Raw genomic sequence first — 72,089 nt, 5'->3', positions numbered from 1 at the left:
CATCACCCAAGTTTGATTGCCATTGTAGCAACATGTGTCGAGTTACGTGTGATAAGAGAGTCTTGCAAGTAAACTTTAACGTATGACCTCAAATGACCTTTGACCTTATCCTGTGACGTCCAACGGCACCATAACATGAAGGTACCCCCAGTGCATCTATGACGCAAGTTAGATTGTAATCCAAGCAACTTATGTGAAGTTATTTGTCAAAAGAGAGTCTTGCAGGTAAACTTTAACACAGAAAAGAGAGTCTTGAACATACTCTTTAATATATGACCTCAAATGACCTTTGACATCATCACATGACCTCCGACAACACCATAACATGAAGATACCCTTAGTGCTTCTATCGCCCATGTTTGGCTGCCATTGCTGTAACAGTTGCCAAGTTATGCATCATAAGAGAGTCTTGCAGGTTAACTTTAACATTTGTGACGGACGACGGACGAACGACGAACGGACGACATTTGGATCCCTTAGTCTCGCCTTCACCTCCGGTGGGCGAGACAAAAATAAAAGGACACATTTTCAACCCCTTTTGGCGCGTGAATCATATAAGACAGCCGAAGTAATTCATGAAATCGCCACAATTCCGCTGATATTTGAGGTAGAAATAGGCGCAAAAAGTATCATGAATTCGGCGGTGTGGAACATCTTTAAAGAACGCACTTACGAAATTCGAAGAGTTTATCGGGAAAAAATAAAAGGACACATTTTCAACCCCTTTTGGCGCGTGAATCATATAAGATTACAGCCGAAGTATGAAATCGTCACAATCCCGCTGATATTTGAGGTAGAAATAGGCGCAAAAAGTATCATGAATTCGGCGGTGTGGAACATCGTTTAGGAACGCACTTAAGAAATTCGAAGAGTTTATATCGGGGAAAAAATAAAGGACACATTTTCAACCCCTTTTGGCGTGCGAATCATGAAAAATTACAGCCGAAGTAATTCATGAAATCGTCACAATCCCGCTCATATTTGGGGTAGAAATAGGCGCAAAAAGTATCATGAATTCGGCCTTGTGGTACATCTTTTAAGAACGCACTTACGAAATTCGAAGAGTTTATAGGGAAAAAATAAAGGACACATTATCAACCCCTTTTGGCGCGTGCATCATAAAATGTTACAGCCGGAGTAATTCATGAAATCGTCACAATCCCGCTGATATTTGAGGTAGAAATGGGCGCAAAAAGGATTGGGAATTCGGCCCTGCATGTCGTGTACCTTTCAGAACGCATGCAAAAAGGCGAAGAGAGTGTCGAGAGAAAAATAAAGAACCCCTTGTATCGCGTGCATCAGAAAATATCACAGCTAAAATAATTCATTAAATCATCGCAATCCAGCTGAGCACCAAGAGCAGGTTATGCAGCAAGTTCGTGCGCCGATGTTTAGAAAAAGTCACAAACGCATGATACAATCTGATTTTTGTTCATTATCACTTTACACTGTAATTCACGAACAAACATTCTATTTTTTCTCATTTTTAGTAATTTCTTGTGCAATGAATAATTCAAGTTTTTTAAAAAATATACATGGGGGGGGGTACGTCCATAAAAACAAGAAAATAAGTTTGCAAGTAATTTATTGGTGTTTTTTTTTTTAGGTTGCCGTTGTTGACCGGTATGTTTTCTGTTCGGACCGGTAAAAAATGGTAAAACGGGGCATCTACCGGTCCGACAGAGACATGTCGGACCGGCAGAAAAAATGGGTTAGTGTGCAGCCCTGATTATTTATTATATATATATTTTTTTCTTTGTTGATTATTCATCTTTGGGATCTCTACAATGATATTCAGGTGGGTGTGGAGCTCTCACCATTGGGCAATTTTAATTATTCAAAGTGGCGTCCAACATGGCCGCCATGAAGCCTATACAAGAGTCAGAAAAACACTTATCTAAACGGCCAGTAATATTAGTACAATGTCTTTAGTCGAACAGAATCTGGTTGCCATGGTAACCATCAAATACTTGGAACAAACCTCAAAAAAAGTTAGCTAAGTATGCAAAATACACAAAAATGCCTGATATTTGTGCGACGTCAACGAAATATCAATTACCTGCATACCTCTTACAAAGAAAGCCTTAATGAAGTTACCATTAATCTAGCCTTAATTTATATTTATAGTTGCCATAGCAACCTAAACTTGAATTTAATTGTGAATAAATGCCTAAGGATTGAATTGCAGTATAGCAATGATGTGAAAATGTGAAATACCATATTTCAGGTCTTTACTCCACATATGCCTATATTGGTTACACATACCAGTACCTCCCTCTGTTATAATTATGAAGTTGATATGTCCTGGTTGCCATGGTAACTGCTCAATGTCACTTTCAAGGACAGTCCTATAACATGCATATACACATTGCAACAAAATTGCTTGACACTATTAAAATTAGATGGCAAGAGACCAACATCTTTGTGTAATACTTATTGGATGGATAAACCGACTGTTAGCTGGGATGTGCATGTTTTCATTTGTTTCCAAGTTGTAATACAAAAATAAAATCATACAATGTGAAATATTTTCATGGTTTTGTCAAATTATTGGAACATACATTGCAATATTACAGCCTGCATAAATTTCCTTAAAAATCGTTCATTAAGTGTTATGTGAAAACAACATTTCGAAAATGAGACTTCCTATGTGGTACAAGGTGAAGGCTATAATGAAATAACTTTCACATTCATGACATTGACATAATACATACATTGTTCGTAATAAACTACAGTCCCTGAGAATGAAATAATCCAGTTTGTTTCATGATTTCCTGTTAATTATCTCACTATACTTACCTGTAGTTTTTATTCATGAGTCATGCATATTGATTTAACCGAAGTTGATATTATACAAGTGTATAAGGCAAAAACACTCTGAAAAAGAAAATATGTGTTTGTTATAATTTTCTGTAAAAAAAAAATAAAACAAAACAAAACAAAACAAAACATATTATGACTTACTTTTCTTGTTTCATTTCTGTAGTACATGTAGGTTTCTAAATTAGGTCATGTAAGTTTTTTAAGATTCAGGTTCCAGTTCTGATGAGTAGCTTATTTTTACTTTGCTTCATTATGCGAGGGACTATAGTATCGATGACAAAGGGAGGGGATGAGCAAACTTAAAGAATCTTAGATATCTTACTTGATTCTCACTCTGTTCTTCCTTACCACTCTCTCTGTTCCCTTTTCTACCGTCTCCACTAATAGTACGTCTCCACTTCAACTTCCGACCCATTATTATCTCCCGCTCTTCACTTTTGCCCTCCTTACTATCCCCATATGTCGCTTCTCTCTTCAATTCCCCTCTTTCTAGTCTCTTCTGCCAAGCAACGATGCAACTCCCTCAAAGAAGTTCCTTTGCAAAATATCATTACGCAAAACTTTACTTTTCACTGTAATACACAGAGCCGACGCAAACAAGGAGTGAGGACTCGCCTCAACTATTTTTTTTTTTTTTGGGGGGGGGGCATAATACATAGGAATATATAGCGTCTTACCACCAGGATCCCCACACTTTTTTATACTTAATAGGCACAAGAAAAGTGGGATAGGCCCCCTCACCTTTTTTTTTTCCTTGTCAGCTGATTCAGCCTATTACCCCGGGAAGTAATATCAGAAAATAATAGTTAAGCCCTCTCCCCCCCCCCCCCCATCTTTTTTTTTTTTTTGCTTGTCAGTAAAACCCAGAAGTGACACCAGAAATATAAACTGGGCCGCCTCACTTTTAAAAAACATAGCGCCAGCCCCGATATGAGTGGTTCTTATATTAAGGGATGTTTAAGAATAAAGTGCATTATGATTGTTTGAACTTCTTAAATTTTCATATCTTTCGATGCTTGAATTTAGGATAAAACCGATTTTGTTAAGCTAAGATTTATTTCTGGCTACTGGCTACTTGTAAGCCGATGTTGTAATCTAATCTTTATGGTTTGACATCGTGGTTTAACTCTCAAACAAGTAGCACATGTCTTCTAAAGGTGGCCCAACTCATGGCTTAACTCTCCTTGCTCTGCAGAGTGTTGACATTTATTTTTCTAAAGAAAGTTCTCTTTTTCTTATTAGGCAATTTCCTAGAAGAGTAGAAGAAATTTTCATAGCTACAAGACAGGTTTATAGTTGTTCTTCAATTTGGTAATATCATATATCATATAATTTCATGATGCTTCAAGACATCGGTAGGCAATTATCTCTTCAGATGATACTCTCATGGAAACATGTATAACACCAAGAAAAAGGGAAATTCAGAAGACAACGATGTAGTCAGTTTCTTTTACAGATTGATAAGCTTCATATATATATATATATATATATATATATATATATATATATATATATACAGGTTACTTATACATTTTGAAACATCCCAGGACTATACATTCGTATGTAAAATATCATGTCTGCAACCAGCCAAAGAGCAAGTATCCATGGCAACCATCTACTCAGGTCCTTTAGGTAAAATAGTTTCTACGAATTTCTGCCAAACATTCTGGTCAACATGTCCCTCACCACACACACAAACACGATTCCATATCATTTTGTATTTATATTGCTGTCCTGCAACAAACAAACAAAAAATGTCAAAAATATCTTGTTCAAGTTACTGGACCTTTGGACAAAATGCTCCAATCCAAACGTTGATATAGTAGCATTTAAAACACATGATTACATACATTTTCCTATATTGAGGGCTGTGTGGCGGCCATGTTGGACGCCATTTTGAATAATCAAAATTGCCCAAGGGTGAGAGCTCCACAACCACCTGAATATCTTTGAAAAGACACAAAAGATGATAATCATCAGAGAAAAAAAAACTGTATCAGAGAAAAAAGTACTTCGGCCAAAAAAAATGGCTTTTGGCTGCCGGACTACTAAATACGGTATAAACAGAAAATAGCATCGAAATTCTCCTAGACACATCTGGAGGCGGTGATAAGAATTTTCAAAATAGATGCAGTAATGTACTCATCAATTTATGAAATAAAGGTAAAATATGTGGGCCCATAAGTAGATATATTCATGGGGTACTCCATGACATTTCATCCCTGCCTGCCTCTGACTAGTTGTCGTGGGCCGTGGGTTCGGGGGATGCCCGATAGGGAATTGTTCTGGTGAATTGGCCTGGAGGGTAAGAAGTTTGATATCCAGAGGTAATAGTTGTAGGCTATCAGGATTGGTGGGAAAGCCCTAGAGGGAGTAATCAACCGGGTGATATTTATCTGGTGGGTTGTTGCCCTGCGAAAATTGTCCTGGTGGTATTCATCCGGGGACGGGGGACGTTTTAGGGGGAGAGGGTGAGTTGCAGGGGCGTCACCAGCTTTTTTTTTTTTTTTTCAAGGGGGGGGGGGTGCGTTTTAACAGTAAATGTAAACTGTGAGATTTTTTTTTTATTTGATTTATTGGATCCTGTGTCACCATGTACATTTACACATACTCTATATATGTTCATACATGTGATTGTATACATACACGAATCTTTCGCTATGAAGGACTAAGGGGGTACATAATGTGACGGTGTGAGATCCTCGACGATGATCAATTTCGCTCCTTCAGTGCGGAGGGTGTGGGAGGGGGATACCCCCTCCCACGGTGGGAACTTTTTGTAAAAACAAGAGTGTAAAAGTCGCGTTTATAGTCCAGTCAAAATACGACAAAAAGTGGGTTAACCCACAACTAATTGCAACAGAAACGATTCCACTTGCATTTGACCCGGAAGAGCTATTAAAATAACATATTAAAAGTTCCCTAAAATTCGAGTGGTGGATCAGTGTCTACTTTGCATAAATTCAAAATGGCCGCCATGCAACCTATTTATGCCTATATCTCGGGATATGTAACCCACAGAAAGTAAATTCCGGTGTCTAAACCTATGTATTTTAGGTCAAGGAATACAAATATGTTATCTTTAGCAAATTTCAAGCATCCCTTTATATAGTTTTTGCATATATTTGCATATAATACCATACAAAATGGCCGCCATATTGCCTGTGTAAGCCCGTATCTTCGTATATCAGTAACGTAGTACACTCAGGAATAAGTCGCTATATGTCTGGACATAAAACCCGCAGAAAATAGATTCTGGTGTCTAAACCTTTGTTTTTTTAGGTCAAGGAATACAATTATGATGTAAGCAGTTACTTTCAAGCTTCCCTTTATACATTTTCTGCATATATTTGCATTTAATTAAATGCAAAATGGCCGCCACAATGCCTCTACAGGCTTATATCTCTATCTGTAAAAGGTACCCAGTGATGGTGTCTGTGGTCTTGATTTTACTGCTGAGAATCACTGATGTAGAATACGTTCCACTCAGGAATAATTACCTATATTTCATTAAAAATTTGCATATATTTATACATAAATCTATTCAAAGTAAGAGTAGCTTACATCCATAAGCTACTCTACAAAAGTTTCATGAGTTTGGACATTATTGTAGATGACGATCTTGTCATATCAGGGTACCATGTCACTCACTCACTTTCTGAATAAAAGACCCAGGGGTCCAGCCCTCATCTGAGTATCTCAAGTTTCCCTTCCTTGCATGTTTACAGACTATTACTTGGGAGAAAGGAAATTGGAAGACTTTGGGAACATGTAGGGCCATATTTGGAAGCCTTTAGGGACCTCCAGGGTCCAGGGAGGCATGATGTCCATATATGCGTGACACTAGCGATAAATGCACCTACAGTACTAGGTTTGTTGTAAATTTGACCATGTGTTTTCAAAAGGAGGATCAAAAATCAAAAGTGGCCTCCAATAATTTGGTCCCAGCCCAAAGGCGGCCACACCTATATCAGATTTGAGGTGCCTTTGGGCATCCTGTGGCTGGGGGGGGGGGGGATGGTTCCCATTTTACCAATATTCTACCAGCTTTTTTTTTTTTGAAGATGAAAGAGTGAAAATTGGTCCCTATTTGGCACTAGCCCCAAGGAGGTCACCCCAGCATCTGCCACAATAATCTTGAAAGTATGCTAATACACTCACTGATGTATTTACTCAATGCTCTTCTGGTTTTATAAAAGCAGCAACTCTAGATAGAGAGGGGGACATTAGTGCCCACACATCTAAAAAAAAAAAAGAAATATGTACATGTATGTATACTGTTGGACTGAAATGCATTACCAGACCAGCCTACTTTGTCATTTTATATATATTCACACACATATATAGACGAAGTAGGCTGGTAATACATTTCAGTCCAACAGTGCTATTTATTCAAACCAAATTTTCGACGAATACATTTGTCTTCCTGAAGGTCGACAATGGCAATTCTGAAGAAAGACGAATGTATCCGTCGAAAATTTGGTCTGACTAAATAGCACTTTTGGACTGAAATGCATTACCACCCTACTTCGTCATCTTTTCTGTACTGGTACCAACACGCGGACTACAAGTATTATATATATATATATATATATATATATATATATATATATATATATATATATATATATATATATATGTATGTATATATATATATAGAGAGAGAGAGAGATTATAATGTGTACTAGTAATATTTCGAAAAGAAGATAAAACTACGAAACTTAAAACTATGCAGTCTCCAAGATATTCATCTTTGTACTTTTTACCTAGCTCTGTTATAACTGGTTCTACTTTGTGTGTGTGTGTGTGTGTGTGTGTGAGAGAGATTTTTTTTTATTGATAGATTCCTTAATTTGGGGGTTTTGGGACCTTTTGGACATGGTGTCTATTTAAACAACTTGATACGAGTAGTGTGTCATCCTTGGAATGCTACTTGCCTAGTTTGTTGAAAATCTGTCAATACATGGGGTCTTAAAAGAGAATCTGAAAATGGTTTTTAAAAATGCATGCATGACTGTCGGTGGACGCCAGAAGATAAATGATGGCTATTTGCAATATTAGCTTGAACCTTTGCTTTGCCTCTTTGCTGTCTTGAACCTATGGCTAAGATGAATTTAAAATCTAAAGAATCAAAGTCATTGGATTTCAAGAAAACTTTCTTCCGTTTCAAGTACGGATTCATTTTCATTTTCTGGCTTGCGATAATACAGATACTTACAAAGGTATGTAATAATATAATATATATACATATATATATATATATATATATATATATATATATATATATATATAGATCAATGATAAAAGTGTAAAACATGTAAACTCGCTTACACTCAAAGTGTTCTATGCGTTTACCATAAACTCTGGACTAGGATAGTGTGAAATTGCAGTTGATTAATTTAAAGCAAACAGGATACTGGTTTCATTTCATACTGACAAAAAGAAAAGTGGTAAGTCTCACATTTGTTGTAACTGTGTTGATGTCTTTCAAGAATGCTATTTATTCCTAGTCACCAATTAGAACAGCATCATCTGACTCCGCAAATATTTTAGAAATATAACATTACAATTTTGTGTCTGATCTATAATGGCCCGCATCTGCCACTGATATGGGTTGTGTGCAGTCAAATCTGTTTGCCCTGCAACTATACACTACCAGCAACTATACATTACCAGTTGCTAACAGCCTGTCTTACAGTTGCATCAGACTTCCTTCAGGAGTTCCTTAATAGCCGCAGCTTTGTCTGTAGTGATCAGAACATATTTTTGACTAAAAATCTTCCTCAAATCGTCCCAATTCCAATAAATGTATAATTTCCCTTCTACTGTTTAACTCGGAGAAAAGCTGCTGCTGAAGTGGAGGGAAGGGACCTTTTGGAAGTGTTAGAAACAGAAAATGATGTTATGTATTTTGTTTTTTATCTGACTTCTGACTGCTTTTTCGCCTGCAAAATTGAATTCAGCCTTCATGCTGCTCGCATTTCAAAAAAAAAAAAATAATTGTGTGTTGATGAAAATGTTATTAGTGCGAAGCCTCAATGCAATAGGAAACATTTAAATAAAGGTGCAGATACAGCACTAAAAATGGTAAAAGTAACACTTATCTGAATTTATAAGCATTTTATGAGCTTGAAGCCAATGGGAAGGATGCTGTTTGTATTGATCGACTGATGAATCCAGAGTACTAGGAATAGAAATGTTAAGGCATTTCCTTTTTCTTTTCTTTTTTTTTTTTGTTTTTGGCTGTTTTCTGTAAGTCATTGGGTAAAACCGCGCAAAAATATGACAAAATCCACTTCCATACAACTTATCACGGTCATATGTTGCTCATTGATAAACATGCCTTTGCCAAAAGTTTTGCAACAAAAGACACAAGTATCGACTAAACATGGATGCAAATCATCGCAGGTAAGGAAAAAGATGTTTGAAAAAATCTCCTGAATGATTTAAGACCAATTTTTGTGTGGTTACACCTTAAGCACACTTTGAAAGCTATATGAGATAATATGACAAGAACATCCTCTAAACTAATGTCCAAACTCATGAAACTTTTGTAGAGTAGCTTATGGATAATCATGATCTTGATGACTCCCCCCCCCCCCCCCCAAAAAAAAAAAAGAAAAGTATTGCAATGTAGACACAAATATAAGCAGTAAACATGAGGGCAAATTACACGATATAATACATTAAATATCGTGCAATCATAAAAATCTTTTTAACGATTCCTACTACATAATTTGAGACTTTGCTGTTGTGTACCTATTGAGCACACTTTGGAAGCTAAGTTGAGATTACAGTTTAATAAAGATATGTTCTATTCGATGCTCCTTACAGTTGTTTTCTGTTCTGAGGTTTTATCTAAACAAGTTTAGAGTGAGTTTAATGTAATACAATACTTTTAATCAATGCAAGAATATAAAACTGGATGTAAGGATAATCATTAAGGTTGTGAATGGAATTCTAACAATTTTGCCCTTAAAATTTTGGATGTAGAAATTACAGTAGAATTAACATTCTGTAGCTCGTATTCGTATATCTGAAATTATATTCACGATAAAAATTTAAATGGATTTATGCATAAATATAGCTATGCAAATTTTTAGTGAAATATAGGTAATTATTCCTGAGTGGAACGTATTCTACATCAGTGATTCTCAGCAGTAAAATTAAGACCACAGACACCATCACTGGGTACCTTTTATAGATAGAGATATAAGCCTGTAGAGGCATTATGGCGTCGAATTTGCATTTAATTAAATGCAAATATATGCAGAAAATGTATAAAGGGAAGCTTGAAAGTTACTGCTTATATCATAATTGTATTTCCTGACCTAAAAAACATAGGTTTAGACACCAGAATCTATTTTCTACGGGTTTTATGTCCAGATAACATATAGCGACTTATTCATGAGTGTGCTACATTAATGATATACAAAGATACGGGCTTGCACAGGCAATATGGCGGCCATTTTGTATGTAATTATATGCAAATATATGCAAAAACTATATAAAGGGATGCTTGAAAGTTGCTAAAGATAACATATTTGTATTCCTTGACCTAAAATACATAGGTTTAGACACCGGTATTTACTTTCTGTGGGTTATATATCCCGAGATATAGGCATAAATAGGTTGTATGGCGGCCATTTTGAATTTATGCAAATTAGACACTGATCCACCACTCGAATTTTAGGGAACTTTTAATATGTCATTTTAATAGCTCCTCCGGGTCAAATACAAGTGGAATCGTTTCTGTTGCAGTTAGTTGTGGGTCATTTCATATTTTGACTGGACTATTATAGAGCATAGTGAAAATGAAAATAATATGAAGGACTATTACGGGGATACATTATGTGACGATGTGAGATCCTCGGCGAGGGAGCGAAGCAACCAAGCGGGAGAGGGTGTAGGAGGGGGATACCCCTTCCACGGAGGGACTTTTTGTAAAAAGAAAAAAAAAAGGAGAATTGCATAACAATTAAATGCGAGCGAGCGGAGCGAGCGAGCTAGAAAATTTTGATATTTTACAATCCCAAACTGCGGTTTGTAGCTATATTTTCTCGCTTTGGAAATGAAGGGGGGCGCACCGGGCGCAACTGCTGGCAATTACTGGCATCAGCATGAGGATAATGGCATAACGATTAAATGCGAGCAAGCGGAGCGAGAGAGCTTGAAAATTTTGACAAATTTACAGTCCAAAAACTTCCGTTTGTACCTATATTTCTTCGCTTTGAAAATTAAGGGGGCGCACAGGGCGCAACTGCTGGCAATTACTGGCAGTAACATCAGGAGAATGGCATAACAATTAAATGCGAGCGAGCAGAACGAGTGAGCTTGAAAATTTTGACACAGTCAAAAAACTGCCGTTTGTATCTATATTTTTTCGTTTTCGAAATTAAGGGGGGGCGCACCGGGTGCAACTGCTGGCAATTACTGGCAGCAACGTCAGGAGAACGGCACAACGATTAAATGCAAGCGAGAGAAGCGAGCGAGCTCGAAAATGTTGGCATTTCACAGTTCAAAAAAAAAATGCCGTTTTTAGCTACGCATCTTTTCGCTTTGAAAATTAAGAGGGGGCACCGGGCGCAATTGCTGGCAATTACTGGCAGTAACATCAGGAGAATGGCGAGGCGATTAAATGCGAGCGAGCTTAAAAATGTTGACATTTTACAGTCAAAAAATTACCGTTTGTAGCTATATTTGTTCGCTTTGGAAATTAAGGGGGGCGCACAGGGCGCAACTGCTGGCAATTACTGGCAACAACATCAGGAGAATGGCATAACGATTATATCGTCTGTATCACTCCAGTCAATCAATGTTCCTTACAACGTTTCTGTTACCCCAAGGTTCCACAATTATGTTTTCTCAATTTACTTTGTTTTGATTATGCAACCTTATGGTTGCACAGGGATTCAATACATTGACATATCTATGCCAGAAAAATGCCCCCCCCCCCCCTTCACAAAATTTTTAGTACTGAACACTAGTCCTGCCTGGAACAATTATTGATCACCTAAATGAATTCTTACTCCTGGAATGCTAAATCTCCTACCAATGCACTTGACCCATGCACACTTACAACTTTGGAACCCTACCCCCTAAGAATGATCCTCACCAAGTTTGACTGTCTGAAATCCGCCCACTGGTTCTGAAGAAGATGAAAATGTGTTTTCCCCCTTGCCCCCCCCCCCCGGTCTGCAAGGGGGATACCATAGGCATTCCAAAAAACAAATTATCTTCTTCAGCTGTAAAGATATCCACGTACAACGTATCCTGCGTGTAATACTTTTGGCCTGGAGCACAAATTTCTACCTATTTCCCCTGGGGGGGGGGGGGGCCTCCACATGGGGACCATATGCCCAACAGGCCAACAGGAACAACCTTATTACCCAACCCCCTAAGGATGATCCCCACCAAGTTTGCTTGAAATTTGCCCACTGGTTCTGAAGAAGATGATGAAAATGTGGGAGGGGGGTCGTTCACACTGGCGTAGCTAGGATTTGATCTTGGGGCGGGCGTGTCCTCCCTCCGGCAGTGAGCGTTTGTGTGTGTGCATGTGTGTGTGTGTAAACGGTGCAATTTGATGCATGTTTTTGCGTGTTTTGTCTACTTGAAACAGTCCCACTGTTTTGCCTATAAAAAGGATATAATTTGAATAAATTTCATGTCTTTATTCTTGCAACGAATATCATGAACAATGTTTCTTAATTAAATAGAAAAAGTCCGGGCGAAAAAGTTTGAACATGAGGGTGTAGATGGAGATATACAAGTGGGACCGGGATTTCCATTTGTAGAATTCCAATAAAGTGGTGTGATGCACACTTTTTGTGGAAAATTCGGAAATTGTTGTCAGTGTACTAAGTCTATAGAGGGGACCGAGCAATGGGAGGGTGGGGCACGGGAAATCCCTCCCATATTCGACGGACGTTTTTCATTTCTTCAACTGAAATTCAATGATCAGGCACACACTTTTGTTGGAATATCTAGAAATTTGTCATTAATAGGTGTGTAGCAAGTCTCTGGAAAGAGACCAAGCAGAAGGACGTCGGAGGGGGTATATAAGCACTATATCCCCCTACTACATGAGGAAGATTTTTAGTTTTAATGATTATACAGTTAAACAATCTGATGCACATATTTTGTGGCATATTTGGAAAATTGCCAGTTTTCAAAGTGTAGCCATAGATCCCGTTTAGAGTGCGGGGCTGGGTCGAGCCGCCGCCGAGCCCGGTCTCAATTGCGTCCGTTTACAGTGCCGGGCTCGGCCCGGGCTTTTAATTCAAACCTTTCAATATTTTGTCGTAGTGGCGCTCTGCTTGTAAACAAACGCAATTTTGGCATAGTCTGGTTTTCTGACCCTTTGCCAACTGGATTCCGTGGCGACGAAGTCGCCGTTCGGCAAAGGCCTTTGCCGAAGGAAAAATCCTTTGCAGGACAAACCACCTTAAATTATACTGTACTAGTTTTCGACGTTGAGGGGATTAATATCCTGAATAGCGAAATAGTACGGGCAGAGGGTCTGGAAGCCAGACTAAATGTGTTACCGCATTTAACCCAGATTGCGTTTACAGCGAGAAAAGGCCGGGCTCGACCGCGGCTCATCCGTGGCCGAGACCACCTCCAGAGCGTGGCCAAATGCGCGGCCAATTTTTGCCCCGCATTTGGCCTTTTGCGCGTTTACACTGAAATTAAGGCCTTTACGCTCACTGTAAACGGGGTCATAGTCTATGCCTGCTGGGAGGGGGAGGCGTGGGAGAGGGCTATTCCCACACCCTTCATGTACAGGGGAGCTTTTGCATTTTTAAAATTGTAATTGAAATGTCTCGTATACGCATAGTATTTTGATGAAATATTCGAAAAAATGTCAAAAAAATTGTACTAAGGAAGAGGAAAGGTACGAGTCATAATCATAATGAGCGTAGTGCACGTGATGAACAGCACGTCATCGCTGCATGTTCCTCCCTTCATTGGCAACTTCCGTACACCATATTCAGAAATATTAAGCAAATAATCAACGTTGGTGAAGGTGATGGGACAAACTATCACTTCCGAGGTGATCTGGATGTAGCTATCTTTCCGAAGCGCAGCTGAGGAAAGATAGCGTACACATTCAGATCGCCGAGAAAGTGATAGTTTGTCTCATTGCCTGAAACTAAAAGTTGATTATTTGCTTAATATTCCACATCTAGGGTCCTAGAAATTCCCATTCTATTCCACATCTGAAACCGTTTATTTGTCTTTAGGTATCCTTAGGGCTTAGGCTACGTAGTTTACTTAAGACGTGTGCGCGTACTTATGACAAAACAATGAATTTGCTGCGCGCACCGCCCGGCACCGAAGTGAAAGTGCGTTGCACTGTGGACTATCAAGTGACCTAGTTAAATGATAGTCCACAGTGCAACCACAGACATAAATAGGTAGATTGATCAAGCCCATTCACAACCCATTCGTTGCTTTATAGCCAGTTGCGCGCACATTACATGCCGCCATTTTGTTAGAAAATCTGCCAGACCAGGCCCAAACTCAACAAGATTCGCCCAGCTCTCCAACTCTTCAAGAGGGTGCGACCGCCAGGCCTTCAAATAGCACCGACCATAACGTTCGTGCAATTTCATCGGAGTCTGACGTTCGTGCAATTTCATCGGAGTTTGACGTTCAAGGCGACTTTGCCGCAGTGCGAGACGCCTTCCAGTGTGTTAAGTTGCCGGCTGATTTACGGCTGCACGAGAGTCGTTCTGGAATTCGGCGACAAGACCAAGGAGAATTCAACCTCATCTTGAAATCAGCTCGATACGTTGAAACTGTCTTCAAAGTGCTGTCACAGGCAGACGGTTTTATTGATAAAGATTCTACTGTGCCGCGTTAGGAGAACATTTCTCATCTCCTGCAAGTTCTAGATAACATCTTCGCCATCAACTTGGGGCATATGTGCTATATCCAGGGACAATACTCTAATTTTGTCGTCCAGGGGACATTCGATCCTACAACGTCGCTGTTCTTTCGTCAACTGCAGAGCCACTCGTCTGGTTTGTTGGGCGAAGCAATCGACACCCTTCATAAGGCGGCAGGGCTGGCAGCCGCGGCCAACAGGGCTGCAGCCTCGCGTCCCCATATGCAGCAACCTCCGAGACCCCGCTGGAGCAGGGACCCCGGGGGAGGGGAGGCTATAGAGGATGGCCGGACTTCTTCAGTCGCTATTCCCAGCGTCTTCCTTTTCCGCAACAGCAGCGACGTGAGGAACGCGGAACCGGAGAAGATTAACGTTAGAACGAATTCTGTGAACAGTGTGATATGGTTTATCCACCCGCTGGTTCTCTGACGAATCGTGTGCTCGAGTGGGAACGGATTGGAACCCCGCCTGTAATTGCTGGTTGGATAAGGACTGGAGTACGTATTCCTTTTACGCGACAGCCTCCGCCTTTTCGGCTAGTTAATCGTTCCTTTTCAGAGGAGGAAGCGTCGTTTATTGACTCCGAACTTCGGCAACTACTAGCTTGTCGGGCTGTCGAGAAATGTGTCACGGTTCCAGAATACGTTTCCCCGCTACACTGTGTCGCTAAGAAAGGGGGAAAGCGTCGTCTGATTTTGAATTTACATCATCTGAACTCGTATATTCAAGCACCTCGTTTTCGCAATGATGATATCCGCGTAGTTGCCGATTTTCTACGAAACGATGATCTGCTGATCTCAGTGGATATCAAAAATGGTTTTTATCATGTTCTAGTTCATGTTGCAGACCGACAGTTCTTGTGCTTTCAATGGCAGGGGACCTATAACCGTTTTACGGTGACACCGTTTGGATTGAGCGTGTCGCCATATTATTTCAACAAGGTTCTTCGCCCAGTTATTGGATATTTACGTGACCTTGGATTGCGACTAAGCGTTTATGTGGACGATTTTTGCCTAGCCGCCCCCCGGGCATTGATCACAGATCATTCGGATCTTCTTGTCCATACTCTGTCGGACCTTGGATTTCACATCAACTATGAGAAATCGCTTCTCACACCATCCACTTGCGTCGATTACATAGGATATACCATCCGGCTCGACAACGCGGATGGTTTCCAGTTCATTTGTGCTCAAAAGCGACGCGTAGCGAAAATTCGTCACGATATTCGCAGGGCTTTGAATCGATCGACTATTTCGGCTCGAGCACTCGCACGGATAGTGGGTCAGTGCATCTCTGTGGCCTGGTGCGTCCAGCTGGTGAAATTGCTACTAAGGGGTGTCTACCGCTTACTCTCTTCGAGATCGTCCTGGACATCGCAATTATCGCTAGACGATCATGCCAGGGACGATTTACAGTGGTGGCTATCCGCGATTAGTCATTGGAATGGCAAGTCGATATGCAGGCGCCCCATTACCGTTCAAATAGAGACGGACGCATCGCACCTAGCCTGGGGAGCGGTTTTGGGGCATCTTCGAGCCGGAGGAGACTGGGATCTACACGTATCACGACGCTCCTCCAATTACAGGGAGCTTCTTGCAATTCTGTTAGCGTTGAAATCGTTCCTACAGTGTATACAAGGCAAGTCAATTCAGATTTTGTCGGACAACATTACTGCCCTAGCGTACGTGCAGCATACGGGAGGCCCCAGTGTCCCTCTTACCAACATCGCCCGCGCGATTTGGACCCTAGCAACGGAGAATGGACTCTATCTAAACTGCAAGCACGATGCCGGCAGAGACAGTCATCTCGCGATCGCCTATCACGCCAGCCGGACAAGTTCGACTGGAAGTTACACCCCAAGCTATTCTCGTATCTGCACCGTGTGTGGGGTCCTCATACTGTCGATCGATTCGCAAGTTATCTGAATCATCAGTTACCAGTGTACAACAGCGCAAAGCGACTGGGGCGATCAAAACAACTTCGTGAACGCGCCTTTTTGTCTTCTGCCCCAGTTGCTGGACACTATTTGTCAAGAAGGTGCTGTTGCTACAATCATCGCTCCACTTTGGCGGTCCCAGCCCTTCCTGGCGCATCTGAAGCGTCTGTCCATCTGCGCGCCCATTCCCCTTCCCTCGAGTCCACGCCTCTTCCGGCGGCAGGGGGTCCTGCCAGAACCACTTCGAAATCGTCATTGGCGCATATAGGCCTGGAGAGTTCGTGGGAGCGTCGATTAATCGCGGAGGGATGGTCTGCTCGAGCGTGCCGACAATTTCCTCTTGCGTGGGCTGAATCTACACTTCACACGTACAACAACGTGATAGCGAAGCTGCATAAATTTTGTGAGGAGCGCGCCTTTGTTTTCCCTTGATTCCCCGGCGTCCCTCGCGGATTTCCTTTGCATGGTCAGCGACTCATCGGGGAGACCCCGCTCTGTTTTACGGAATTCTCAATCTGCTATATCGCATTTGTATGTTAGCCTCAACCAACCAGACCTCACAAGTGTTCTTCTATCGTGTTGTTGGTAGTGGAGTCTGGGACGCGTGAATCCCTTGTGCATACGCCTGTCATGCCGTTACATGCATTTGTGACTTTGTTTTGTTCATGGCCAGAAAATGAAAGGTTATGTGTTAAACGTCTTCGCCTAAAAGCCATTGTGTTATTGTCCATCTCCTTGATGCTACGTCCATCTGATATTGCCCCCAAGGCGTTGCTATTCGACGCCGCTAGCGATTCATTGCCGTGTTCCAATGCTGTCTTTAGCACACGTCATGTTAAGTTTCTGGATGACGGTTCCGCCTCGCTCACCTTTTTTGGGACGAAGAACGATTCACATCGCACTGGCTTCGAATGCCACCTGCCCGGCCATGACGACTCGCGGTTGGATCCAGTGGCTGCCCTTCGGCATTACATCGAGCGCACGGGAAGCGTTCGGGCGAATCTGCCATCTCACCCGGTATTTCTTTCGCTTTGTTCGCCTTTCAAACCCCTTCAGGCAGCGGGCATCACGAAGGTGCTTGACGAGGGGATCCTCCTCGCGGGCCTTGCCGGAAGAGGGTACTCTGCACGGTCATTCCGCCCGACTGGGGCCACTGCTGCCGTTGACATGAACTTTGAGCCAGACAAAGTCCGGCGTCTTGGACGTTGGAAGACCCAAGAGGTCTTTTATTATCACTATGTTCAAAATAGGATGCCCTCTCATTAGGTAATCCGAGTATCCTTCGGATCACCTTCTGTATCTGTACGGATTCTTTATTTCTTTATTTCTGGACGAAAGTTGTGCAGAGGTTAGCTCAGAAAGTCCTCTGCCTATCAATTTCAAACTTATACAATATATGTATCGTGTCGCAAAGACAACAAATCTTGTAAAATTATTGTGATCAGTCAACCGTGACGTCACTATGACATCATTGTATGAAAACACATTTTTATTCATATCTCATTAATGGCATGGAATTTATCAATGAAATTTACGTCACATATAGTACAAAAAAGTTGATTCTACTCATGTTCTCAAAATTCATCTATACTCTTAAAACGAGCAAGTACGCGCGTGTTGAAATATTTGTATGCTTTAATCGAGCTCAAAATTTTTTTGCGCACGTTTCAGACCATTTGGAGCATTTTTTGAAAAATTGAAAAAATTGGACGGACGCGTACGCGCGCGCACATATACGCACGCACAGCTCATATGCAATCAAAATTTCCCGTTTTTTCACTTATATCTGATTTCTGAAATGTCAGGGAATATTTCTACCAAGTTTCAAGTCAATCCGACTCAATATGACGTCAAACGGGCCAGTCAAAGTTGAAATTCCGCGCGCGGGTCAATGGCGATATACAGTGCAACTATGCCAAAAAATCGCCATTTTAAATCCGATTTTACTCGTCAGGATGGACGGTGACCCCCCATTTTCTTTACATATTTTGAAAGCTGATGAGTTGTACATATCATTTCATGGGTTGGCGACACTGAAAAAATGATTAATTGATAAAATGATTAATAAAGTAAAAACAGTAAATTTTCAAAATGACGTCATCAAAATTCAAGTTCACTCAAGCGTATCTCACTTATCCTTTGCCGATTTTCACCTAAATTTCAGTATGTTGTAGCTTATTTAATGTTCTTTCATATTTATGTTACAAAATTTTGATTGGATGACGTCATCACCTCGTAAAAAGGAGAGCAGTTTTTCTGGAAGTGAAAATTGACATGACTATCTTTTTCGAGCACTAGCTCACTTATGCTTCGGTGAATTTTTCCCAGATTTTAATATGTTTTAGCTGAGACTTTGAATTATCGTAGTGTGCCCTTCGTTTTTTCATGCAATGTCGAGATCACGTCAAAAAACTTACTTGAAATTAAAGTTTATCTTCGATGTATTGAAATGTTTCTTTCTTTTTGCAACGTTATGTGCAATAACTCAAGAAAAACATACCCTATCACCACCATATTTTGCACATGTTTAGTTCATGTCACGAACATTATTTCATAAAATAACAAATACTTGACTGCAGACGCAATCTTGGGTATGTAAATTAGGGTCAAAGGTCATAGATGTTTCATCCTGTATCTTGGTGAATACATGTCCTATCTTTCCCATATTTTGCACACGTGAAGACCATGTTACAGGGATCATTTCATAAAATAACCAATTTTTGCTCAGATGCCATCTTGTCTGTGCAAAGTGGGGTCAAAGGTCATATGTACTTCTGTTTCTATCTTCGCTATGACATGTTATCTCTATGGGAGGGAATTTTTTAGATGTGAAAATTGACATGACTCTCTTTATCGAGCACTATCTTACTTATGCTTCGGTGAATTTCTCTCAGATTTTTTGTGTAACAATTTCTTTCGCCATCATGATCTGTCTTGCAGAGTAGTGCTTTAGAAATAAGCGAGCTATGTTTTTGTGTAACTATTTCTTTAACCATTTCTGTATGAACATGGTGCCTTCACATGATATGATATATGATATGTTTAGCGGGACCTTTGGAATGTTCGACCTCACTTTGTCTTTAGATCTAGTTGCTCTGACGTTAAACTTTCACGTTTCATTTATATTGATTTGATACCTTGACGTGATGGACGGCATTGGTATAATATGTACACGTCGTTTATCTGCATGATATACCGATGGTCATTGTCGATGTGTACAAGACTTATTGTCTGGTAGTTTTGCCTATTTTGCGTTGACATGTTAAAGCCTTGAATGAGTCTAATTTTTCACTAGTCTAGTACTTCACTTGACCGCTAGTTCGTAAGAGCTGTTGGGTGGTTTTACTTGTTTCTTAGTAGGGACCTGTATGTTGACTCACTTGTGACTTTTTTTTCTGCAGTGCGTCAATAATACAATTGAAATGGTTGTTTAATTGGTCTACCTGTTTGTGTACATGCACGCCGCGCCTTGATCTCTGAAAGCCCACTTTGTGAATCTGCGTTTTGCGAATTATTCTACGAGCATGTTTTCTTTTATGCTGTCAATATTGTCGCTCACCAATTTTGCAGAGCGTCTTACACTTGTGTGTTTTGGCAATCATAGTATGCGACTCCACGTACATGCGTTTCATGCGTCTTCCATGCTTTTCAAGTGTGTCGCCTTGCATGGCGAAATGTGTTTTAGCAGTACACAGACGGCGCGGCGTGCCTCATGACTTGGCTTACATTAAACCTATGATAGTAATGTATGAAGTTGTGTGTATGGGCGTGTCTCCTTTTGACGTAAGTTTCTCAAAACTGTAGTCTGGGAGACACGCCCACCCACACGGCGTGCATAAATTATGTGGCTTATCTGCATAATTTGTGCACGCTACGCGGAAGGTGCGTTTGCTGTGCAGACGCGCCTTCCTTCTCTTCACTCTTGTGCTGTGCAAAGTTTTACAATTGAATCGTTGTATACGCGTACATGTCTCGTCCGTGCCGTGCACATTGTATTGCTGACCTCTGAATTGTATCGGTGTTGCACTGATCCACGGGAGCTTTGGCTTACATTAAACTTATGATAGTAATGTATGAAGTTGTGTGTATGGGCGTGTCTCCTTTTGACGTAAGTTTCTCAAAACTATGCTTTCAGACCCCACTTGATCATTCTACCTATATAGTTCTGTGAGTGCAACGCACTTTTATTTCGCGCGTACTCATCTCGCGTTAGGACTGTATGGACTGAAGAGATCAGCGAAACAAAATGGACCATCAACATAGAGTGTAACGAACTTTTCTTCTCAGGTGATGTGATGGGCAAAACTACGCTTTATCACATGATCAGCTCTTGGCCAATCCTATAGCAAGATTCTTAGTATGTGGGATATAATGTCTTATATCCAACCAACTCAACCGGTGTACATCTTGCTGTATGGAACGCCATGTGTTGCAAACGTCAGAAAAACCGTGATCAGAGGTATTGACCAGAGGGTTTCGTTCTGTGTATTAACATTGACCTATTAAGGGTCGGTACTACGTTTTTAAAAGTGAGGGGACCCGGTTTATGGAAACAGGGATGTCGATTCATTTTGAGGATGGCGGGGGATATAAATGGTGGCACTTCCCTGTTTAAGTAGCTGACTAGCAAACAAACAAACAAACAAAAGGGGGAGTGGTAAGTTCCAATGTATACCTCTGTATCACGTAAAAATCAACCAAGGGCTGATATTCACATGACATTCCTCTTTTCGTTAAATGATGCATCTGTCAAGTCAAAGTGTCACAAAAACATTTCAACCAATGCTGTCTTTGATCTCATGATCTCCGCCGCCGGTAATAAAGCCGGAGCAAAACACAATTACGCAGCTTTGAAAAAAAAACTGTACACTTTTGATTCATTCATTCATTTATTTTTGCATTTCAAGCAGAAACATATACATATTTTACAGAAATTGAATACACAAATTTCATCATTCTACATAATAAAGGATAGGGGGAGAAAGATTTGCGGTGAAACCATGTGTATGTAGTCCTTAACCGGATCGTTGCTTGCTAGAAGAGCCTAGAAAGAGGAGAATTGAAGACGGAAGCAACATATGGGGGTTGTAAGGAGGGCAAAAAGTGAAGAGTGATACGGGGGACAGTAATGGGCTAGAAGTTGAAGTTGCACTGGTGTAGACGGTAGAGAAAGGAACAGAGAGAGTGGTAAGGAAGAAATGAGTGAGAATCAAGTAAGATGTTCGGAAATCGTTAGAAGAAAGATGAGATAGAAGGGAAGAGGAAGAGGGAGGAGTTGAATGTTGGAAAATCATCGAGATATAGGAGAAAGAAGTGAAGATTCATGAAACCAAGAGAAGAACGAAGTCGGCGAACAATGTGGAATGCGGAATCAATGGAGAAAGGACGAATAATCCCGCGAAGGAAAGGTATAAGTCGAGGAGAGATGAGACTATGTTGAGAGAAGGGAGAGAGAGAGGGGGGAGAGAAAACAAAGAAAAAAAGAAAAAAATTAAATTCAAGAAGTAAAGGAGAGGGGGCTTAGGTGGATCTTAGAAATAAATGCTGCAGAGGAGAGAGAAAAAAAATTATGGAGAGGAAAACTGATGACAGTTAAATCCTGAAAAGGTTCCTGTCGGAGAAATGCAAAATGAGAGATTAAAATAAGGTGACAGTGTAGTCCTGAGGGGAGAAGGCAAGAGAAATAACCTGTGAAGAAAACTGTAAATTAATACAAGTGGTCCTGAAAAGGACCATTGGGTTGTATGGAAGGAAGAAATAAAATGAAAAAGAAGGAAAGAACAGAACAGAACAGAAAAGAAAAGAAAAGAAAAGATAAGTAGCGTAGAAACAGACACAAGTGTAGGAGAGAGAAAAAAAAGAGAAATGAAATACTGAGTAAAAGGGGCTAGTGGAGGTAGAGCAAGATGTCTGGTTATAAGAATAACTAGGAGAACCGAGGAACTTGACGTTTCGGGCAGGTTGACTGTCCTTCGTCAGAAGTGAAGCGTGACCTGAGAAGAGGCGGGCTATACCGGTTGTCCCAAAAAAAAAGTGGAACGGTGGATTTTCAGTACCTTGCGTTTTAAAAGTGATATATTTTTTGACATCTTTAGAAAGAGCATCTTCCGCAAAAGACAATGATAGCAAAATCATTAAATTTGGTTTAGCACTTTTTATTCTACGCCAATTTCTGTAAATGCAGTCATTTTCAAATTTCGCCGGATATTTGCGACTTATGAGATAATAATTTGAGCGCAACACGCAATCCATACGGTGAATATTGTGTAAGCTCGGTGATCCATGTCAACAAACGATACAGCTTTCACAATGGGCGCGGGCCAGGAAAAAACCATGTGTGTGTGTGTGCTCTTTCTAATGACGTCAAGAAATATATAACTTTTAGAACGCAAGGTTCTGAAACTCCACCGTTCCGCTTTTTTGGGACACCCGGTATATAGAGAATGCGGACCTATATAGATGGAAGTGGTCGATTGTGGCGGGCTCGCAGGCGGGCTGTTGGCGTGCTAGGTGGAGTGTTGCGGTCGTTGATGCGTTCTATTGTTCTCGGAGTGTGTTGATGGTGGAGTACATCTGTGAGGGCTAACTTGGCTGTTAGTAGGTTGTGGCCGGAGATTGGAGTCCGGATTATTAGATGGGGTGGACGTCGGTGGTGTGGATGACTTGTGTCGGTGAGGGCGTCTTCTGGAGCCAGCGATAGGTGTGGTAGTGAGTGGGAGGCGCGGTTGACGACGTGGGCACTGTTGTGAGGAAGTGGGGGAAGACATATGAGAGGAAGAAGTAGAGGGGGCAATGTGCTGTGGAGAGAGAGTGTTGTTGTTGTCGTTGCTGCTGTTCGATGGTTTGTTGAAGAGAGGAAGCCAGATGTTGTTGATGTGGAGTCCAGTATTCTGTGTGACAGTGTCGTGTGTGTGAATTTCTATGGCTTCTCTGATGCGTCTTGTGTTCCAGTTTTTGATGGATGTGATGAGTTTGCTGTCTTCCCAGTTGATGCGATGTTTCGACTGTTGAGCGTGTTTCACGATGGCTGACTTTTCCCATTCCGAACGTCTGTAGCATGTTTTGTGTTCTTTCAGTCAGGTCTCCAATGATCTCCCTGTTTCACCTACTTTTAGTATGTAGACCTTTCCGCATTCGCGTGGGATACGGTAGACACCTGGTTGTTTGTGTTTGGGGTGCGTGTCTTTGTGTGAGTGCAATGAATTGTGGAGTTTGTTAGATGTATGTCGGACCTGTTTCACCTGTTTCAATATTGTAAGTAGGGCCTATACGGAAATGCTAGAAATGTGGAGGACTGCTGAAAACAGTGCTTGTAGGGTGCATAATTCCCCCACACGTAATACAACAGATTATACGACTGATTGACTAATTTAAAAAAAAAAATGGAATAAAAAGCGAAACTAAGACATTAAGATCTATAACTAACCTAACTAACCCGAAACAATCCCTACACTAAGTCGCTGCCATGCCGGAAGAGAGGGGAAAGAGAGAGAGAGAGTGTGTGTGTGTGTGTGTGTGTGTTTGGGAGAGAGAGAAACTTGATATGTGGAGTGAATATAAAAGACCAAAAAAAAAATAGAAGAAGTCTACAACAAGACGAGAGGTAGTGGATTGATGGAGCCGCTCAGCCGTGATTTTAACAGAATAATAAAGTTGGATTTTCCAATTCTTTGTAACCATTAAAGGATCAACACAATTTTACGATTTCATGATGTTAATGTACAGAATATTAATTTTCATGATGAGATTTAGATAAATTCTTGTAACTGTTCAGGTTTTTTCTTCAGATTTTTCTTAAAAGAACTTAAACTAGGGGACGCCTTTAAGCTGTAACAGAGGTTATTCCAATATTTTTGTCCAGCAAATGTAAATATAGATTGTGTAAGAATAGTCCTAGTTAAATGCAGATGGAATTCATCAGAGTGACGAGTCGGATGTTTATGGAAAGAGCGGTTTCTCGCAAACATGCTGGTGAAAACAGACGGCAACAAATTATTACTGAGTTTGTACATAAATTGGCCAAGATAATAATAATAAATGTCGCTTATCTTTAAAATGTTGTTTTTAGAAACTAAAACATCGGTGTGGGCTCTCCAAAACACGTGGCAGATTGTTTTTTTCTTTTTTCTGGAGACGGGACAGTCTGTCGAGATAAGTTGGATGAGTGTTCCCCCAATCTATGATACCATAATTAAGATAAGGTAAAATCAAACCTGAATATAACATTTAAAGAGTGGGAGTGGAAAAATGATATTTAACTCTATTAATAACACCAATACTTCGAGATATTGTGTGACAATACTATCAATATATGACTTCCGAGAGAGTTTATTACTAATAACCAAACCTAAAAACTTCACTGATGAAACTTCATCTATAACTATATCATCTATTTTTATATTATTGGGAAGGCTATTAAAGTTTTACCAAATGACATACATTTAGTTTTAAAAAGATTTAAAGACAGCTTTCGTTTCCAGTGACAAATGACACAGAACAATGTTCGTGCGTTTACCTACGATTTAATGGTGGATATCTTTGTGCACATCAACTTCACAATATCAGCAATTTTCAACTTAAACTTCACATGGTACAACCAGGTTATACTCATATCCTTGGCATGACTGTCTTAACTCATTTTAAGTACGGAATATAAACTACCACGATTACCCTCAGGGAAGGACCCGGGTAAATTTTTTCCAAATCATCTTTTCATTCTTAAAATTATTTCCTGTAACTTTCAGCACCTATACATATGCGCAACATGGAATTACCATCATGTGCGTACCATGATACTCACTGCATCCAACAGTCGAGTACTTCCGCCCCCCCCCCCCCCGGCCATTGAGTAATAGAGTCCCTGCATTGAACAGGCGAACAGTATTACTTAGACCAGCGAGTACAGGCTATATCGAATATACATATAACCCCCCCCCCCCTGGCCATTAAATGCAATAGAGTTCCCTGCATGAAAAACAGGCGAACAACATCACGACCAGTGAGTACAGGTTATAACGCGTTCGAACCCCCCCCCCCTGGCCTTAAAAATGCACTAATGTTCCCTGCCTTTAATAAACACAAGCGAACAGAAATACGACCAGCGAGTACAGGTTATCCGCCATCAGGACTTAACTGCCTGGTAAACCACTTGGTGCTGTAAAGAAACAATGGCCAATTAGAATAATCAAATCATGTTTCCAAAAGTCAACCTTCCCATGAGGCAATCTACTGTGGTGTGCCACAAATGCAAATAATGCGAAGGGGCGAAAAAATGACAATTTTCCGCCACACGGGCATAGCCCGCCGCCACTGAGCATGGGCTTAATTATATATAATATATTAACGACTTATTACATACTAATATACTGGATATCTGGTAACACCTTTTTCCCTTTCTGTTGCCTAGCTATCTATGGTATGTGATCTGAATAATTACGACGATCAATTACTTGGCAAAATCACAAAGGCACCCAAATAACCAGTTGACGACCAATCAAAACAATATGGCTATTATGTAATGGCAACCTGTCAAAACAAACTAAATGAATAGCAAATTTCTTGTTCACTAAAAAAGGGTGAACTCATTAAGTTTTCTACCATCATCGAAGCAATTGCAATGTGCTGCTTACGTCTACATATTAAACATCAAATGAAATATGACATGTCAACATACTCGATATACGTTATTTCCTTTATAACCTTTTATACAATTCCAGATGGTAAGCTACAATGTATATGTATACCATGTGTAAACTGAATAATGCCATCCAACAGTCAATTCCTTGGCAAGAATGAAGCTTAACCATCTTTGCAGTACCCCGTAGCTATGAGTTTATGCGAATTGACTGACAATCAAATACTTGGCAGCAATGGAATTTAAAAAAACTAAGTACCTTGCATCATCTGTGAATTGAATAATGCCAATCAGCGTTAATTACTTGGCAATAATGAAGCCTAACAAAGCATTTAGGATCACATGTGAATTGCATCATTATCATTATCATTGATTACTTGGCAAATGAAGAATGAAGCTTAATCATATTACATAATATCAAATGTAAATTGGAAAAAATAAAAATCGTCAATCACTTGCAATGGCAATAATGGAGCTTCAATAGCTATGTAAGATATATGTGAACTGAATAACAATCACAATCAGTTACCTTGCCATAGCGGAGCTTGACCACCTATGTTGCATAACATGTTCCTGAATAACAATCACATACATGACCTGGCAATAATGAAGCTTAACCAATCAATCATGCTGATGAGCAATAAATACAACTACAACACTATTAAGAGTGAGCTAACACAATAACAGTTCTTACTATTAAGAGCTAAGAGCTAACACAATAACACTTACTATTAAGAAAGGGCTAACACAATAACAAGGTGGAGTCAAACTTCATGTCTCTGGGAAACTCTAATAACAAGGCTCTCACCCGTGTATGTACCATTCTTTATCAAAACACATACTTTGCGGGGGGGGGGGGATCATGGGACCTGACAAATGAGATCCAAATGCACCTGCACGCGTGTCTAGAACTATAGGATACCATGAAATAAACACTGTCAATATTAACATACAAACTATAATAGCCATACTATCACCCCCATACAAAATCTAGACAATATTTGCCAAACCCGAAGAAAGACTGCGCAGGAATAGTTCATTACCGTCTGGAGATAAGTGAATTCCGTCCCTGCGAAAGAGCGCTGCGTGCTCATGCCTGATTTCCGGGTGCTCCACGAAATAGCCTCCCATTCTGCGGCATATGGACCTGGCACACTTGTTCAATGCGAGGCGTGTACGGTCAATCCTTGGCTGGTCGTCATCGCTATACGGGTAATATTCCCTGCGAGGTAAAATGTTGGACCAGATGAGTCGTGCATTGGGAAGGAAATCATGCAGCCCACTAAGCGTCGAATTCAGGAGCAACATCAATTCACGCTTCCTGCCTCGACCCACATCATTTTGTCCCCACGTGCACTAGAATGTGGGACAGGCACAACTCTGGGAGAGGGGAGAGGACTTGCCGGACGTGATCGACGAGCTGACCCAAGCGGAGCCCCCTGCGGCCTCTCCAGGTGACGGACGCTGATAGCCCCAAGTCTAGCTCCCCGGAACACCTTGCATGGACGGCTACCCAGTGAATCAAGGAATCCCTCACCAGCAGGATCCTGCGTGGCTGGCAACCTGCAACTGAAAACGAAGAGATCTTCCGGCAGCCTATTGTTCACAGGTAAAAATTACTCGTAGGGACCTCTTATTCATATTAAATAGTCCAATAAAGCCCATTAACAGGTATATGAATACAATGTACTTGATAATACTTTACTATTGCATGAAAGGCAGTTAAAAGCCCCCGATAATCAGTATGACTCAATGAGACCTGCCCCCATTGATGGATCACCGAAATTGGGATATACAATAAGAAATTACGTTCGGGATTCCTTATAGTATATAATTACATATGTGACCGTGCACCTCAAAACGAACACAAAGTCGTACACACTGATTTTGCATGAGGACTAAAAATAAATGGAATGGGTCATTTTAGCCGAACTTGACTTTTTCATATTTTCTGAAAGAGCGGGTCTTCTTTTACATTATGCTAAAATTTAGTATCTTAAAACGAACAAGAAAGTGTGTGTTTTAGCAGTTTATCTCGAACATTTTTGGTACAATAGTGTGATTATGTGCGTCTTAAGAATCCCTTTTTCATTTCTGAAAAACCTTGTCCACACTCTTCACTTTCAACTCTAATAACTTTTGAAAGGATAGTACTACTGCTTTGAAAGTTGGCATTAATCATAGACAGAATGTGTTAATGAAGCATGCTTAATTTCAGTGTAATCTAATTTTCCCTTCATTGTTGTTACTCTGGTGGTTTACTTCCTGTTTTTTGTCCCATTCATCGCACAGCCAGCACGGTTTGGTGAAGATTAAGCGCTTGAATAGACACTGTACGTCAGATCCTCTTTTCTCTGTTCACACTTTTCCTGAGTTTGTGCTTTGTTTCCAATATTTAGATAGGTTAGGAGAGTCCATTTGATTTGAGTTATACATCATTTTAAAGCTTAAAGTCTGCTTTTTCAGAATATGGTCTTAACTAAAAATTCATGTCTGGCGAACCCCCGCTTGCCCTGAGGTGCAGGGTCACATATATTATTGAAGACAATTACTGCTCATCAAGCTTATACACAGTAATCACTGAAATGTGTCGAACAATACAGCAAACTGTTAACAATGTAAATGGGCATATATGAATAAAATAACAATTCACACCATAGGTAACATATTCGTACGTACATATCGCTTATGCACATCAAACGACCAACGACCCATTTTCTTAATTTCCTCAACAGTGCAACCAGCCATTGCTGCAGATGTAGCAGCCCCTATCCGGAACGAGTGAGAGGCGAAACGTGATGCTGGAAGATCCAAAAAGGACAAACACTTCCTCAAATTAGCAGTGAACTCCCGCCTGGTCACACTATTTCCGTCAAAACGACAGAAAAAGGCGCTGCCGAGCTTCGGCCTGACAGCAAGATACGCGAGAACAGCATGAACGGGACATAATAGACTGCTGACAGCTTCAGGAATCAGAATGTAACAACCCCGACCCTGTTGGTCAGTTTTTGAAGCGCGAATGTGCAGCCGAATGTGCCGCCTGGGAGCCATACCATCCACCGTCACGTCTCGCGCTTCCAGACTGATGCTGGACGCTGCCTGGGAATAAGCTGTAAACTCGCCGATCCGCAAGAACCCGAAAAAGGCCACAAGAAACAAGCCTTAAATAGAATGGCATCATAAGAGTTACAAACTAGGCCCCTATAGAGAGAACCGACAACAGCTTTGTGAGAATGGACATAGTAATCGGACAACGCGTATCAGCCCGAGAATGCCTACGACGACAACCAACCAACAAGCGACTTATGACAAAATGTTTAGTAGCATCAAACATCCTGCTTTGACTGCTCAAAGCGGCGAAAATTGCCCCTGCCTAAGGCTCGGCCGCTGTAAGAGGAAGGGGAGGGCACGTAATGCGCCGCAGCCGTCATGAGCCATAGCTCCATATCAACGACGGCCCAAGAACGCGTAGGCTCCCTCTCCTGCCTCAGGCGAAACTGAACATCATATGCACGCCAGCCGTAGCCGCCAAACCGAGCCGCGGTACGGACAATGTCCATGTATTTGAACATTTCCGACGCGCCAGCCAAGCGTTTCTCAACAAACACTGATGCATAAACCAAAAAGGCACTCGTCCACTGTTCAATCGATGTTATGCGCGGTACATTTCGCTGAGGTTGCAACTGGAAAGTAGACCCCGATAAGGCCAAAACCATGGGAGCATTGCTCTCCGAAACTGTGGTATTCTTGAGCAATGCTCCCATTTCCACATATTCGCTGTTCCAGATTTTCACCTGCAACGCGCGGCTTATAGTTGACCCAAGCGCCTCCCGAGGCATAGCGCACAATTGCGGAGCGTTACCCGGCCCTTGCTGAGCCATGCCAGGGCCGGCACTCAATTCGACAATGCCCCTATCAATATCACTATCTGGGGCCACGCAGACTACTGGCCAAGGTTGAGAAGTAGGCCTACACTCACCCAAGATGCCGGGGGTAGTCACGACCGACGGCCCAGGTTCCTCCGTTGCTGCACTGGTAGACAGTACGGGGATGGGCAGAACCGACGGCCCAGGCGCGCCAGCTGATGCATCGCTGGACGTTCCGGAAATGGGCAGAACCGACGGCCGAGACGGTCCAGGTGCTGCATCACTGACAATCCGGGAGTGGGTGCCACCCCTCTTCGAGACCTACGAGGCGTAGCCCCCTTCGTCTTTTGCCTTGCCTTCGGCATAGTCGACGCTCAGTATCACAGTAAACACGTATAGTCGAAAATTCAACGTAATTAAAGTGTTAATGCCTAACGATTTAATAAAATTGCGAGAGCTAATAGCGAACACAACCATCCACCATCAAATCGGCAGGCAAAATGTGCATGTGAACGTCAACCGTGGGAATTTGCCTATTCTTCGCTAATCTACATTGCTAAGTATAGGCTACAAGTAAATATGCGCGCTCTTTCACACCGCGCTATTAACACATGAGGAACGCGCGGCAACCTCTAAGAAAAATGCCGGCAAGCTCTTGACATAACCAAGGAGCTACTACAGACATGGAGTCCCAACAGAGTAATTTACGACCGAACTCTTTACGCAACGCGCTTAACTTCAAAGTGCCGCAGCGACGTTATCACCAAAATCTTGCCCCCGGTGACAGCTGCAGCGCGCTTTCAAGATCAAGTTCGATGCCGCAGCTCTGTCCGTTAGTGGAGGAGAGTAAAAATTGTCGAAACAAACACACGTCTCTTTTATGCATGCGCAGTCCATAAGTTAGCCATTTTAGTATGCGCAATCGAAATCATCGAATCCACAACGAAATTTCGAATCTGGTAGTCGTTATTTCGCGAAATTTGGACCTGAGATGGGTGAGTTATGATGAAATATGTATAAAAACATGCCATATTACCTTCACTTTTTAAATTCCTCTACATGAAACATGACTTTTGTGGGAACTTTTAAAGTAATTTCGTTCGAAAGAGGATACTTCAACCTTTCGAATGCAACCGAGCATGAGAGTGCCAACAGGTGCCAACACATATTAAAATGCATTGGAAGTGAGCTGACGGTGGGCGACACTGTCGTCTGCTCACGTCTTCATACAGTCCCATTTGTTCATATTTGTGTTAGTCGTCAATTCATGAAAAAGTTTTGATCTCTGCCCAAACTCAGACTTGATTACGAATACGATCCATATTACCTTCGCTTTTTAAATTCCTCTGCATGAAACATGACTTTTGTGGGAACTTTTAAAGAAATTTCGTTCGAAAGAGGATACTTCAACCTTTCGAATGCAACCGAGCATAAGAGTACCAACAGGTGCCAACACATATTAAAATGCACTGGAAGTGAGCTGACGGTGGGCGACACTGTCGTCTGCTCACGTCTTCATACAGTCCCATTTGTTCATATTTGTGTTAGTCGTCAATTCATGACAAAGTTTTGATCTCTGCCCAGACTCAGACTTGATTACGAATACGATTATCCGTTCATCACGATTAATTAACTTTATTCTTAAGATTTAACTTAAGTCTAAGAATATGAATAAAACTAAATTGTTACTTAGTTTACTATAGATCAAAATTTAGAGTAAGAAGCTTGATAAAATAAATATGTGATACTCAGTCATGTCTTAACTCACGAAATTCGTGAAAATAAAATCGCGAACATTTCAGGTAATACAGTAGAATCTCATTTTGTCATGTTTTCCCAAGCCAAGTCACCAATGAAACTCTTAACTAGATCTAGAGTTAAAACTTAAATCAGTAAATTTAAGCCGTTTCGGCTTTCTCCTTTACCTTTCCATCCCATGCCATGGTCTGTTCCTTTTCCCTAGGAGCTAGTTTTTTTTAGTAATAGTACTGTAGTAGCTCCTTGCTTTCCCTCATATTTTCACAACTACGGACACGAAAACATGCAGGTGGGTACCTGTAGCTGTAGTGCTGTACTGTAGTGTAGAATTGGTGTATAAAGACCGATTTGGGGAGGCCAAAAATACAATGAAAATCGACATTCTGTTTGAATCAATCTCAGAATCATCGGGAACCAATTCCAACTGTTCGATTTAAACAGGTTACACAATTCACTGTCCGCAATATCGTCAAAACCCGCCATATCGAACAAAAAAATAAATGTTTGGACGGTACACAACGAATTGAACAAGCAAAATCAAGCAGTTCGAACGCGATCGATCGCATGCATTATGCAGTGTCTCCCAGAAACCGCACAAATATCAACCAATTCCGCACTTCCCCCTTCAAACACACATTTCCGAATTACGGATTACAAGTGGGTTTTCCCCGATGAAAACGCGATCGCTCCGTAATGTTTATCACAACGCAGTGCGGAAACCACCAAAGCGTGCGATAGAAACGCCAAACCCGGGCGATTATGCCACGGACGTGGACACAGTTGTCGTAAATCACGCTCGGCTCCCCGCTGCGTATACGCGCGTTCCTCGGAGCGGCATCGAAGCTAGATCAAAGAAGGTTGGCTTGATGGGACTCCATGTCTGTAGTAGCTCCTTGACATAACTAGCTGCCGCTCAGCGGTTAAATCAAAGGAGGTCGCCGCGCACAACCGCTGTCACCGACAACGTAAACCATTTATATCGCACTAAAGTACGATAAAATTTATTATTTGACATTATCCAACATAACATTTTTTTTTTAGTTCAGAATTCAATAAATCCACCAGAATGTGAGGATCTGAATGGGAAAGAAAAACATTTGAGTCATCAGCAAATTGTACAAAGGATAAAATATTAGAAGCATTTGTTATATCATATATGTACAGAATGAACAACAGAGGTCCCAGTAAACTACCCTAAGGAACACCACAGTTGACAGATTGGTTGCAGGAGTTTTGACCAGATAAAGAAACGTACTGTTTGTGATCTGTAAGGTAGCTCCTGTACCACTCCAAGGCCTTACCATACCGTAGTGACATAATCTATGAAGTATTATTTTATGATCAAATGGTATCGAAGGCCCTGGAGAGGTCCAGGAAGACACCCACTGTGTGATGAGCCCTATCTATAGCTTTGGCTACTTTTTCAATAAAGGAGAGAATTGCTTGAGAAGTGTTACGTCGTTTGCGGAAACCGTATTGTGAGTCCGAAATAATATCATAAAAATTAAGAAATTTAAGGACTCTTGAATAAACAACTCTTTCTAACAGTTTGAAAACGATGACAACAATGAAATTGGTTTATAATTACAAACATCTGCTTTGTTACCTTTCTTAAATATTGGGATTACTTTGGCAATTTTCATTCGTAACGGAACAGCACCATTACTTAATGACAAATTAAAAACATAAGTTAAAAGTTCAACAATATTCTCATTTTTATTTTCAAAATAACATCATCAATACAATCAGGTCCCGAACTTCTTAACTACTTTCCAAACTCATAATGATATCTTTTACCTCATAACTAAAAATCGGATAAAAATAGAGTGAATTTAGATTGGGTGATTGAAGAAATTCATACAATTTCTTTTAAGATGTAGGAATTTCATTGGCGAGACCATGATCACTAGAGACAGCTAATAATTCTCTAACATTCAACTTCTTTTCAGCTCATCATGACCCTTTTGGTGGAATACACATCCTGCTAATTGATCTTTTCAGGAAGTTTCTCCATTTTGCAATTATTCGAAGCACTTTTAAGCTCATTCAATTTTCTTGAAATCAAACTTCTTCATACTTTTGAGAATATTATATCTTTCAGACTTTTAAATTTTACATGGTTGAGATTTTGCTTTTCATTCTCCTGATATTTTACTGACTCAGTATTTCAGCTTGTCAATTTTATAAACTACTCTTTGCAAGATCTGGGGAATAAGCAGTGACTGTCATTATCATTTAAAGGGGAAATCCAGTCCAAATATAAGTTAGTCTGACAAGAAAGAGCGAAATATTATGATTTCAACAGTATAAATTTGATCTTAACTTAACAGGTTCACACACTTGCTTTTATTTGTGGATTATGCATTCATCGTCTTTCCTGAATGTTTGTTTGTTTTTCCTTTCAGGTATGCTTTAGATGGCCTTTCTTTATATATACTGAGTATTCTTTGTAGTTTTGTAGGTGTCTTCAGGAAGCGGACTTAAACGTCTCATGTTTTCAACTTCAATCAATCTTGAAATAACATTGAAATATTGTTTTTGTGCTCGTTTTCCATAAAGTTCCTCCATTTCCTAATTTCTCCTAAGTTGTTCGACGTAATGCATGTCTTACTAATGATACAATTCAACCTCTTAAACAATACTTGTAAGATGTAACAAGCCATCAACTCTTAAGTTTTAATTTCAATTCGATTCAATTTTCAATTCAACATACTATCAAGTAATTTCTGAGAGGCATTTGCTGTGTGACATTCAAAATATTCATATTAAAGTCGCCCATATAATGAAACATTCTTTATCAACAAAAATTGGGTTATGGATGAGATGCAAAGCTTCTTAAAACAATGCAATGCATCAATCTTGAAACAACATTGAAATATTGTTTTTGTGCTCGTTTTCCATAAAGTTCCTCAATTTCCTACTTTCTTCTAAGTTCTTGGACGTAATGCATGTCTTACTTATTGTACTATTCAACCTCTTAAACAATACTTGTAAGATGTAACAAGCCATCAACTTTTGATTTCAATTCAATTCAATTTTCAATTCAACATACTATCAAGAAATTTCTGAGAGGCATTTGCTGTGTGACATTCAAAATATTCATATTAAAGTCGCCCATAATAAAACATTCTTTATCAACAAAAATGTGGTTATGGATAAGATCCTGTAAAGCTTCTTAAAACAATGCACTGCTGGAATTTAGAGGTCTGTAAGTCACTGTAATCAAAATATTCCTAGACTTTGTCATATTTATTTCAACAACCAGAGATTCTTTTCATTCATAGAGTTGATCACAATATCCTCGCCCAGAAATTAATTGCCTCGAAAGCTCGACTGTGTCTCATTGCTTGGATTTTAAACTTTCTGGAAAATCGGCAACAGTGTACAAGATATTTTGGAAAATTGTCAGACCAGTCAACGGTGTGTTCTGGTGTTCCACAGGGAACGAAATTGGGTCCAGTTCTGTTTTTTTTTTTTTTAATGATAAATGATGCCTCTGAAGATTCCGTGGTGCCTTATTTCAAATATGTTGATAATTTGACGTTAGTTGAAAGCAGGAAAGAAAGCCAACCTCAAAATATTCGAAGTGCCCTGAATGATTTCCATGAATGGTCCCTTCGCAATAACATGACTTAATTCCTGCAAAATGTGAAGTTATGACAGTGTGTTTCTCCAAAAAAAAAAAAAAACCGGCAATTTTAATCCCTCTTTCGATAGGCGACAAGATTCTCAATACAGCTGACAAAACCAAAATATTGGGCATCACCATTCAATCAAACCTGAAATGGGATTCCCATATATCTGACCTACTGAAACGGTGTAACCAAAAACTGTACATGCTGAGGTGTCTGAAAAGACAGAGATTGCCATTGCGTGACATGATCACAATCTATTGTGGATACATCCGACCTATACTGCAATATGGAGCACCTGTTTTCAGTGGCAGCTTAAAGAAGAAATTTATAGGAAATAATATCATATAAATTGACTGTTTTCCATCATTTAATGTTATTTTGATTAATTTCTGACATAAATCATGCAATAAAGTTGTCTCTGCTTTGAATATAAGAATCTTTATTTTTACCAAATTTGAGCACTGGAAAAAGTTCGATGCGGCTACGAAAAGTGCCAAATCTGTGACGTCACCACGTGTGTATGCAACCCAGTGGGATTTACGTACAATTGTATCTATAGGCAAACTGTGTGCACTTTTGAGGAAATTGGTGTGTAATTTGTTGTCAATCTAGAATAAATCGTCCGCCAAAACTATATATTGACGTCGTGAAATTGTTTGTTTGTGTTCATCGGAATCATATTTTACACCCAGAAATTTGCGGAAAAACAAAGTTTTAAAAGCACAAAACCTATCGTCAGCTCAAGAGTCACGATTGCCGTGATCAGCTGTTCCTTCGTACAGCCACAATTTGCTGTTAGTTAGTATTGACACAACAAATTGATCATTGTGGGTGAATTGCGTATAGCTAAGGTAATCTTACATACTCATGAAGGATGATAACTAAGTCAAAGAGCTGTAATTGATTGGAAATCATTTTTACACCCATAAATCTACGGATATACGACGTTTGAAAAGCACAAAACCTACCGTAATCAGCTCAAGATTCGTGATTGCCGTGATCAGGTGTACGCACAACAGTACCACCAGAATCGGCAATGAAGAGGTATTCCTTGATGCCGTGATTTCAGCTTGATTCTTCTTCGAAATGGCATGATGAAGGTTTGTTAGATAAATGTGACCTTCTTTTTCTCTTGTGTGTTGGTTTAAATTCTAATTTCTATTTCAACTTGCTAAAAAAAAAAAAACAGTCTAAGAAAGCGGGAAACTGCAACATTTCCGTGCTGAGCAGCAGTCACGATACACGTGTTGCATGCAAGCATGCACCGCTGCTGCAGCGATCCCCATAGTATAACACGTAGGTTGCTTGTAAACAAGGGGGTCCTCGGCGCAGTTGACCAATCGTGAACACGTATTTCGATCTAGTGTCTTGGTAAGCAACAAGGCTGTTTACGCGTCTGGGAGACGATTTGCATAAACTTACGCTTGTTTCAGACGAATTTATGAATGAAAGTGAGTAGCATGACATCATGCCATGACCATATTTGGAATAAGCATAGGTAGAGCTTTCTGTAGGTACCAAATGTGTCATGGTTCAACGCAGAATATCTAAGACATGATCGCCAAAAGAACAGTCATTTTCGCTGTAAGCGAAGGCGATTTGGTCTTTAGACGTAAGATTTTGGCCAACATTTGAGATTGACATCCCACTTTTCTCTTCAAAATTTCACATTTTGTAGGTTGTATTTCGAAATGTTGTTGATATCAATCAGAAAATAGAAAATTTCCCCTACATTGTGATACCAAAATGTCAATTTGGTCCCTGATGTAGGTCATTTTTGGACCTTTTTCGGGCTGTAGCGCGAAATCACATTTGCCGAGAAGTTTCGGGTTTTGCCAGAGCGGGTCTCATATAGCCGTACGGCAAATCAGCTTATACACATTACGTGACGTCGCTCAAATCCGATGTTTCTTGTAGCGAACGGAGCTACGTGGTCATGGAAATTGGGTGTTTTTTCAATCTCAAAAACAGTTTGAGGGTAAAGTTACATCGTCTAAAAGATATCCAGTTTTGTTAACTAGCTTCTTAGCTTTCCGTAGATATCAAACTCGTCATATTTCTAGATTCTCTATAAATTTCTGCTTTAACAAAAGAAGGAAGTGATCTCCTTGAAGTCATTCAAAAACGACCCTGCAGGATAATACTAGGCGACAATTATACCACATATAATGAAGCACTTGAAATCTGTTCCTTGGCAGTGTGCAAATATCAGATGGTTTCAAAACGGTTTCAAACAAAACGGTTTCAAAATAGTGCCATTCCTTACCTCAAACACTTATTAATGAATAGTAAAGTTTTTTGTTTGTTTGTTTGTTTTGTTTTATGTCTCGTTCATAAAGTGCCACAGAGCATTCACTATTTCCCTCATTATGTGAAGATGTAATTTCTGAAAGTATTTTTTTTTAACTATGATGAGCATGGTATGCGTTGCCAGAGAGTTTATCATTAATATAAAAAAAGGTTGTGGACCACAGGATTAAGGATTTAACGACAAGTTGAAAAAGTATAATTGTATTTTTTTTTTCTGTATATCATTATCCTCAGAAACGGTTCAAACTTTTTTTATAATGTTACGTTTCGGCGTTCTGGTGTTGTTTATTTGTGCGATCGAATTTTGGTGCAAAATGTGCAATACACAATAGTGTATATTTGCTTGTTAGATATACGAGAGAGTGTGTGTATTAGTGGAATGAGAGTTAGAAGAGAGAGAGAGGGGGGGGGGAGAAAGAGAGAGAGAGTTATGAAATATCAGACGCTATTTTCGTGTGACATGTATTATAATAATGCGAATATAGTATTTATTTATTGATTGATTTGATGTAATGCACTGTGTATAGATTGAATGTATTCTGATATTGGAGTTTATGTTTAGGAAGAGAAGATTGTGAGAAAATATTTTTTGAATCAAACTGATTATCTTTGTTTTGTAAAATGTGTTGGTTTGAGCTGTATACCAACACAGCATCTGTATTAATAAGTATAAATGACCGGCATACATAATTAACATAAACTTAATCTATTTTTTGATAATCATTGAGAATAGTGATATATTGTATTTGTAATATCTGTTTTTGTTTTGTATTATAGGTTGATCTCATTATGCGATGGTTAAGATGAATAAGATTGACCCTTTGTTGTTCTATGTATTTTTTTTTTCATTGCTACACTGTATTTTGTGCGTATTTTTAATGTATCCATGGCCATCTGTTAACAATGTTTGTAATTCAGCCTCCTGGCTGAAAGATTGTCCATACAATAGTTTCTGCTCTCCTATATATTAGCCTTTATTTTTCAAGATGGCTAAGTGATTACTTTTGTTCCCACTCCATGTTAACAATTTGTGGGATCTGTTAATCAAACATTTCTTCTTGTTAATCTGATATTTCAGTTACTAACATTCCTCAGCTGTTTAACTTCAGATGAATTAAGGAAGATTTCTAGTAGTCGCATCTACCACCTGCCCATGATTAAAATGGATATCACAACTCATGTGTCTCATGTTAAACCTCATAAGTCTTCAAAGTTTTAATTTTTTGACACATTTAGCAACTTACATTTTCTTTTCTTGAACTCTTGCCAAAAGATCAAACTGACGTAACCTGAGTGCGTTTGATTTAGCCTCAGTAATATGTAAGTTTCGTGCAAATGGGTACCTACCAATCCATGCTTTCTTTGGCATTACTCATCCTCACACCAACCAGATCTATATAGTTTCTGTGGCTAAAAACTTACTTTCATATTAAGTTTGTCACATTGCAATCATTGTTAATTATCATTGTAAAACATATATTATTGAAGGAATGAAGGCGAAGGGGATCTGAATGTGTTATGTCTTGTTTTAATAATGATGACCCTTACGATTTATGTGGTAATAGCAAAGGAAATTTCTGGATTCTGAGGAATTGCATGCCAGCACATGCATGAGACATGAATTATGCTTGAACTCTTCATCCACTAATGGCTGTAGGTACTCAGCATTTTTTTCCTCAGTTGTATTCTTTGGAAGTCACATGTCAAATTTTAGTTTTAAGTGTATGGAAAGCTTACCTGGTATTTTTGAGCGATGGTGAGAGCTGGTTGAGCACTACTCAAAGTCCTAGCCTAGGCTGCAATATCAGCGGGATCAATCACATCTGCACAGGAGCAAAACCTGAGGCTGGCAGCAGCCTTGTGGTTAATTGCTCTGTGTAATCCCTCTTTTATGATGAAGAGGCTCTCCCCACCATTAAGAGTCTGCAACTAGAGTCTACTCATCATTTTTTGATATCTACTATTCAAGTAGCCTTGCACATTTTTTTTTTGGGGGGGGGGGTTGACCAAAAAAGTAGGAAAAGTAGGATTTTTAGCCAAAAAAAAAAGTAGAAAAAGTAGGGACAGCAGTAAAAAGAAAAAAAAGTAGGAAAAAATAGGAAAAGTAGGATCACTTGAAAACCTGCTGTATAAGCACAGTTAAAGATCCTATACACACTTCATACCTTTGGTACAATACAGCTTTTTGCGGCGGGATTGCGTTGGTATATTTCTCGATCTCCTCTCCCTCTCGCCCTTTTAGGCTGACAGATGGTACGGTCAATACCGTATCACCCGCCGGCCTGCGGAATCAGGCATGAATAGATGTGTTGATATGGTGTACCTTTGAACGCCGTCTCTTGGTTAGATTTTGAGAAAATGATAAAACAAATTACTCGTGTAACAGAACTAGACACGGTCTCCCCTTTGGTAAATAAGACTAGTGACTTCGAAACAGAGATCCCGTGAGTTCGAATCCTGCTTTCGTCCTTGATGCTAGAGTCACACACGGCCGGATTTCGAACCAGGTCCATAAGAAATATCGAACGGTATAAAAAATCCGCTTTAAAATCCTTTTCGACCCCCATCGACCCGTGTCAACCCGCTTCGACCCGTACCGACCCGGATGTAAACCTTGTCATCATCCGTTGCATGAAGGCAAGGCGGTATACGGTAAGGGTCCATACGATTTTACGCTACGGGTTGCAGCGGGTCGATGCGAGTCAATGCGGTTCGAACCGGGTCAAATCGGATATCAGTATTGAATTGAAATCCGTGAGAAAATTTTGAACATGACCAAAATTTTTTCACCGCCGTATCGTAGCCCCCCGGAATCCATCAGGAATTGACACGGGTTACGATGTGAATCAATGCGGGTTTCTACGGCTCGAACCGGGTCGATACGCTTTTAATTCCTTATTATAGACCCGATACGAAATCCGGCCGTGTGTGACCCTAGCATGACCAAAACGTTTCTACACATGAACCTCTCGACCCATATGTATTTAAAAAAATGGTTACCTGTCAATACTGGGGTAATAGTAATGGCAGGACCCTCTGGAAGAACAGTGGTAACAGTGAATTGGCTATTATACCTTGGGTAGATAAGGCCATAATTATCATTGTTACTATTATTATACCAAGATACTTGTTACAAACTATTAGTTTCTATATGCATCATGTTTCGAAATGATGTTCACTATATACTACAGTTAGCCCGTGATGTAATAATCTGCCAACAATAGAATAAAAGCGTTTGCAATTTTTTTTACAGGATTAGACGCTCATATGTACATGCTGGACTACATGATTCACTACGCCCTACAACTTAAGATTAGAAAATTTGCGATGATTACTAGATATTCGTAAAATGTATACGATGTATCTGACAATTTACAAGAGTAAGGATGTGCTTAAAGGGCCCTTGAGCTCACTAAATCCATAATAAAAATTAATCCCCAATACAGCTGTAAATCGTTGTTACAGAGTTTTTATTTTGTGAACTATATGTGATCGAAAAAAAGAATGAAGCGGAACCTTAAAATAAGAGAAACGCAAAATAAAACATAAAATTTTGATACTATAATATATGTTAAAAGGAAAGGAAATACATAATCACAGTCATACAGCTGTACTCTGTCAATATCATGTGGGAACAAAGCAAGCAAAGCAAGAGATACATAATAGAACTACATGAAAACGACCTGGCAAGGCTAGTCTGTTTAATCAAAAATTTAGGGATAATGATTACCTTATAGGGAAATCAGATATATCATTTGACACAAAGTGAATATTCTTCCCTCTGGCTGGGAAAAAGGAATATATTCGGAGAGGGAAAAGAGTGAAAAAAAAAAACCGACAACACACAATCTTATAAAGCTGTCCGGTTTGGGCGCTGTTACCTCTGTGTTTTAATGTCTATTTCAGCCATAACTGGGGGGGGGGGGCTTTAGAGTATCTAACAACAGTTAATGAATGAACTGGCATATACCAATGCAACTGCCATTGAGTCATCTTTTCTTCTTACTGAGTATTATGGAAGCCCCCCAGTTATGGCCGACATAAATGTTACAGTGTTTTAAAACCAAATAGGTTTTTAGGTTTTAAAATTTGATTAGTTTGCATAATAATTATACCTAGTATAATAACGCCACCATCCACACAAAGCCAGCCCCGCCCCCCCCCCCCCCCCAAAAAAAAGAAAATCATTCGGGTAGAAGCGAAGCACTTAAAATCCCCAATGCCTAAATAACGACCCCGGGCACCCTGGTGTACGAACCTACTCCGTCGAGTTACATAACATTTTCGCTTGCCATTCACAAACACTGCAAGAGGCAAATTACGGTCACAAAAAGAAAAAAAAATGGAATGATTTGTTTTTGCAGCGTTCTTTATGCACAGCGATGCAGATCACGACAGTTAACGATTTGTGTGTGAGTGTGTGCGTGTGTGTGTGTGTGTGTGAGGATGGGGGTGGGGTGTCCGCGTCCGCACACAAGAATTAACGATTTTGCCAATGCGTAGCCAAAATCGATTTTTCACAACCGTTAATTTCCGTGTGTGTTCATGTGCCTTGTAATAGGGCGATGTTCCTGAATCACCACAGGAATATGGTATATCAAGTACTAAGTTGGCGAGTGCGCAGATCGATAACAAGGTGGTAAGTTTTGTTATTCGAGCTCGAGGCTTTACCTATGTGAGCGCTGAAGTAATAATTCTTCCTGTGAATGAAAACCTTGTGGATCCGAGATATTTCCAAACGACTTGCCGGGAATCTGCAAACAAACGGATATATGTAAACGTCTCGATGAAGAATTACATGTGCAAACTGCGTCAACGAGAAATTTGCAAACGCTCAATTTTGACGGGTAATGAGCAAACCCATTAGGGAAATGTGAAAATCATTTACTTCAACGTTAGATAGTAGATAAACTCTGTAAGAAAACTGCATATGAAGATTTACCATTTACATTTTCATCAAAACCCCGTCACAGAGTTTTACTAAACTTGGCAGATAGCATCCTTAGATCTCACTGTGTTTAAATGACTACTTAAGCCTCCTCGCACAAGTCTCAAAAAAAAATATGTTTTCTTTATTCAATCTCCTTCTCTAGAACCAAAAAGAAAAAGAAAAAAAGATAGAGCCAAGTCAGTGCAATGAGGACATCGGAATGAAGACCTAGATGACTGTAGTTTCAAGTTTGTAATTCTTTATGCCGGAGCAAGGGAATGCCGCCCCCCCCCCCCCCCCACCAGGAGTGCCCTGCCAGCGGCCGGGGGGGGGGAGGATGGAGGATTGGAGAAAGATTTTTACATGTTCCGTTCTGCCATGTTTGTTCGAAATCCGTTACAGGGTTTTCACAAATAACATAAAAACTTTGGTCTCAATTCGCCCCCAACCCGGGCCCGAATATTGTATCCTCAGATCAACCATAGGCCTAAGCAAACTTTAACTACACTCATTAATGTTCCTACTCAGAGCACTGACGTAGCTCTATCATTTCTGGTTCTAAAGCTTCCCCCCCCCCCTTTGATTCAATAATTTGGGGGAATTTGGACCGCGCGCTTGGTCCCTAGGATGGGCATGGTCGTGGGCGTAAATGGGGGGTGGGGGTGGGGGATATATCTCCCTCCCCCACTCTACAAACACCCCCCCCCCCCTGAAATTTGCACAAAAAAAAAAAAATGGGAGAGGAAGAAATGTGATTGTATCAATTTTGTTTCGCATACTGCATTACATACTCATCAATCGCACTCTCACCCATGAGAGCTAAGGAGAGCTTAACAATATTCTATAGGATTTGTATAGTTATAATTTTTTCAAGCGCTCGTTCGTTTGCTTCGCTTTGCTCGCAAATATAGTCATATCAAGTTTAAACGTGGTTCAGATGATGAGAACGTAAAATACCATACCAGTATACCTGTTATGTCGCGAGCCATTCGGAACCATCTACAAATTGCCTATACGAAAAACAACAAAACTAAACAAAACCAAAAGCCAGAATGTAATTCCCTCCATCCCCTACCTCCTCAAAGGGGCATTCCAGACGATTTTCATAATGTCACATCATGTAGAATATAAATCGACAGCTCCATGTGTAGATTTTTGGAATTTATTGTGGTCCTTGAGCAGAGAAACAATACTTTGAAAAACCCTAAAGGACAAGTTCACCTTCATAATTATATACATGTGGGTTGAGTGAATGCGTTAATATTAGTAGAACACATTAGTGAATGTTTGGAGAAAATCTGACAATCCGTTCAAAAGTTATGAATTTTTTAAGTATCTGCACAGTCACTGCTGGATGAGAAGACTACAATGAAAATGTCACATGCGTCCATTGATTTGGAGGAAAAAAGAGAATTTCACAAAATTTTACTTTTTGAAAATAGCGCACATTTCCTCGACTTGTCACTGACGTATGCTATGGATAATATCATTCCCCAAGCCTTCTGAAAGAGGAAAGTCAAGTGCCGTTTTCTTAAGCGAGAAAAGTGAAAATATGTCGAATTTCCTTATATTTTCTTTATACCACTGTACTCATGTGACATTACAAGCTGTAGTAGTCTTCTCGTCCAGCAGTGACTGCGCAGAAACTTCAAAAATTCATAACTTTTGAATTGATTGTCCAATTTTCCTCAAACTCTCACTGAAGTGTTCTGCTAATATTGTTGCATTCACTCAATCCACATGTCTATGAAGGTGGAATTGTCCTTTAAACAAATTACACTGAACAGTGATGATGACATAGGAGGCTCACATATTTCAGAAATGTAGCAGTGAATGTCCATTACAATACTGCTTGCTTGCAAGTTCACCTGTGTATAATGTATGCATGCCTTGTTCTTTTGTTCTGCTTCCTTGAGCCCCAACTCGATCATGCATTCCTATGGTGAGGCTGCCATGTCATCATCCTTGTTCATTGCAATTTGTTATGAATTCTGAAAACATTCTTATCCTGCATCCTCATCATTATAAATCCTGAAACTCTGTACTCAGTATAATTAATTTGTAGTCAGCCAGATGTAAAAATCTGAAAATCATCTGAAGGTCTCCTTTAATAATTGCACAAACGATGATGACTCAGCATATTATATGTATGAGCACCCAGAGGTGATTAGGTACGTCGATCCTACGGGGTCAAAAAGGCAGTAGCCCCCCCCCCCCATGAAAACGTTGGGGGCAAATATATCCTTTTGCCCCTACCCCTCCCCAATAATTCCCGAGTTTAGGAAAAATCTTGAACTTTCTTTTAAATGGAAAATTGTCCAAATAAAAAAGCTCCCTCGCTCCTTTCTATAGACTTTGTGCACTTTTGAGAGTGACATATTTCCGAATATTTCATTAATATGTGTGCGCCAGGTCTTTCACTTACAAAATACAAAAGTGTTTCCTCATGTGGGAAAGTGATATCCCCTTCCAATGACCCTTCTACCCCTCGGTTCCCGTAAGTATTGTAAATGTGTGCACTTTTGATTGACGATTTCGCAAACATTCTATCAAAATGAGTATACGACATAATTATTTTTATTTCAATTCTAAATATGCAAAAACTCTCACGTCTTGAAAGGGACGAGGGACGCAGAGACAATGAATTATCTAATCTGTGATGATCGACAATTTACCAAATTAAAACACACTCAAAAAAAAATGCAAAACTCTCTCGTTTGGGTAGGGTTATCCCCCTCCCATATGCTCCCAAAAATGGTCTTGAATGCTATTCTTATTTTACTTACTTTTTAAATAGAAGCAAAAGTCGAATACTAAGTATTTCAGTAACAGTGTGCATCATGATTATCTCAGAGTATCAGATCTGATAGAAATAACATTAGCATTATGTATCTTTTTGGTTCTAGATAAGAAATATTGAACACGTGAGTATCGCAAGTTCACCTTTCAAGCAGAAACTAATGTAAATTACACTCAGCTCTTACCAAAATTTGACCAGGCATTCTCAAGTAGAAGATGGAAATGTACAATTAGGGCCCAAATTTGGATCCCCCACTCGTAGTATCAATTTTAGCTCTATCACTTCTGGTTCTAGAGAAGAAGATTTTTTTTTAAAGATTCCTTAATTTGAGGGGATTGGGGGCCAAACTGAGGGTTCCCTGGGTAGAGCATGGTGTCCATTTTAACAAATTGAGACCCTAACCCCCTAGGGATGCTACCTGCCAAGTTTGGTGATAATTCATCTTGAGGTTTTCAAGTAGAAGATGAAAATGTACAACTTACGCCCCGATTTAGACCTCCCCACCCCTCCCTAGCCCGAAGGGGGCCACTCCTGGATCTGCTATGAACAAACTTGAAACTACAGTCATTAATGTACTAACTCATAGCATTAACTTAGCTCTATCACTTCTGATTCTAGAGATATGGGTTTTAAAGATTCCTTAATTTTGGGAGATTTTGGCCCCTTAGGGCCCTCGTCCAGGTGGGACAGGGTGCCCGTTTGAACAAATTGAGATCCTATGCCCCTAGGGATGCTACCTGCCAAGTTTGGTGAAAATGTGTCATGGGGTTCTCAAGAAGAAGATGGAAATGTACAATTTAGGCCCCATTAAAACCCCCCTCCCACCCCCTCCCCCTCCCCCCTCCCTTAATTTCGAGAGGTTTGACAGGGGGAACAGGGTGCCCGTTTGAACAAATTGAGATCCTATGCCCCTAGGGATGCTACCTGCCAAGTTTGGTGAAAATCCATCATGAGGTTTTCAAGAAGAAGATGAAACTGTATAATTTAGACCCCCATTTGGATCACCCATCCCCCGCCCCAGGGGGGCACCCCTGGACCTGCCATGAACACACTTGGAACTACAGTCATTAATGTACTAACTCATAGTATTAACTTAGCTCTAGCACTTCTGGTTCTAGAGAAGAAAATTTTTAAAGATTCCTTGATTTTGGGGGGTTTGGGCTCCCTGGGACCTCCTTGGTGGGGTATGGTGCCCATTTTAACAAATTGAGATCCTAACCCCCTTGGGATGGTACCTGCCAAATTTGGTGAAGATCGGTCTTAGGGTTTCAAGAAGAAAATGAAAATGTAATAAGTGTAGGCACGGCGCACGAAGGACGACGCACGACGGACGACGTACGACGGACAACGGACGACGGACGCCTATGCATAGACGCCGGACGAAGAACGATCGCAATAGCTCACTTAAGCCTTCGGCTTAGATGAGCTCAAAAGTACATGGGTTTTGGACCTTGAAGCTTCGGGGGTGGGGGACTTAAACAAATTAAGATTTCTGTTACCCTAGGAGTGCATCCTGGGTTTTCAAGAAAATAACGATGGTAAAGGTTCATGCGCAGTTTTTATACAGAGTTTATCTACCATCTATACGTGATGTTTTGTTTATTAATGATTTGCACATTTCCCGCATACCTTTGCACATTTCCAGTCAAAATTGAACGTTTTCACATTTCCAGACTTCATGTTTGTACATTACCTGTTGATGCACTTCACAGATTTGCACACTTCCCGGCGAGACCTTTTTTTGTGTGTGTGTATATATTTACCATCGTTTGCACATTTCCAAGCTCCAGAAATCTACCTTTGAACAAATGCTCAGTATGCATAAATGAAATGCCAGTTATAACATTCGGCGCACTGCACTTTCTCATTTTATCATCGAGTGTTACCTGTTCCAACCGCGAGTTGATAAGCTCTGTGTGAACTCTATGTTTGGTCGAACTATACAAGCTGAATTGCCTGTCATTGGCGATAAGTATCATTGATGATAGCGTGACGTGCAAATGATTTATTACCGCGAATGTGAGATTTAATGTAGGCGTCAGATTTTCCCTAAATCGAACAAAAATTGGCAAACAATAAAGGAAATGTTCAAGTTCAGCTCTGATCGTGCAAACTTCGGGTCATTTGTGAGAGTATCGTGAACCATCGTATGACTGCCGACTAAGTCTCTCATGATCGGGTAGGAACTTTGTGAGCGGTGGCAAATTCTTTGTAAAGGTTCATTTTATGATAAAGCAGGGAGGTCCACCTCCCTGGATAAAGATTCACATTCTCGTATACCTTCTAGTGTGGTTTGGGTGTCGTCGTGTGACCTTCTGTAGGCATCATACCTGCTTTAGCTGTTCATAGGCTTTTAACGAAGTTCGAGTCCAGCTTTGTGCAAAATTGAAAATTCGTTATTCGTATGACCATCTTTTGCCAATTTCGGGACACTGAGAAGCAAAGATTTCATCTCTGGCCGACATCTGAACAGCACCGATGCCGGACAAGAAAATATAGTATAGTATAAGTGATCCCCTATGAAAACGTGTAAATATGTATATCATCACAATTCTTCTCTGAATATTGTAAATACGTTATGTTATAATCTATATTATTGAAAGGACTGCCTCGACTAGCCTGCACGCTATTATCGGTTCTTTTTTTGCCAAACTGTATTTCAACTATTGACTGATGTGACTATATTAACGATGCTTGTTTGGGAAATAAATTTCATTTCATTTCATTTCATTTCATTTCATATTTCGAGCAACTTGATAAACCAATAAGTGTCAAAATACGTCTAAATGTGTTCCAGTTTTCACTGGCTCGGCAACTCAGCAACAAAGAGAATGCAGACATCGTAAAAAAAAACAAACCGATTGCGTCACAAATCTTGAGTTATACATCCATGCAATGATATTTCAATCACCCAAGTAACAAAGTCAGCTACTGCTCATTTACTACCTTACAAATGGCGCATATAATATCGTAATTATAACTATTTATCAATATTTGTGGGTATTCGTATACATAACTGAAAAATTCCATAAAGATAATGATGCATATCATTGGAATATTCACTGAAATTAAATGATATAGAAATGAAATGGAAAGAAACACATAAATTAAGAATAATCACTTAGAAACTTTGCTATACAAAATTATAATGAATATTGAAGCGGTAGAGAAAAGTTCTAATTTACATAATGATAATTTCATAGAGAAATGTTTCTGTGATAACGGGTGTATAAATGAACGTCCAGTTTAACAGAAAATAAATCAGCAAATTTTAAACACGTAAAAGAGTTTTACTTATTTTTTTTATTTACAAAAGAAGTTATAAACTCAATGGAGCTATATGCAGTCAAACCTATTTACAGCAATTGCTCAAGAGAAACAAAGGAATGATTATTCAAATTCATGAAATTCTTCCGTCGAGATGTTTTCATTGCAACTGATTGACAAATTGCCCTACACCGACGTAAATAAGCACTGAATTGATCAGTGTTTTAGTAGTAGCCATGATAAACAAATCATGGGCGTACATATTCGAGCAGGATTCGAACCTACGACCTCCTGATCACCAGACAGGCGTCATCTCCACTAGACCACCGAGCGTTCGTCCGACAGCAAGTGTCGGTTCTAATCCTTATAGCATACAGCGGTTACTGCGTAATTATTCAAATTCATGAAATTCTTCCGTCGAGATGTTTTCATTGCAACTGATTGACAAATTGCCCTGCATCGACGTTAATAAATACTGAATTGACCAGTGTTTTAGTAGTAGCCATGATAAAAAATAATGGGCGTACATACTCGACCAGGATTCGAACCTACGACCACGGTGATCAGGAGGTCGAATCAGAACGGAAGAATTTCATGAATTTGAATAATTACGCAGTACCCGCTGCATGCTATAAGGATTAGAACCAACACTTGCTGTCGGGCGAACGCTCGGTGGTCTAGTGGAGATGACGCCTGTTTGGTGATCAGGAGGTCGTAGGTTCGAATCCTGCTCGAATATGTACGCCCATGATTTTTCTATCATGGCTACTACTAAAACACTGATCAATTCAGTCTTTATTTACGTCGGTGTAGGGCAATTTGTCAATCAGCTGCAAAGGAATAATTGCTGTAGACAAGTTCGATGTGGTAGCATTGTGATATAAACCTATTTCAATAACCCATATGATTATATGATATATGCACCTCTATATTGCTTATGTACACGTATACACTTGTGTGAAATCATTCAAATGAAAAAAATAAAAGAACCCCTACAACCACTAATTATCTGTGGTCGCTGATCACATAAAGCAGGTTGTCGTGCATGCGCCCCATTTTTCTTTTTATTTTTTTTTTTTGTTTTAACCAAAACATAAGGGGGTTCGCCCGGTGCCCTCCCTCCTGGATCCGCCACCGTATACAAACCATGCTTGACACCCTATTCACAATAGTAAGATTGTGCTGAAAGACAAGCCTACTTCAAATATGAATATGAAATCAGGGTAACCTGATGATACAAATGTTGCGTTACTTGCATAACAATCACTCCCTAGAGACAAGGTTCCTACGACGTCATAAAACCATGACTCAACTTGCTTGGGGGTGGGGGGGACTGCGTATGGACCCCCCCCCCCCAAACGCTTGGGCACGCGCGTAAAGTGTTACATCACACGTCTTATCTGCTACAGTACTTGGACTTCATAATTATTTGAAGTCGTTTGTTAAGAATGATGAAAATAATAACAATAATGGTAATAATAATGATAATGATAATAATAATAATAATAATAATAATGATAACAATAATAATGATAATGATAATAATCATAATGATAATAAGAATGATAATAGTGATGGCTACTTGTATAGCGCACAGGTCCACCTTCCAGTGCTCTTGGCGCTTCAAAAATGAAAAGATATATATTATGTACATGCATATACATTGTCCATGTTCAAACATGTCAACAAAGAAGAAAATGGCAAACAAAAAAAAAGACATATACCAAATAAAGAATACAACATATAGGGCCTACCAATAAAGAATACAATATTGTTCCGAACGTAATGACATGCAGCAATCACAGTCACCAGTGTAAGAGGAACAAATACGTTTTCAGTTTGGATTTGAATGTTTCTGTAGATGACAGTTGCCTTCACTGAATAGGTAACTGATTCCACAATTTTGGTCCCATAACGAAGAAAGCACGAACCCCCATCCATGTTTTACTCTTAGCGTTTCGAGTAGAATACATCTGATGATGAACGTAGACTTCGTGTCGCATTGTATTTTCGAACAGAGTCACGTCGGTACAGGGGGAAAAAGAATGAACTGGATGATGTACTAATAACAGAATCTTGAAAATAATCCTTTTGCTACAGGTAACCAGTGTAAGGAACGGAGAATTGGTGATGTGGAATCAAACTTATCAGTAAAAGTTAACAACCGGGCAGCAGAATTTCTCAACCGTTCAAGTTTTGTGACATCTTTTTTTCTTCTTTTTTTGTGAAGATTACACAACGAATTCGAAAAGTCCAACCGAGAAGAAATCAAAGCATGAATAAGTATCTCAGCTGCAGATTTAGACAAATATTTCCTTATGAAATTTAAATTACGCAACTTATATCTAACACTCCGCTGAATTTGAGTTATATAACTTCGAAATGACATTTCCTGATCAAATATAACACCTAGATTACGGGCTGTTTTTGACGAAGTAATACAAGTGCTACCGAAGTTGACATGACATGATTGGTAATTGGCTGATAAAAACTCAGATTTATCATTATTCAGTGTAAGGCCATTGGATGTAAGCCAGATTTTCATGTCTTGCAAACACGCTTCAAGTTTTGCAATGGCGGATGACAATGAAGACACAGTAGGTTCAAAAGACAAATAAAGTTGTATATCATCTACATAACAATGATAACCAATACAATGCTTGCGAAATACTTTACTGATTGTTTGCATAATGATACAGAGAAAAAAGCAGCGGGCCGCCAACAGAACCCTGAGGTACACCAAACTTTGTAATAGTTTTACAGGAAGTAGAATAACCAATTCTGATATAATGAGTTCGTTCACATACGTAGGACATAAACCAATCAAGGACAGTTCCTTTGATGCCCAAATATCTCAACCTTTGAATCAGAATAGCATGATTGAGTGTGTCAAAATCTGAGCTCATATCAAGCATGATAAGAGCAGTGATGATACCACTATCTAATTCTCTGAACACGTTATCTGTTAAAATTGACTGACAATGTTTCTACACTATGACAAGGGCCCCGTTTCATAAAGCTGTTCGTAAAGTTACGAACAACTTACGAGCGACTGGTGATCAGTTCTGATGTGCCATACTTATCAGAATTTTCATAGTTCAGCACAAGAACTGATCACCAGTTGCTCGTAAGTCGTTCGTAACTTTACGAACAGCTTTATGAAACACCCCCAGGCTTGTAAGCAGATTGAGGTAGGGATGTCTTTTGCTAGGAATGGCTTTGACAACGTAAATAATTTGTCTTCGATAAAACTTAAACGACGTGACACATTTCTACAGAATTTCGTTGTGTCAACCAAAGATTGCCAATAAAAAAATGTGACAGGTAGATTATTTAGGAATTGAACATTGTGATCGAATTTATGATTTGTGTGATTCCAATAGACTTGGTGATGAATTTCAATATCTATTTGAGTGTCATGCAATGATTAGTACCACAAATAAATTGTGCCCTTTTATAGAAGAAGGGAGAACACTCTAAAAATTTTGTGATGTAATAGTAAAGCTCTAAAAGAATTAATTATTGCCTATATTATTTGTTCTTGTATGTTGATATAATTTACATTTTGCTTTACATTATTGAAATTGTTTTGTTTGTCATGCTTTTTTCCTATCTCTCTTCAATCCCGCACCATTATTTGTATTTTGTAAACAACATGAATATGTATATATATTATACATAAATATGATATATATATTATATATATATATGTATATTATGTATATATATTATATATATATGTATATTATATATATGTTTTATATATATATATATATATATCATATATATATATTATATATATATACATATATCAAAATGGAACAGGGCCCCGTTTTATCAAAAGATATAGTCGATTATAAATCTCCTCACCACACAGGAAATCAACTATATAATCAATATTAACTCTTCATAAAACAGGGTCCAGAACTCAAGCTCATGCTGTCAAAAAATACAGTTTGTTTTGACTGCATTAGCTTGAGTTCTGTTTTATTTTGTATATTATTGCACAACAGGTGGACTACTTACTCAATTATATATGCATATATCAGGGAGGTTTCCCACCTCCCTGCATAATATAATGTACACTAGTATACACTACACTGACGAAGGCCTGAATCGGGTTGAAAATTTTGTGAAAATTTTTGTGTTGGACTACAGACAGCCAATTCGAGACTCCTTCTTCTTACATATAGATGATAATTATTATAATGATTATATATATATATATATATATACGTTTTATATATACATATATATATATATATATATATATATCTATGAAGAAACAAACTGGAAATGCATTTTTGGAAAAAATGCATTACCAGTTTGTTTTTTCATTTCTTCGTGGGTCCAATATGTGAAATCTAAACATGTTTGGACATAATATACAATATATATATATATATATATATATATACATTATCATTATTATTCATTCGTCAATTCAAGGTACAATACAAGCAGATTTAGAATACAAACAGAAAATCGTATTACATGATATAAAGATTGCGGTGATTCAAGGTGCATGCCGCTGGTTGCCAGGGGAGGAAAAGACAAACTTGCTCAACGAGGCTCGAAGCCTTCATCCCCGACCAGTGCATACACCCTGAATCAACTATATCAATGTTAAACAGCTACAAACACTATCAAGTAATACATCATTACACATAAAAGCACTGAATTCAAATACAAATGCAACTAAAACTATCATTGAATATGACCGATGCCCCACCCTGACCTGATGGTGTTAGCTCATCCAGGAAAACTGATGATTTGATATGTCCTTAAAAACACACACACACATAGTAACATCAGTGTAATGTGTGGTTATATAAATATATGATATGTCTACTAACGAATACCTTATTCTATATGTTTATTTATCTATTCCGTTTTCTTTTAGCAGGGTAGCCCTTTCCGCTCACTCTGAACTTGCCAAGGGGTTCTGTATCACATACAAAATACAATTTGAGTAAAGACAGGCAAACTTACAAACACGGTAACAAAGAGGAAACATAAACACAAGGTTATATAAGTCCATATAGAGCGTACACGAGAAAGGGTTGTACACAAGCCAATGAAACAAAGAAAAATACAATCAAGTCCGGGAGAGATAAAAAATAATAGTAAAGAAAAAAACCTCACACACGCACACACACACACATACACATACATACTTTCACCTCCACACTAGTACACCAGCACCCACCCAAACCCGCACACACACACACACACACACACACAAGCAAGCAAGCACACGTACCTACACAGAAACAAATACACACATGATTACAAGTGATGTCTAAAGTCTATCAAATAAATTAAACATTTTGCAATGCCGTTTGAATGAGTTAACAGAGGTGGCGTTTCGAATGAAATCAGTAAATATTGTTCCAAACTTTAGATCCATGATAATGAAAAGATTCCTTGTAGGATTCAGTTCCTGGAAGATTAATATTGAGAGGACAGCTAATTGCATATCTGGTTTGGAAGAAATAAAAAAGATTTCGTTTTGTCATTAAACATTGCAAATACATTGGGGTCAGTCCATTGACAACTTTATATACGTACAAGAACATAATATTGATGCTGATTCTCTGGGTCACTGACTTCCAGTCTTATCTCTGAAGCATTGTCTTGTGTGGGGCCAAAAAATCTGCTTTAATTATTAATCGAGCAAATCCGTTCTGGAGCTTCTGCAACCTCGTTATGTAATAACTACTAATCGAGGTGAGGTAAAATCATACTGTACTATACTATAACATCTTAAGTATTTCACCCGATGAATGTTTCTTCATATATATGAAGTTTCTATAAGCGCATAGAGACACCACGGTAGTGATATGCGCTATATAAGCACTGTGTTATATATATATATATATATATATATATATATATATATATATATAGACGATGAAGACAAACAAGTTGACACAATGCATTAGAATCCAACTTCATTTATTTGTAAACCAAATTTTCGACCCTTGCACGGATCTTCCTCAGGGTAACAGTGATATTTGTATTTGAAGCTCAGCACAGAAAAATAATAATAATAACAAAGAAACGCGCCTGGTTGTCAGCTTAGAGTTTGAGCCAGGTTAGCAACCAACACGCACGGTTGTTAGCTTAAAATTTGCGCTATCTTCATGAGTGCAAAATCCTTAAACTCAATTATGACGTAACAATGCATCATAAAATGCATAAGAAGTAAGACATAGACATTTTCAAATCAAACTGATCGTTTACCAGCCACGCAAAATACATACCAACACGCACGGTTGTTAGCTCATAATTTGCGCTATCTTCATGAGTGCAAAATTTTGCGCGGCTGGTAAACGATCAGTTTGATTTGAAAATGTCTATGTCTTACTTCTTATGCATTTTATGATGCATTGTTACGTCATAATTGAGTTTAAGGATTTTGCACTCATGAAGATAGCGCAAATTTTAAGCTAACAACCGGGCGTGTTGGTTGCTAACCTAGCTCAAACTCTAAGCTCACAACCAGGCGCGTTTCTTTGTTATTATTATTATTTTTCTGTGCTGAGCTTCAAATACAAATATCACTATTACCCTGAGGAAGATCCGTGCAAGGGTCGAAAATTTGGTTTACAAATAAATGAAGTTGGATTCTAATGCATTATGTCAACTTGTTTGTCTTCATCGTCTTCATGCTCTTATTCCAACACGCGGATAATAATACCATTATATATATATATATATATGTATATATATATATATATATATACACACATATTGAGTAAGTAGGCCTAGTCCACGTGTTTGTTGTGCAACAAATTGATGTGTTCTTCAATACCTATACTGAGGTGACATATGAAAATAAAAACAAACAAACATTGCCATTGGCATTGTCGTTGTCATTGTCATCATTGCGTGAGATTTTATCAGGCCAGCCCAAAGATATTGATACGATCTCTTTGGGCCAGCCAGACAGGCGCGTTAGAGCTATGAGTGTAATTCACACGTTTGTTTTTGTCCCTTCTTAAGTCCGCCGCATACTATATACAACTCACGACTATACGACTGACTATAAGACTTTGGATCCGAAAAAAAAAAATCACAATAGCCTCAGAATAAACACGCTTGTTTATTTCAGATCCACAGTCTGTCAGTCGTATAGTTGTGAGTGTGTGGGTGTGGGCTTTAGGCAACGCGTTTTTGTGTTGTTTTTCTTGAAAAAATAGAGTGGAAAATAGATGTCATTGAAGTGGCACACCGCAGTAAGTAGTTACAACCTCAGAAGATAATTAGGATATTTATATTGAAGATCTTCTTTAACAAATTAAGAAAGCTTTCTTTACATTTCATTTTCACCTAAGTGAAACAACAGAGCAGTCATAATAACGGGGGTGATCTTTCACAAAATGAATTTTACCTGCCATAACTGGAAAAAAATAGATGTTATTGCGTTTTATACGCCTTGTGTCTAAGTGTGTCACCTACTCAGAAAAAAAAAATCATGTGCCATCAAATTGTACTCCTTTAAACATTGCTTGATTGCACTCGAATAGAATAACCGTTTGAATCAACCTACAGAGTTTTCCTCCGCCATCCTTTCTCCGTGAATTGCAGATCATACATATTTTTCAGACATGTTCTGGAATCTGTAAGAGAGCGGCAACCCGGAAATGAGTGAGTGGAGACTGGTGAGTCCGGACTTCGATGGTCAATGTAATGTCTCTGACAAGATGTCATAGACTTTTTCGGACTAAAGCGGGGACTTTTCTTGTATTTCATACCATTTATAATAGCCGAAATGTTATCAGCTCTGCGGCTCGGAATCATGTCTGCAACCATGTTGCGAATATCCCTGTAGACAAAGATGTATAACATCGGTTTGATGCAGCTGTAAGCATAGGCGAAGCAAGTGGTTAAGAAGAATGCTTTGACGTCCTTCCGCGTGACATGATCCATTTCGGTCGAATTACGAACGAGTGGAAGGATGTACGAAGGTGCACAGAGAACGAAACCTGTCACGCCCAAAGCTGACGTGAGATGTACTATTTCCTTGGCTTTCTTAACACTGTCAGCTTGCGTCGGACGCCAGAGCTTTCCGCTCAGATTGGCCAAGATAGCAATGATACAAGAGGCCGTAGTCACCAGAGGCACACCAAGCACAAATATTGCGCTGTAGATTTCGTAGGAAAGTGGGAATTTGAATGGCCAAGCTACCACGCAAATCTCTCCCTGAGGAGAAGGCTTGAGACTAGCAAAAATCCACAGGGGAGTTGCCAGTATAATCGCTAGTGCCCATAACACGACGTTGGATCCCCATACGACCCAACCTTTCTGCTTTTGCAGATGGGTGTGGGGGTTTGCCACAGCAAACGCCGCATCGATGCTCACAAAACACAAGCTGTAGAACGAGATGATCTGAGTGACGAAGTCGAGAGGTCTTATCATGGAACACACAACGCTACCAAAGATCCAGCTTTCCTGTGCAAACTCGACTGCGAAAATCGGAGAGACAAGGAATAGGAGTCCAAGATCGCAAGCCGCGACGTTTTGTGTGATGCCATATAGGAAACACAATGGCCTTTTCTCTCTTTTTGACCGGAGACCAATCATAATAAAAACGTTTCCGACGATTCCAATGATCACAATTATGCCCGCAACACATGGTGCTACGTACCTTAGTTCTTGACCGTCGCCAATGATTGAGGCGATTTGGTTTCCTCCAGAGTTGGTAATGTTGGAAGTCATTTTATTTTTCACTCTAAAGATACTGCAGTTGTATGAATGATTAGAAGACCATGAATACAATTCTGTATGTTTCTTTTAACTTCTTCAAAAGTGTCCACAAAGAAAAGAAAAAAAGGCAAGCTGAACAACTGCCTAAAAATGACACACACTGCTCACATATACCAGGATGCATTCCATTCAAGAGAGTAAATGCCCTTGTACGTTGCTGAATTCACTGGAGCAAATAAACCTATTTCCGTCAGAGGGCATAGGCCAGGTTTGATCCATGGTTTTCCCCACTACGTTTTATTGGTTTGGCACATGAAAAAAAAAAAACAAAAAAAAAAACGAGCAAATCTGTCTCCTCGTATACATGATCGCGATCCATTTAACAGACGTTGATGAGAACCTTTTCCAATTCTTTAGAATCAGAGTACTTCCCGAAATTCTGTGATAGCTCACCCATCTGCTAAACTGAACTGCTAATACTAAACTGCCGTTAAGGTTTACTATGCAGTCCATCTGAGGCATCGTTAGCTGTGCTCATTAGGCGAAACGTTCTGTTGCAGACTGGTCTTGGTCGAAATTACACGGCGTTTATTGATTAACAAATTGATCTTTCATCTGTGGCATCAAGGCAGGCTGGCACCCACCAGGACAACATAATCAAACTGTGTAATGAATAATGTGTTGTACGATAACCTATTGGTAATTAGCTTGTATAGCTCCTTCGTAAGGGAATAATTTGTGTTTCATATGTGACTGTATATAAGTAGATTCAGGCACACGTCCTGGTCGCTTGAAGTAGACTCACGGTGATAACGTAGTTTTCTAACTCACTGCCAAAGAATCATGACCTATTGATTTGGGCAATAATTATGAGATTTGCAGTAACAATCAGAGGTGAAAAACTAAAATTCTAGTAGACTTCTAAAACAATTGTGAGCAAACGTTGCGTGGATACCCTTCCCACATCCTCCCCTGAACGGCCCACCTCCATGTAGTAGACTTAGGCCCTAGTGCACTTCAAACAATTTGTAAATTTTCAACATATTCAACGAGAAGTGTCCACCAAATCGTTTAATTCCAGTCCTACAAGTGCTAAGTTCTCTCGTGTGGGAAAAAGATATTCCATGTTTCCATGAAAGTAGTCGCGTCTGTCTAGCAGTTTTTAGGGAGTATAACCCATCATTAATTGCAACAGTATGACTGCAGTCGGTGAGGCCTCCCGAACACCATACTAAAAGTACCAAAAATCTACCAGGGCAAAATAGACAAATTTGCATTATTCAACTTCATGTTCAAGGACATTTATTTCCAGCAGATGAATATAATCATATATATATATATATATATATATATATATATATATATATTAAGAAGGTCGTTTTCTCACAATTAACAACATAATTATTTGCAAGATAATGAATTGTTTGATTCATTTCAATCTCATTTCAATCTTACAAGCCTTACAACTTGACAGATAATGTGTTCAGAGAATTCTGATTCAAAGGTTGAGATATTTGGGCATCAAAGGAACCGTCCTTGATTGGTTTATGTTCTACGTATACGTGAACGATCTCATTATGTCAGAATTGGTTATTCTACCTCTTGTAAAACTATTACAAAGTTTGGTGTACCTCAGGGTCCTGTTGGAGGCCCGCTGCTTTATTCTCTATATATGCAACCAATCAGTAAAGTATTTCGCAAGCATTGTATTAGTTATCATTGTTATGTAGATGATATACAACTTTATTTGTCTTTTTAGCCTACTGTGTCTTCATTGTCATCCGCCATTGCAAAACTTGAAGCATGTTTGCAAGACCGAAAATCTGGCTTACATCCAATGGCCTTACGTTGAATGATGATAAATCTGAGTTTTTGTCATTGGGTCCAAAGCATATCACAAGAAAAGCCGATTACCAATCATGTCATGTCAACATCGGTAGCACTTGTATTACTTGTAATTTAGGTGTTATATTTTATCAGGATATGTCATTTCGAAGTCATATAACTCAAATTCAGCGGAATGTTAGATATAAGTTGCGTAATTTAAATTTCATAAGGAAATATTTGTCTAAATCTGCAGCTGAGATACTTATTCATGCTTTGATTTCTTCTCGGTTGGACTTTTCGAATTCGTTGTGTAATCTTCAAAAAAAAAAGAAGAAAAAAAAGATGTCACAAAACTTCAACGGTTGCGAAATTCTGCTGCCCGGTTGTTAACTTTTACTAATGAGTTTGATTCCACATCACCAATTCTCCGTTCCTTACACTGGTTACCTGTAGCAAAAGGATTATTTTCAAGATTCTGTTATTAGTACATCATCCAGTTCATCCTTTTTCCCCCTGTACCTACGTGACTCTGTTCGAAAATACAATCCGACACGAAGTCTATGTTCATCATCAGATGGGGTGAGCGTACTTTCTCCGTTATGGGACCAAAATTAGATTAGATTGAATGGCAGAGGTGGTGGTGTGGGATTATTTGTTAAGAATAACTTGAGTTATAGTGTTCGAAATGATTTGATGGTGGTAAGTTATGTGAAATTTTATTTATTGAAGTCGATTTTCCTCGTAAGAAGAATATTGTTATTGGTATTTCATACAGAAAACAGAGTGGATACATTCATATTATTGTTATTATTCTTAAAACATATATTTCATTATTTCAAGAGATTATGGACAAACTTAACACTGAAAATAAGATAATACATGTAATGGGTGATTTTAATATAAATTTATTGAATAATTCACAAAAGTATGTATATGATTTTTTGGGGGTATGATGAATATAAATTCTTTGATTCCATTGATAGATAAACCAACACGAGTTACTCGACAATTGGCATCATTAATTGATAATATATTTACAAATTATTATAATTCTCGTATTATTCCCGGTATATATTGTTCAGATATCACGGATCATTTTCCTATTTTTTCAATTAGCTCAATTGACATCAAATATTGTTATGAAACCACAATATGTTATGATTCTCAAAATCTATGTTATAATCCAAAGTTTTTGGAATGTATTACAGAAAAATTAGGTACAATAGATTGGAGTGAAGTGTTGGATAAGGAAGATCCAGATATTGCATATAATTTATTTTTGTATACTTTTGAAAGCACTATTAAAGATACATGTCGCCATCTTTCTTTTAAGAAAAAGAAGCATAGTAGTAGAATTAGGAAACCGTGGATTTCATTTGAATTACTGTCCCTTATTAATAAAAAACACAGATTATTAAAGAAAAGTATTAAAGATGATAATGAGAATGTAAATAGGAAGTATAGAGAAGTGAGTAGGTAACTACTTTGTTGAGAAATGCTAAGAAAAATATTATTATGATAGATTTCAGAAATACTCCAATAATTTAAGAAAAACATGGTCCGTGATAAATGGATTGTTAGGGAAGAAAAGGTCAAGTTATCCTTCATATGTATTACATAATGGTCGGCAAATAACAAATGAAAGAGAAATTGCGAATTGTTTTAATGATTATATTATATGTCATAGTTAAAGGGATGAAAAATTCTGCAAGTACCGGAATTGATTATTTATTGATAATTTTGATTAGGCAAGTCATATATTTGTTGTTGAAGCCTTTAACTCATATATTTAATTTGTCATTAATAACAGGAATTGTTCCAATGAAATTGAAAGTTGCTAAAATCATTCCAGTATTTAACGAAGAAGATAAGCATTTTATAAGAAATTATCGACCTACATCAATATTACCATGTTTTTCAAAAATCCTTGAAAAGATTGTATATAACCGTTTATACATATTTTTGTCATACAATATCTTATGTAATTCGCAATATGGATTTCGCACTACTTTTTCAACTGAAATAGCTCTTGTAGATTTGCAAGATAGTATTCTTACTGCGTTAAATAATAATGTGCATGTTATTGGTGTCTTTCTTGATTATTTTTTTTTGTCTAAAGCTTTTGATCTAATAAAACATGAAATATTGATTCAAAAGCTTGATTGTTATGGTATTAGAGGTCATCCATTAAAGTGGTTTAGAAGTTCTTTGAACAATCGGACACAAGTTACATTATTCAAAGCATCTTTATTGGATTCCATATTAGAGCCATTGTTATTTTTGATATTTATTAATGGTATGTGTAATATTTCACGTGTGGTTAAATCTATTTTATATGCTGATGATTCTATTCTATTGATTTCTCATTCTGATTTGAATGTGTTGATAAATAATTTGAATAATGAGTTATTCAAATTGTCAAAATGGTTTTATGATAACAGATTAACTGTAAATATTGAAAAATCAAATTATATGTACTTTTTTAAGGTAAGAAAAAGATTCCAGATTTGGAACTTTGCGATGTAAAAATGAATGTCAAATTATCTCGAGTAGAATGTACACAATTTTTAGGGGTTTATATTGATTGCAATTTGAACTGGAAAAAACATATAACGATGATGAATAAAAGAATTTCGAAAGATATTGGAGTAATTAATAGGCTAAAAGGTATTTTACCAGCGAAGGTTTTGATTTTGCTATATAGCAGTTTAATTTTATCTCACTTGAATTATTGTAATGCTGTATGGGCAAACACTCATCAATCAAATTTACACGACGCATTTATCCTCCAAAAAAATGCAATTCGATTCTGTACAAACTCGCATTATAAAGCGCCGTCAATGCCTTTGTTTCTGAAAATGAATGTTTTGAATATCTATTAATTGAATAAGTTTAATATTCTTATGTATATGTTCAAGCATAAAATGAAATTGTTACCTGATATGATTTCTGGTATGTTTAAATCTAATGATCAAATTCATAGTTATATTACTAGAATTAGTAATAAATATCATTTATTCAATGTAGATGCACACACTCAGACACACTGGACCCTCATTATGGAATTCTTTACCAGATACAGTTATACATTCTTCAACTACAAATATTTGTAAGAAAAATCTGGAAAGACATTTGTTAGAAAGTTGAGTTGTCATTATATAATATTTTCACCTGTCCTATGTCTTGATCGTAAAGCAATATGGTTTCCTATTATTCTTTCTGTTGGGAACTACCCTGACAAGACTCCGGTCTTTTGAGGCTTCCATGTTTCATTTATAGTTATTATATGTTATGTATGCATGTTCATATACTCGTTTCCTGTCCTCAGTTTGTCATTGTACAAATGATATGTTTTTTTTTTAATGAATGATCGTCACGGGGGGGGGGGGGGTGCGTTGGGTGCGAACGCACCCCCCTTCAGACCAACAAAAAAATATCAGTCTCCGAACGACCTCAACGCCGGACGCTAGATAATGTTCTTTTTATCATCTTTTTTATCATTTTTTTATTTCTATTTTACACCAGGGACAAGAAATTCGAGGGGAAAAATCATACCCCGGGCTCTGGCAGCACTGATTTTATACATATCTATTTTGCAGTGTTCACTATTATGATATCGACCGTACAGTACATAATTATCGTACGATACGGAGCACGTACACGTTTGCGTGCAAGGATGTAGGGTCTACGTACAGCACTTTATTTCTGACCAATCAAAATTGAAAATGCGAGCCCAAGTGCGAGCCTTAGCCTTATAAAAATTTTGGAGGGGCAAGCATATTATGATTTTGCCCCCCTCCCATAATTAATAATTCCCGAGATGAGAAGATTTTCTTCCTCTTTGACAGGAAAAAAGTTCCCCCATAAAAATATTGCAAGGGTAAGCATATCATTTGCCCCCCCCCCCCGAACGCACACACACATAGGCATAATTCCAGAGATGAGAAGATTTTCTTGCTTTTTTGCTTTTTTGATAGAAATCTGTCCAAATATTTCACCCAAAGTGTGCACCAGGTTGCTGAAATTTAATTCTAAAAATGAAAAGTCTCTCGTGTGGAAGGGGGCTACCCCTTCCCACACACCCTCTTCTGTTTGGTCTATTTTCCATGGACTTAATACACCTTTAGATTGATAGATTTACAAATGTTTTATCGCAAGTGTGCACCAGACGTGTCACTTCACTTTAAAAAAAAAAAATGCACACGTTCCGTCGTGTGGAAGGGGATAATCATCTCCTTTCAATTAACCCTTTGCCCGCTTGATTTCCCTTCATATTATTAGTGCACTGAAAGCTTTGGGGGATTGAGAGCTTCCTAAATTCCGAATGTCTTTATGAACTATTTTCATTTGAATTCTAAAAATGCAACAGTTTTCTCGTACGCAGGGCATCAATCCCGGAGGAGTAGGGGGCAAACGTCACCCCATTCTCGAAATGCGGAAAATTTTCTTCCTTTTTTAACAGAAAACTGTCCAAATTTTCATTAATTCTGCAACGGATTGTTGAATTTCAATTTTGAAAATGCAAAATCTCCGTCGCGTTGGAGGGGCTATACCCCTCCCACACCCTTCCCCGTTAGCGAAATTAGTTTTCCCACATAAGTTCCGGACCCCAAGTGTAGTATCCTGGAGTTTACTCATACTCACTCATGTTAATTGTTGTATAGCGCCATCTACCGGCGGGAAATGACAGACCTGTACTGCTGATTGCTATGCATGTTATTCTGGCTGCACTGTGCAGCTAGCTACCACTTGTATACAACAACATTGTATAAGTACCGCACCGTTCATGGGGAACCCTGTGTATACAGAGACGGATAAATAAATGGCTGTGGAACAGAGAACGATGAATCTTAATTATCTGTGAGTCTACGTCATTCATGAGAATACGTCACCAAGTCTACATTATATGAATATTCATATGACTTGTGTCTTCAAAATAAGAGTACGCATGCGCGTTTTTTTTTTTTATATATACATGTATATCGCGGCGAGCTAGGAAAAGAGAAAATGAATAAAATGTCGACCTCAAACATTGTGTCGTGCTCGCATGTTTGTTGCCCTAGCACAACTGCAGTGATTTCTTACGCGCGGTATCGTGATATTGATCTCCTCAGAGAGAGTGCGTGACGATATCTGTTTTCCTGTGTGTCGAATGCACTTCTGAGAGTGTTTTATTCATTTTTTAAGTGATTATCTCGTTTGCAACAATTTAGAGGTGAGTTTTTGTTCGAGTGTTTGTTGAGTTTTTTTGATTGAACACGATGTAGATTATCTACGTGTGTGCAAGAACATCGTACTTTGTATGGTACCCACTCGTTTGTTTCCGTCTAAGCATTTTTAACGTAAAGTGTCTTCGTCGTTCGTCTTCCAAGCATCGGTTTTCACCCTAGTTTTCCTCATTGTAGTTTTTACCTCGATTTTTTTTTTCCGGTGCAAGATGTTCTGTGTATCTTTTTTTCTACGGTAAAATGCCATCGTTGGTAGTCTTCGTGTATTCATTACTAGTTTTCCACCTCCGTTTCATTCTGTATACAACTTCTGTCTAGCTAGGTCTGCGATGTCTGTATCGTTTGCTGATGTGTTTTGTGAGAGTGACTATGATGGGAGTGATATTCAGGGTTTTGCTGTGGTTGAGATGATAGTGATGATGATGATCTAATGATTCTGGTGATGTTGATGTACGAACCCTTATGATGATGCAATTTATTTTGTGTGACCATGACGTTGACGATGGCGAGTACGACACGATCTGCGAGTAGCCTAGGCCGATGACGAGAGTGACACTGAAACGGGGGCTGTGCTCGCTCGTACACAGGAGTGGTCTAAAGACCTGCATTTTATCATTTTTTTTTTCCTTTTGCTTGTTCACTCGGGTTTAGTGCTACCAAAATTCGTGTCTCTGAAGAAACTCAACCAAAAGCTTGACAATAAATTTGCATCAGGTCTGTTCTGTTCTAGTAAATATTAGATCTAAATGGCGATGCTGATTTAGTTTTCATTTAGAACTCGATGAAATCCCATTTCTTTGCTCATTTTTCAACTAATAAGTTATTTAGAACTGTACTAAAATTCTGATGTACTGCGTTCACCATTGTGTTAAATCAATAAAAAAAAGAGCCTGCTGAGCAGGTGTTTCATTCTATCCTTTTCATTTCCTCCCTATCCTATTTATTTCCTTTCTGTCACTTTCTTCTTTGACCCTGGATGGAAAACAGAATCCCATCTTGCCATGTAAAGACAGAACACATACCATCATGAAATATTATGATATTAAACTAATAAAAAAAAATATGTAAGCGATGAAATTTCTTGTTTGTGAAAATAAATCATAAATCAAAGGTGATTTCTTATGAAGCAGTTCTTTCAAATGTCCAACAGCTTCGATAATAAAGCAAGTGAAATCTGAAAACTGTTGTGGCAACAAGTGATATTGACAGGGAATTCTGACAAAAACTGTCACACCATTGGATGTTTGAATGTCTTTTTTTATTGGATAGGGTTATAAAACTAAACGCCACCAATAAAATCACAGAAGCAGAAGGGTAGGTTCAACTCTGTAAACAGCTGATTACTTATGCATCGTATCCATGGGCAACTGCGGGGTAACTGCAAGAAGGCGCATGGAAGTTAGACTTGAGTCAAGAAATATCTATTATTACTTTTTTATTCAAAATATTGATTTTTTTTTTCTTGGACTGAAAAAAAAAGCCGAAGTATTTCATATTACGCTTCTAAAATATATAATGAATATATGAAGTATTTTTATCGTGATTTTATGAAGAATAGAATTATTATACAAATATATATACTAGACGGGCTGAACAATGAAGGCTAATTTCGCCCCAAGAATTTGCAGCACACATTACCTGGTGCATTCCTAGCGTTCTTGCCGCATGCAGTCACATTCTATACATACAGTACACGTTGTATGAGTAGCTAGTTCACCGATCTCATTCCTGATCTCGTGCGAGGAAAACCTTCAAAGTGTAGAAAATCCTCTCAAAACTAGGCCAAACATGATTTTGGAACATACATTACAGTGTCAAGACCTTTTCAGTGGACTTTGATTTCGCTATTTGTCTGTTTTAGCTCTTGAATGTACGACTTCTTACGTCCGATTCGTTTGTACTATGCCACGTGCTGGTGTTTTTTCAGCCCAATGCTTCCCCACACGTACCATAGTACCACACACAAGCCATCGCATCGCGATCGAAGTTTGAGCGATATAGCGACAAACACGTGCGGAGCAGACATGCGGATTTCAGCACAGGGTAAATGAGTAGTTGAACGTATCACGATTGTAAAACAAATCCTTTTCTAATATGTCTCTGCAAATTTGAATTAGGTTATCTAAGCATAGATAGATTATGATACATTATAAAATAAATTAGCCATAGGAGGAACTTGCTTACAAGAGAGTTATTTGATAACGTTGCAAAATAAAAACCCCGTCATTGAATGGAATGTCCCAGAGCTATCTCGGGCGTTATGGACTCGTCGATTTGCAAGTGGGTAAGATGTGATTACAAATGGGTTGAAATGAAGAGGATTTATGAATAAGATACCCAATAGCATAATGTTTTCTCATAATTTATTCACACTTTATTATTTCCTTTCATAAAAATAAGTATTTTATGTTAATAGTGTATCAATACAATTTTAATTACCCTTTACTAAAATTAGTTTGATAGCGAGCGACAAGATGAGCTCTGATTGATGGTATGCATCTTTGCTTGTACTCATGCGTATACTCTTATTCATTTTCTCTTTTCCTCGCCGCAATAAAAACAAAACGAAGTCCACGCGCATGCGCACTCTTATTCCGAAGACGTAAGTCATGAATATTCATATCATGTAGACTTGGGGTCCGGAACTTATGTGGTAAAAATCATTTCGCGGGCGGGACTCGGTAAGCGGGGAGGAGAACCGGCCCCCCGGGCGCGGGCGGAATAACAAATTTAGAAGACCCGGTTACGGGAGTGGTAATTCAGGAAGCCCGATAAGTGTAAACAAGGCTCCGAGGGGAGAATAAGAACTTTTACTATGTCCCGTCGAGGTAGAAACAAACGGGAGTAAGGTTGAAAATGCCCACGCAGAGCGCCATAACGACGCGGCGAGCCATATGGCTCGAGTGGAAAAGTACCGAGGCCCGACACACTGTACCGAGGTACGGGATTTGGCACATGTACCAACAACAAATGGCGGTATATTCTTTAAAGGCCATGGGCTGAGCTGGTTTTTTCGCTTGTTTCGTTCCGACAACTGCGGCACTAAAATTTCTCCACAGCTACGTGTAAACAAATAACCAAAAAGGCCACAGGAAAAAGTTCGACACAAACCCTCCTGCAGTGTTTTGGTAATTTAGGGGGAAACAGTGAACTTTTTTGTCACTGAGGAGCTGAATATGTACACTTTGCCGTGTACGATATTCATTCGCGAACGATCATGTGATGTATGTTATCCAATCCGAATCGAGAATTATTGTTTACGAGTCAAAATGGCCGCCCCCTGTGAGCCTGTCGACGCGTCTACGTCGTCTGCTCTGCCGAAAATTAAGATAGACGAAACCTATTTTGTGTGCCAAAGAGTGGATCAAATTGAGTGGGGGAGACCGTGAAATCGCAGACCAGAACGAAGTGATTCAGCTGCTCAGGGGGACTGCTGCAACCTACATGTACATAGGATAATTTACAGGTTAGTTTACGTGCGTACAGTCGTAGCAGTCGACACTGCAGTGCAGTCTCATATATGCGTTGTACAACAACGTTAGCTATGTTATGAACGTTGCTTGTGTATGTTATAATGGACGCTAATGTTGTAGCTTAGCCGTTAGCATGTCTGTTACATTTTAGATAAATTATCTTGAATTTCACCTTGACATGGCATAGCGCCGTTATAATGTAGCCTAGATGAATTTTACATGTTGTTCTATGTACAGCCCAGGTTAGGTTCATGTAGCTGATCGGTGATATTGTTTTGTAAAAATCTTGACACACAGCACAGGACTGGATTGAAAAAGGTCTAAACTGCATGTAAATTCATACTTTCATAATCATGGCCATGGAGTATTAATATTAAAAATCCATCCTGTCTCTCTCACCCCGAAATCGGCGAATCCCCCCTCAAAACACACATTTAGCATCTCATTAAATTAACTTATTAATATTTGATATAAATAGGTCTAAAAAACCAACAATGTCAATGACAATAATGACATAATTTCAACAATTAAACTCCCTAAAACATATGATTACCATTATATTGTGCCAAATTATAAAGCAGTGGCACTGGGTGGCGGTGATAGTGAAAGGCCAAGGATTACTAGTATTAATGATGATAGGGCAGTTGTATTCATAATTATGATAATTGATATTGCATGTGATCAGGTGCTGAAAGCTGTAGATGTCATTTAAAATCAGTAATTGCACTGCAAGTACAAGTTGAAGTAGTTGATGATGACAATGATCATGAGGTGTTAATGATTACCTGGCATAGTACTAGGGCCTATTGGTAATTACAAGATTCGAATATTGGCAGTCAATAGTCTACCGTACATTTAATGATATATTGAGTGTAATGTTCAACCCTTCCCCCTAGCGTTTAGCCTTTTTTTCCCCCCTAACAAAATCCAACGGCTAATCATTGCTGTTCATTTCTCAATTGTATTAAATAGGATTCCATGAAACGTGCTACAAGAGGTTTATAGATAGCAAACGCCTGAATCTCGCTAGGAAACGAAAGCTGAAGGAGGAGCCTGGTCCGTCAGCAGGAGCATCTGTTTCCTCCCCTAAGACGCTCACTTCAAGATCAAGATTTTCTTCTGGAAGCTCTTCAGGTTCTGCTGTGTTGCCTGTAAAATGCATCATTTGCAACAGAGTCAACCTGCTCATTACTTGCCAAGGGAAATAGGTCGATATGATTAATATTGAAGCATGAAAACATTGTCATGTTACTATAAGTTGTCCTTGATAAAATGGAGCAATATATATACACCACTGAAACATTCACACACATACACAAAGAACTTCAGTGCAAAGTTCAGAAACAACAGAATGTACTGTATATGCACCAATGCTTTGGTCAATGTGATTAATGTTCAAGAATTGACATCTTACTAAAGTTGTGCATGATAAAATGTCTTTGTAATACAGATTGCTTCCTGTATTTTGAATGCCAATGTTTATGCAACATGTTTTAACTCCTTGCCTCGGTATGTGATTGTTCGCCCTTTAGCAAACATTTCTGCCCACTATTATGATTTGATTAGGGTTGAATTATTCTAAGAACAAAGATGTTTTCCTAAGTGTGTTTTTTTTTTCATAAAACTGAATGACTACGATTAAAATTTGTTTCTCCCACTCTGGGGGAAAAAAATATGTAACTATTATTAATACTGAAACAGAATGTTCATGTAGAAAGGTCAGTACAATGTAGGTGTGAGTACAAAATCAGTTTGCTAAAACTAATACCAGCCAAATGAAAATTGTGCATAAGTTGAGTCAGGTTTGCACAGATCCTCTGATATTGGAAGTTAATTGCAATGTTATCATAATTTTTAATGCCAAACCTGTTTTACTCTCTCCAAGATTTTCAGGTACACATTGCCTCCAATACAGAATCCAGCAGTTTTCACTCATGAATGGGTAAACTACAATATTGCCTTTATTTTATATATTGGCATTTTTCAAAACTTTTACACCCTTTCAAGGATATTTGGACCATGGAATGTTCCAGAAAATCTATTAAAACAAGAAAATTTGACTGATTATCATTTTGAGCTATCTTACATGAAAGGAGGTAGTGCCCCACCAACCTAATGATAGCAATGAAAACTTCAGGAAATCTTATGAAGATTAAATTTTCTAAAGTACTGTAATATTTCATGAACAACGTGATTGCTATGTGATCTAAATATATTAAAGCTTCTTAAGAAGAAGAAAAGAAAAACATGTTTACTGATAAACAATATGATCTGTTTAATAGTAATGTCTCCTGTGTGTAAATGAGTTTGTATGTGTATGTGTGCGTGTCATATATAATATGTCAGCGTTTTTATGCACCTGTGTATGTGTAATGCACTGATCAATACATGTATTATATCATTGTGTGTGTTCATGTTTATGATGATCTTTTTTATGATGCTGATGTGATAAATGGCCAAGGCATGTAGAATAATATGGTAATACACTTGGGTATCTTCATAACTATGTGTGTGCGTATGTGTGTGTGCATGTGAGGGTGTGTGTGTGTGTGTGTGTACAATAAGATTCTCCCACATGCACGCGGACACACACACAAACAAACGCTCTGATTTTTTTTTTGCCTTGAATGATTAGTCATTTGATTAATAACATGTCTTTGAACAGAATATAACGCATTTGCCTTGACCTCTGATACACATCAGGAAAAGCTGAAACATGAGATATAATGCAACTATTAAACCAAAACTTCACTTTTTTTTTCTAGGTACTATATGGCTAAAAGCAGTGCTTTACAAATGTGTATACATGTATGTATTTCAGCTTAGAAACACTACGGGAACTACACAGCGGCTAGCAGCCCCATACGCGTAACTGCGGTCAGCAGCCCCATACGCATAGCGTCATGGGGCTGTGAACTGTAGCATACAGGATCATGACGGATATTTTATTGCGGACAAATATCAACTTAAAATCGGGAAAAATCTTCAATTTGAAGACTTATTAATAAATTTGGAGTATTGATAACGGAGTTCGTGCAAGGTTTGCTTCTGCAAATAGTTCCTTTCTGTTCAAATTGATGACTAAATGTGACTTGGTCGAGAGGAAACTGGGAGAGCTACACTGAATTGACGGCCAGCGCATCCGCACACAGACATCATATCCAGTCAATGGATTCGAAATTTGTGCGCAGTGATGTGTGCGCCTGCGCTGACCGTCAATTCAGCGTAGCTCTCCCAGATTCCTCTCGACCTAGTCATAATAAGTCATCAATTTGAACAGAAAATGACTATTTGTTGAACCAAACCTTGCACGAACCCTGTTGTCAATACTTCAACCTTACTTGTAAGTCTTCAAATTGAAAAATTTTTGTTCGATTTAAGGTTGACGTTTGTCCGCAATACTAGCCTGTCATGATCCTAAATGCTACAATCCGCAGCCCCATTACGATATGTGTATTGGGCTGCTGGTCGCAGTTTATAAAATATGGATTTTCGCAAAAACTACAGGATATTTCGAGGAGAACTTTTTACTGTATATTTAGGATGTACAAAACATCACATTTCCGCATTCAAAAAGTAGTGCCAGTGTTGCTGGAACGAAACCCATTTTCTAAGCCTCTTTTTCCGCTTGACCCCATGGCCTATTAACAACTTTCGTAAGACTTTTAACCGCCGGAAGGACTGAGCGTGATCAATTACTTAATTACTGGAAGAACGCTCGTATCCTAGGGTGTCCTTCGCGTCCTGCCCAGAGGAGAAACCAGGGAGGAGGCCGTGGTTTCTCTGTCCAAAAGAAATTTACCGCCGATAATTTTATACTTAAGGCAGGTAAATTACTAGTCTGCTAAATAACCGTAGGTTATTTTGAGCTACCGAGTAAATAAAGGATGGGTCTGACCTTCGTACTGCCGAAACTGTCTTGTTGAGTCAGTCGAGAGTGGTCAGGAGCACGAGGTAGCGTTGTCAGAATTTACTGAGCAGCTTAGCAGACATCCGAGCT

The 72,089-nt window shown here is 39.0% G+C and overlaps 1 protein-coding gene and 1 pseudogene across 1 annotated transcript; both read right to left on the bottom strand.

Moving 5' to 3' along the window:
* Positions 1 to 27,178: 27,178 nt before the first annotated feature.
* On the bottom strand, positions 27,179 to 27,883 carry LOC140231260 (uncharacterized; annotated as a pseudogene).
* Positions 27,884 to 56,400: 28,517 nt separating this feature from the next.
* Positions 56,401 to 57,573, bottom strand: LOC140231073 (melanin-concentrating hormone receptor 1-like). Its single transcript, XM_072311224.1, has one exon. It carries the CDS (start codon positions 57,571 to 57,573, stop codon positions 56,401 to 56,403), a length of 1,173 nt encoding a protein of 390 aa, XP_072167325.1.
* Between the last annotated feature and the right edge of the window lie 14,516 nt (positions 57,574 to 72,089).

This window comes from Diadema setosum, chromosome 7 (assembly GCF_964275005.1).
Source record: "Diadema setosum chromosome 7, eeDiaSeto1, whole genome shotgun sequence".
Classification (NCBI taxonomy): Eukaryota; Metazoa; Echinodermata; class Echinoidea; order Diadematoida; family Diadematidae; genus Diadema; species Diadema setosum.
This window is presented reverse-complemented; position numbering and strand designations above follow the sequence as displayed.

Coding starts and splice junctions, on each gene's coding strand:
- LOC140231073 (XM_072311224.1), bottom strand. CDS start 57,573: ATGACTTCCAACATTACCAACTCTGGAGGAAACCAAATCGCCTCAATC.